Source organism: Leptinotarsa decemlineata, unplaced genomic scaffold (assembly GCF_025532065.1).
Source record: "Leptinotarsa decemlineata unplaced genomic scaffold, Ldec_3_MD MMD2_tig00026307_RagTag_RagTag, whole genome shotgun sequence".
In the NCBI taxonomy this organism is placed as follows: Eukaryota; Metazoa; Arthropoda; class Insecta; order Coleoptera; family Chrysomelidae; genus Leptinotarsa; species Leptinotarsa decemlineata.
Window position 1 is genome coordinate 14925164 of NW_027412681.1, and position 72089 is coordinate 14997252.

A 72089-nucleotide genomic window follows, 5' to 3' on the forward strand; every position below is an offset into this window, starting at 1 on the left:
ATTACGTTAAATTCTAAAATTGAAGTAAAATCTAACCTTAAAAAATAAAAACAAAATATAATTACTGTATTCGATATCAATAAACAAAGATATAATTCATCTCTATGATAGTATTTTATTTCAATCCATCCATTTTCATGTTGAGTTGCCTTTTACCAACAAAAGAGTTGGTTCATTTATTTTCAAAGCTTTCTTGGTTTGGTATTCTTCGAATGATTTACATTTTAAATATTTCCCAAAATTGGATATATCTTGCCAGGGATGTATTTTAGGAATAGGACATTTATTTCGTAGTATCCAAAAATAATATGTGTATGGTTTCCATTTGAAAAAATCGTGTTTCATCAGTTTCCTCAATGTTATGTTTGAGATGGAAATTTCGACCACCCTATAAATTATTTTCGGAAATTCGATAGCATGACTTGATGCTTGATGCTTGAGGTGTGATTCTGTGAAATTTCATATTTTCAACTGTTACTATCTATGAGTTATGAGTTCGGAGTGGTGCTGTAACTGTCAAATTTTTCAGAAAAAAATTAATATATCGAAAACTAACAAATTTGGGTATAGGCATTGTTATACAAAGTGGGTCTAAATTGTGCTGATTAATTCAAAAATGTTGTAGAATACAGGGTGTTCTATTTGAAATAAGGAAGTTTCCTCAACTTTCGGTATACTGGAAAGAGACCAGAAGTTGAAAATATTTTAGTTGAGAAGGCCATTTTGTAAAACCCACTACCACAAAATTTCATTTTTTTATTTTGAATCGTTCTCCATATATTCTTAACGAACGCTCTTTGTGAAAGACTCTGTATGATATTGACATTATACTTGTCTTTTAGAAGGCCTAGAATAGTTTGTATGTAATATCCTACGCTACAAATAATAATATTTATTAGAATACTATTAATAAAGAAATGCACTAGCTCATTGACCTTCCTACTACTACTAAACCTTTTCTTAACGTTAATGTATCCGTTTCTCTTAATTCGGCGCTATTAGAGGAGATTGGTTGACGTGATGCTCTAAAGACTAGATCATATACTTGAGAGAGAACTCCGACTACATCAGAAATATATTTTTTACCTGTTGCATTCAACAATAAGCTATTTAACGTTTTACCGAAACTGCAATGTTGTCAAACATCGGGACGCTCTAAGCGCGAATAACTATCAAGATAAAATGTATACTCTATATACAACCTAATACTTGGGCGGAGAATTGGGCGAACTAAAAATATACGAGAACCGTATATTTTCGTTAACTTTATCACCAAAAGAGCGTCACACAAAAATTTTGTTAGTATGTTCGTGATGTCATTTTGAGTTCCTGGACAAATTATTAAATTATTACAAGGGATGTGCATATATATATATATATATATATATATATATATATATATATATATATATATATATATATATATATATATATATATATATATATATATTTCCGAGGAGGAAATTCAGGTGACCCATTGTAGCAAAGCTACTGATCTTCGAACATCCCATTCAATAACTCAGCAACGGTATCAGTACTATGTGCGGGGTCTCCACCCATCTGATACCATAGTTTGAAACGGTATCGTTTAGAAACATGCCTTATGGAGTCACCAACCACATTCCTAATCATATGCGAATATTTATCACTATTCAAATTTTCTTCATAAAGATGTAAAATGTAATAAAATACAGGGTGTTTCATTTGAAATAAAGAAATTGCCCTCAACTTCCGGTATAACGGAAAAAGACCATAAGTTGAAAATATTCTAATGGAGAAGGCCATTTTGTTAAACTCATTACCACAAAATTTCAAGTTTTTATTTTGAATCGTTCTCCATATAATCCTTACGAACGCATGTTGTGATAGATCCTGTATTATGTTGACTATCCCTAAATTTATTAGGAAGCTAAAACGCGATAAAGAAAACCACTTTAATCAAGTTATAAATCTGGTTTTTATTGTTTTAATACCTAATAAATCATAATTATAAAACAATTTATGGTGTGGGACAAATGAAATGAATTTTTTTACACATAAAAAAATAATTTCTACTATAAAATCCACATAATACACAAAGGAACTACAATACTACAGAGTTATTCAAATTGGAAATAAATATTCCTGGAGGAATACAAAAACTTAATGTACTAAAATTTTCTCTTATTTCTTTGTGCGTTTTAATTGCATGTATTCATTTTGAATGAACACTTTAAGTTTTAGCCAGTCTTTATATTCAAATAGTATAGGATGTCTTTCTTTCAACTCGAAACATGTCAATTTCTTGGGGGTATACTATTTTTTATATTATTTGAAAAAAATGTACGTGCTACACGTTTTTGTTCCTCTGTCCAAGGTACTAATGTTATCTGTGATCCTCTTCTTTCTTTTTGACGAGGTGGACTAGTAACTACTTTCAAACGTGATTCATCGATAATATCGCCACTAGTTCCTGGTAGAGACATGCCAATAGCTGCATCTGAATTCTGGGGCAAAATATCAATTTCTCCATCGTCGCTATCACTTAGATCCAGGCCTATATTGATCTCGTCCAGATTCTTTCCTTTGTATTGGGTCACGTCTCCTTTTTCCATTAGTAACAACAGTTTGGAGATATTCGCTGTTTGGAAAACATCATTAGGCAATCGGTACGAGCCACGGTGAACATTTAATGTATGGCCCATAAAAGTCAATAACTGTTATAAATCGCATTCTGACATGTTAAAGATTTGCGTCAGTGTAGCTAAATGTTTCCGTAATTTTTTAGCCGTAATAGCTTGAGGGTCCTTTGCACCACACTGGACCGCATATTTTTTAATGACTTTGTAGCCACAAATAGGCTGAATTGTACTGGGGTTTGCAAATAGATAAGAATTATTTTTCGCTACTAATCTGTCACGATTTTTTAACAATATACTAATATTTTTTTTTGGGAAAGAAAGTTTTTGGCTTTCTACTACTCCATCTGATACAAAATGTAAAAGTTGGGTATAGGCATTGTTATACAAAGTGGGTCTAAATTGTGCTGATTAATTCAAAAATGTTGTAGAATACAGGGTGTTCTATTTGAAATATCTATTTGTATCAGATGGAGTAGTAGAAAGCCAAAAACTTTCTTTCCCAAAAAATTAATCACTCCTAAAAATATAACATTTTCAAATCAAATAAGATTCCTCATGGCTGGGATTAAATCAAATAGGTGAATGAATGTCATTACGATGTCATCGATGACATAAGCAGATCAAGCTTATTCCGTGACATTCAAAATCGTAATTCATGAATGAAGTGTGTGTATTTTCTATAATGTTATCCAATTTGGTACTGAAGAGCCTTAGGGCAAGTGTCTTAAGGCGAAACACGTGTATACCAGTTAGGGTGACAGTGTTCCATGTGAGTACAATTTATTAACATTCATTCAAAGTAGAACTCATGTGAATGATATCTGATTCCTATTCCTCCACGAATGTTCGATATACAAACTGAATAGAGAAAAGTATCTTCTGTATAATTCAGTGTTCATATAGAAGTATTTGTTTCGAAAGAATTTTTTCTTTCGTGTAATTCAATGTTTATATGAAAGTAGCTGTTTCAGGAGGACTTTCTTTCAGTTTGTGTCTGAAAGTTACTTCTTTGCATGATCTACACATCCATGTATAGAGTTACTTATTTTCAAATTGATTAATCCTTCCTTTCTTTGGAAGATTCTCTCATCCATTTTTTTGTATCAGATGGAGTAGTAGAAAGCCAAAAACTTTCTTTCCCAAAAAATTAATCACTCCTAAAAATATAACATTTTCAAATCAAATAAGATTCCTCATGGCTGGGATTAAATCAAATAGGTGAATGAATGTCATTACGATGTCATCGATGACATAAGCAGATCAAGCTTATTCCGTGACATTCAAAATCGTAATTCATGAATGAAGTGTGTGTATTTTCTATAATGTTATCCAATTTGGTACTGAAGAGCCTTAGGGCAAGTGTCTTAAGGCGAAACACGTGTATACCAGTTAGGGTGACAGTGTTCCATGTGAGTACAATTTATTAACATTCATTCAAAGTAGAACTCATGTGAATGATATCTGATTCCTATTCCTCCACGAATGTTCGATATACAAACTGAATAGAGAAAAGTATCTTCTGTATAATTCAGTGTTCATATAGAAGTATTTGTTTCGAAAGAATTTTTTCTTTCGTGTAATTCAATGTTTATATGAAAGTAGCTGTTTCAGGAGGACTTTCTTTCAGTTTGTGTCTGAAAGTTACTTCTTTGCATGATCTACACATCCATGTATAGAGTTACTTATTTTCAAATTGATTAATCCTTCCTTTCTTTGGAAGATTCTCTCATCCATTTTTTTGTATCAGATGGAGTAGTAGAAAGCCAAAAACTTTCTTTCCCAAAAAATTAATCACTCCTAAAAATATAACATTTTCAAATCAAATAAGATTCCTCATGGCTGGGATTAAATCAAATAGGTGAATGAATGTCATTACGATGTCATCGATGACATAAGCAGATCAAGCTTATTCCGTGACATTCAAAATCGTAATTCATGAATGAAGTGTGTGTATTTTCTATAATGTTATCCAATTTGGTACTGAAGAGCCTTAGGGCAAGTGTCTTAAGGCGAAACACGTGTATACCAGTTAGGGTGACAGTGTTCCATGTGAGTACAATTTATTAACATTCATTCAAAGTAGAACTCATGTGAATGATATCTGATTCCTATTCCTCCACGAATGTTCGATATACAAACTGAATAGAGAAAAGTATCTTCTGTATAATTCAGTGTTCATATAGAAGTATTTGTTTCGAAAGAATTTTTTCTTTCGTGTAATTCAATGTTTATATGAAAGTAGCTGTTTCAGGAGGACTTTCTTTCAGTTTGTGTCTGAAAGTTACTTCTTTGCATGATCTACACATCCAAATTTTCAAATTGATTAATCCTTCCTTTCTTTGGAAGATTCTCTCATCCATTTTTTTGTATCAGATGGAGTAGTAGAAAGCCAAAAACTTTCTTTCCCAAAAAATTAATCACTCCTAAAAATATAACATTTTCAAATCAAATAAGATTCCTCATGGCTGGGATTAAATCAAATAGGTGAATGAATGTCATTACGATGTCATCGATGACATAAGCAGATCAAGCTTATTCCGTGACATTCAAAATCGTAATTCATGAATGAAGTGTGTGTATTTTCTATAATGTTATCCAATTTGGTACTGAAGAGCCTTAGGGCAAGTGTCTTAAGGCGAAACACGTGTATACCAGTTAGGGTGACAGTGTTCCATGTGAGTACAATTTATTAACATTCATTCAAAGTAGAACTCATGTGAATGATATCTGATTCCTATTCCTCCACGAATGTTCGATATACAAACTGAATAGAGAAAAGTATCTTCTGTATAATTCAGTGTTCATATAGAAGTATTTGTTTCGAAAGAATTTTTTCTTTCGTGTAATTCAATGTTTATATGAAAGTAGCTGTTTCAGGAGGACTTTCTTTCAGTTTGTGTCTGAAAGTTACTTCTTTGCATGATCTACACATCCATGTATAGAGTTACTTATTTTCAAATTGATTAATCCTTCCTTTCTTTGGAAGATTCTCTCATCCATTTTTTTGTATCAGATGGAGTAGTAGAAAGCCAAAAACTTTCTTTCCCAAAAAATTAATCACTCCTAAAAATATAACATTTTCAAATCAAATAAGATTCCTCATGGCTGGGATTAAATCAAATAGGTGAATGAATGTCATTACGATGTCATCGATGACATAAGCAGATCAAGCTTATTCCGTGACATTCAAAATCGTAATTCATGAATGAAGTGTGTGTATTTTCTATAATGTTATCCAATTTGGTACTGAAGAGCCTTAGGGCAAGTGTCTTAAGGCGAAACACGTGTATACCAGTTAGGGTGACAGTGTTCCATGTGAGTACAATTTATTAACATTCATTCAAAGTAGAACTCATGTGAATGATATCTGATTCCTATTCCTCCACGAATGTTCGATATACAAACTGAATAGAGAAAAGTATCTTCTGTATAATTCAGTGTTCATATAGAAGTATTTGTTTCGAAAGAATTTTTTCTTTCGTGTAATTCAATGTTTATATGAAAGTAGCTGTTTCAGGAGGACTTTCTTTCAGTTTGTGTCTGAAAGTTACTTCTTTGCATGATCTACACATCCATGTATAGAGTTACTTATTTTCAAATTGATTAATCCTTCCTTTCTTTGGAAGATTCTCTCATCCATTTTTTTTGTATCAGATGGAGTAGTAGAAAGCCAAAAACTTTCTTTCCCAAAAAATTAATCACTCCTAAAAATATAACATTTTCAAATCAAATAAGATTCCTCATGGCTGGGATTAAATCAAATAGGTGAATGAATGTCATTACGATGTCATCGATGACATAAGCAGATCAAGCTTATTCCGTGACATTCAAAATCGTAATTCATGAATGAAGTGTGTGTATTTTCTATAATGTTATCCAATTTGGTACTGAAGAGCCTTAGGGCAAGTGTCTTAAGGCGAAACACGTGTATACCAGTTAGGGTGACAGTGTTCCATGTGAGTACAATTTATTAACATTCATTCAAAGTAGAACTCATGTGAATGATATCTGATTCCTATTCCTCCACGAATGTTCGATATACAAACTGAATAGAGAAAAGTATCTTCTGTATAATTCAGTGTTCATATAGAAGTATTTGTTTCGAAAGAATTTTTTCTTTCGTGTAATTCAATGTTTATATGAAAGTAGCTGTTTCAGGAGGACTTTCTTTCAGTTTGTGTCTGAAAGTTACTTCTTTGCATGATCTACACATCCATGTATAGAGTTACTTATTTTCAAATTGATTAATCCTTCCTTTCTTTGGAAGATTCTCTCATCCATTTTTTTGTATCAGATGGAGTAGTAGAAAGCCAAAAACTTTCTTTCCCAAAAAATTAATCACTCCTAAAAATATAACATTTTCAAATCATACTAATATTGTCTTGTATATCGGGACTAGAAAGAACAGGTACACCGCGCCCTCTTTTGCCATGAATAACTATTCGTTTGAACGTCTGCAGTTATATTTTTTCAGTAGGAGACACAACATCTTCGAACTCTTCGTACTTTTGTGAAGTTCCTTCAGATGACTCGTAGATGTGCAGCGGAAGCCTTTGTAGTTCACCGGGTCGTCGTCTGTTAAGTATAAGAACCTGACAAAATGTAATTTCCAGTAAACTAACATAAGCATCTCTATCATAAGGTTTACTGTTTAATTGGTGTACTGATGACTTGGCCTTGTTACTCAGATAATCCTTTAGAAGCTTCAAATCACTTGCACCACTCACTATCAAACAATTGAATTAAACCTCTTAAGTCAGCTTCCGCCTCGGCAGTCAAAATCGTTGAATGCACTCGTTTTCTTTCAAGTAAAAATAAAATCCTTATTTCACAACATTGCTTTATTGCTGTTCCCAAGTTGAGTACTGAGTGCCGATCCGTAGACTTCGTTTTCCTCGTTATATTGTCCAACATTTTTGGTTGCCGCAACAAGTATATCGAAGTTTTGAGGATGTAGAGAATCGAAAAGAGTTTGTATTGTTGGCTTAATATTTTTGACTTCAATGAGTAACTGGGCAAGTTCTCTCATTTTACGAGAGGTTACATTTATAAAGTGCTTCTCTCTGTGCGTTTTGTAATACCGAGCACCAAATGCACAGATCAACTTATCGCTCTGGCAACTAAGGATATGGCATCTGGTCTCATTCTTGGAAAAACTTGTTCCCGAAGTTGTTTGTTGATTTCTAAATTTTTCAGAAGTAGATTTTGCCCATTTGCTTGATGTGATTTATCACTACGCTCCATGCACTTGTTGCGATGTCGCCAAAGCTGCTTGCTCGAAAATAGTCCCAAGCAATTAGTGCAGGGTAAATGATTTTCACTGACAGGTTTTTTTATATTGCTACAATTAAGAAAGTTCCCCTTTTTTCTAATAGCTTCTAGAAGAATTTTTCTGTTTGTATTCTTAGGTGAGAGATATGATTTTTTGAACATCAATTTTATATGAGTGAGATCTTACGAGGTGTCTAGCGAAATTGAGAACATAACTTTTACAGAACATACAAATGTTTTTATTTTCTTGTTGCCTAATCTCTTTTCTCGGTTTAGTTTGAAAGCGCCTAAAATGGTTCCTTGATTTTCAGACTGTATCAAATCATTGCTTTTGGCAGGAACTTCAGTCTAAAATGGAAAAAAATATAGTAATAGTAGTAGTAGGTACAGGGTAGTCCATCTGTAACACTTTGGTTCATAGTAGCCAATCTATGAAATTTTTTAATAATTTTTTCATAGGTGAATTATGTATATTGTGTATTCACTAGGGATATATGAAATAAAATATTTTGGAATATACAGTAAGTGTCACAAGTTGTATGTATCAGTTATATTTTTTCAAATGGTGCACCCAGTAGACACTTCATCAAAGTTTTGTAATCTCCTCTTGGGGTTTATTTCAACTACTACTTAGTGTCTAAAATAACTTGTTACCGAGCTACTCGGTGTTGAATATAATCTATTTTTTATCTTCATGTTAGTTTTACGTCAAAACAAATGAATATTTCGCTTAACGATTTACATCGCCTAATTGGTTAGCTTTTCATTGGTGAACCTGAAAAACTCATACAAAGTGGTCAAAAATTACGAAAAATATGAATTATTCGACTAACTTGTACAATCTTTTCGATAGCATCAATGATGGGCTGTTGAGTCAGGATACGTAGATGTAAACTTTTTTGTTGGAGTTGTTAAAGTTGAAGTTGAAAAATAGTCAAATTTCAACACTCAACTCTTAAAGGAGATTCTATTGAATATTTTTCCAAAAATTCCATTCTCTAACTACTATAGACCGATGCATTACAGGTATGCAGTATTGCACGTATTGATAGAAAATGAATTAATAACGAAACAGATGGATCATCATCATTTTTATAATAGCGAATATCAAATAAAGTATGATTTTGAGAAACATAATTTATTTGGGGTGATTTAGTTATGAAATAATTAGAAATATTTCTATAATGAGTCAAGTGAGTGTCTTATCAGATAATTCTTGAACGTATACCCTTATACGTGCGCCTCGAAAGCTGTGTCTAAATGTATACTACAATCACATAATTATCAAATCTGAAGAAATGAACTTTAAACGTTCAAGTCAGTCTCGGATATACCTTCACAGTAGGTTGAGTGAACTGACGCCTATCAGAAAACAACTACTCCTCTGGCTAATACCACGAATGACGTTGGATTATTTGCGACATTAGTCAGTGCAGAAATCTTTACAAATAATTTCCTGCATATGCAATCGGCAACACAACTGAAAGAGTCTACCTTCAGCCACTAAAGAGTGGCTAATGAGCCCGAAACCGGTATGCAAGTGTGCCCGTTCCAAAATTGTATTGCCAATTGAATATGCAGGAAATTTTCTGTGAAGATTCCTCCACTGACGTCTATCGGATCTAATCCAACGCCCTTCGTGTTATTAGCCAGGGGAGTAGTTGTTTTCTGATAGGCGTTAATCCATTCAACCTACTGTGTAGGTATATTCGGAACTGGTTGAACGTTTAAATTTCATTTCTTTAGATTTGTTTACTGCCAGTCTTCAAGCATAGCCCACTGACTAATAAGAAAAAAAACATAATTATCAGTTATCTAAATTTTTTGGAGAGTCAATGAAATTCAATTATTTCTAATATAGTGTAAAATGACTATTTACACAGCAAAACCGTGTGATAAGTATAAAAAAAAAGAAAATGATACTGACTGAAGGAAGTTGTCGTGATACAAAATGTTGTCAAAAAATATAAGAGCTTGTAGCTAAGTGATCCATAATTTTTGACTAAAACTGTACCCGTGGAGACGTTACTCATTCAAAATTGATATACAGTGTCATCCCCAAAGTATGCACCATATGAGAAACTTATTTATTAAGGGTTTTTCGACAAAAAGTTAATCTTGATAAAAGTTTGTGCATTCCTTAAAACTGAACATGCATTAATGAAATACAGGACAACACACGTAATATACGAGAAGCCTTCAAATATTTGATTTTGTGAGAAGGATAAAGTACTCTTATTTTGAAAAATCTCGGGAAATGTTATTTGAAAAAGTTGTTCAGTATTGAAAAATACATCTAGATTTGAAGTCATGTCATGTTTTTACCCATTTTTTTTAATGGCGACTACGAAAAAAAAAATTGATAAAACGATAAATAGACAGCATCCTGTATACGACGATTCATTTTAGAAACCTGTGATATTACAAATTACACAACTATGATATTAACCATGGTAAATTTTTTTGGAAAGTAAATACATTTTCAAAGTTTTTGGTGCAAAGTTTTTTTTATTTTTTGTTAACACCGAAAATTACTCAAAATTGTACAATATTGTAACAAGAACTTAATATTCAATGATATCAAATCACAAAACATCAAAATGAAATAGATATTTCGGAACAAACTCATTGATTTTCTGAAGATTCAACGTAAAACGCTTATTTTGGACAAGAAAAATAGAATAGAGAAGAAGAAACAGACACGAAAACTACAATCCATGTTGAATACCCAATTTTTAATCAAATTTATCTCGGATTCTAGGTGGCCAATCGACAAATTTCAAGGGTAATTGTATCATAATATCTTTACCCTACCCTAAATTTCAAGAGTTCAACATTTAATCGAACAATTCAATTTATTGATATCAAAAAAAATCAAATGTAGGAATAACGATACTTTGTTTTTATTTCAATGGCCTTTTTTTCTTCTATTTTTGATAGTTAAGGTTGTATCATTTTTATTCTTTCCTCGAGGGTATCCACTGCAGGTATATTACAAGTGGGAACGTGATCAAGTTCATCTTCGTGATAATATTCTATTGCATTGCCTGACGCATCTGAATTGTTCAAAGCAGCTATATTGCTAGTGAAAAGATAATCAAGATCATCCTCGTCATTATTTTCTGACGAATGTAAGGGCACCTAAAAGTGTTTGACTGTTTTTTAAACGCTTTTTTAAATTTTGTCCATGGAGCACACATTTATTTTTGACTTATAATTTTAAAATTTTAAAGGTACTCATACACGTGTGTATGGACAAAACCTTTTCACAAAGAAATATTGTTGATAAAAAGTTGTTTATCGCCACAAAATACAGTGCTTTTCAGATAAAAGTATCCACCTTTAATAACTTTTGTAATACTGGTATTTAGGAAAAATCCAAAACAATGTCAATTTATGTTGGAAGGGGCAAGCATTATGGCTTATTTAAACTTACTGGAAAAGCCACCCCCTCACCCCTAGCATCATCCCTTTTTTTTAAATTACTTCTCATATTTTTTATGTGAAATTTGGATACTACTCTTTGAGCTGATTTCAAAAATGTATAATACTTGTAGGTTAAAGTGGTTAGTTTATGAGATAAACAATTTTTCTTTTAATAGCACAAATTTTACCTATTTTTTACTTTCACCTTATTTGCCTGTACTAAAATGGGTTGTACAACAGTTCAAACTCTTTAATCTGTTTAACTGTGCTATTTATTCTACTTCAAAAATCCAAACAACAAAAAACTCTACTTTTTATTAAAGTTTGACATTGTCAACTAGAATTTGTAGTCACTATTGATAGTGTACTTTGATACATTATTAATTTTGTTTCGCTGAAATGGTTTACTCTTTGCAAGAAAGAATTGAAATTGTAGGTTTATACTACCAAAATAATAATTGTGCAAGAGCTGCTGCTAGAATATTTAACGAATTACATAACGGAAGACATGCAACTCATAAGTATGTAATTCAACTGATGGAGAAATTTACCACAACAGGGTCTGTTTGCAATAAAGTGCATAAGCGAGAGGGACTCGTAAATAACGAAGCAATCCAAGTGGCAATTTTAGGGCAAGTCAGCTTAGAGGCTCAACAACCCCAATAGTTGTCAACAATGAGTAGAGCGATCGGTGTTTCATCTTCTACAGTTTTCCGAGTTCTACATAAATTCAAGTACCACCCATACAAAGTTAAGTTGGTGCACGAGTTGAATGAAGATGATTTTGATCGTCGTCTAGAGTTTTGCGAATCAATGACGCAATTTATCAATAACAATCCACAATTGTTAAATAATATTTGCTTTTCTGATGAATGCTCATTTTCATTGAATGGCTTAGTAAATAGGCATAATTGTAGATATTGGGCTGAAAGTGATCCATATATTATGCGTGAATTCCATACACAACATCCCCAAAAGTTATACGTTTGGTGTGGTATCCTAGGTGACCACATTGTCGGACCTTTCTTCATCAACGGAAATTTAAATGGTGAATCATATCTTGAGTTACTCAGGGAAGGGGTTGACCCATGTATTACAACAATAATAGAAAATAATGATAACCATTTCGAAGATTTACTGATATTTCAACAAGACGGAGCTCCCCCACACTATGCTATGCCTTTCCGAAAAGTTTTAAACGAAACATTCCCCACTCGTTGGATAGGTAGAAGAGGGCAGATGATGGAGTGGCCACCTAGGTCACCGGATTTAACACCCCTAGACTTCTTTTTCTGGGGGTATTTAAAAACAAAAGTTTATGCTACCCAACCAGAATCTCTGGATGATTTACGAGAGAGGATAGAAAATGAATGTCGACAATTAAATCCAGCCGTATTAAGCAATGTCAGAGAGGCATTTCACAATAGATTATACCATAGTATGGAAGTGAATGGTACTCATTTTGAACACTTATTGTAACTTCATAATAAATAGCACAGTTAAAAAGATTACAGAGTTTGAACTGTTGTACAACCCATTTTATTACAGGCAAATAAGGTGAAAGTAGAAAATAAGTAAAATTTGGGTTATTAAAAGAAAAATTGTTTATCTCATAAACTAACCACTTCATCCTACAAGTATTATACATTTTTGAAATCAGCTCAAAGAGGAGTATCCAAATTTTACATACAAAATATGAGAAGTAATTTAAAAAAAAAGGGATGATGCTAGGGGTGAGGGGGTGACTTTTCCAGTAAGTTTAAATGAGCCATAATGCTTGCCCCTTCCAACATAAATTGACGTGTTTTTGGATTTTTCCTAAATACCAGTATTACAAAAGTTATTAAAGATGGATACTTTTATCTGAAAAGCAGTGTATATGTTGTATCGTAGCTGAATATATAACATATATGTAAATTACTTTTCGAAACATTGCCTCCGACCTTGAATTTTCCTGAATAGATATTGAAGCATATCACAAATTGTATTGCTGAATATTATGGACTTTTATTAAATAACGTTTTTTGATAAACATATTTTTTCCATTGGTAGACGCACACTATGAATGTAGAAGAAAAACAATTATTGGTAATAAATATTTTACAACTTTTGCATTGTACATATAAAAACCGTCGAAAATATGCCATGATGTTACAAAAAAATAGAAAATTAACTTGTTGCCAAAAGCAAAAAAACAATAAGTTAAGTAATAATTCATCCGCAAAAAAACTTACCTGACTATTCAATAAATTTTCGTTGGAATCAAAACCTGGAACAGAGTCCGGATCTTTGTCTGTATCGTCTACAGAAGAATCAGATTGAATCTAAAAGTAAACAATCCTTTCGAATATAGTAGTATTTCCCTGGCTTTAACAACAGAGGTAAACATTTCTGTAATTCCGAAACGATTTGTCATCTCTATTCTAAATAATTAAGTTCATTCTTGAGTTCATGTGGACTTTGTTTTGATATAATTTATATTTGTGTTAATCAGAGTCCACTGACTTAGAAGGAGTGAGTTTCGCATCGAAAATTACCAAAAAATAGTTAGTTATGATTTTACCATTCAACGGACATGCGTGAAGTGCCCCTTTTTTCACATGCATTTAAATGCAGAAAGCGATACTCGAAAAGTCCCTACTTGGAGACTGGAAATCCACATCAACTGCAGGGCAACTATATTAATTTTTTTAGTTTTTTTGTGGTCATAAGGAGTTGAAATACCCCTGTTTCACATTATTTAACAATATTTTCATGGACTTGAAAAATTTCGATTGAGAATGGCCTGGTGAAACACCCTGTATGTTATAGATAGGTATGTCAGCAATTGCATCTACTGAGCATTTTTTTGTATCTACGAAAAAGACCATAAGAAAGTGAATTTTCAAATTTACTCATCTCATCAAAGAGACTTTCGTGAAAGTTATCTTGGTCAGATATATTTTGCAAAGATGAGTTACCTAGAGGAAACTCTTCTGGATCTGAAGACGAAATACTTGCATTCTGAATCGGTTGTTCTGATTGTTACAAAACTGGCGAAAAAAGCTACGTCTACTAATGCGTTGAGTGGGACTAAAATGCTGAAAAAGACAAGTTGTAACTTAATATATACCACATATAAAATTATGATCACTTACATGAACGGGACCATCAGATGTATCAATTTTTTGTTACTAACAGAATCACTTTTTTAATACAAACACCCTTAAACGCAGTATGTATAATACTACTTAGTATGTAGGTCCTATTCTTCGATCATAAAAATATTTCATTTTCTTAAAAAAAATAACGAGTTTTAACGTTCGTTGTATGCCTATGGTCAGTGGACGCCGTAAACGCGAAACAATATAAGTACGCAAATTATACATGAAACAATAGGAATGAATCTGTTTTTCACTTAAAATTGGAGTTCCAAATTACTGCCCAGTTTTTAATTTCTTAGATACGTTTCTATATACACAGTACGTCCAAGTAACGCATAATTTCATTATAAACTAAATAAAAAAGTACTATTATAATTTCCTGAAATCGGTAAATTTTTGATTTTAGTTTACCAAAACCATCAATAGAAAATTCACAACAAAATTTCAACTTGTACATCTTCGACACCGCATTTATTGCCTTATAGCTCACGAATAGTTCGAAAAGATGAAAAAAAATAATACTTTCAAGCAATTTGTTTAATTTGTTAATGAACGTTTATTCTTTATTTATTATTTTGTAATCCACTCGTAATGTGTGCCAACTTTGGTATAGTCGAAGTGAACGATATTGTGCACAGTTAAAGTTGAGGGCACTCTCAAAGGCCAAAAAAACCAGTACATGGAAATGAACCGGCTGCGAACTAGTTCACGTGGACTGTAGAATTAGCGGTTCGTATTGGATAATTTTTACTAACCGAGTTTTATGATGGGCTGAAGAGTCACGAAATTTAATTTGAAGTCACGTTATGGTGACGAATAGAATTCGGGGAATGCGGGGATGGTTATTGCCATCGTGTTCAGTTAAGGAACTGATTGCGATTTGAGTGTTGAAATTCGATATTGATGCAGTTATAATTACTTAAAATTTTTGTTATCTGTTTGAAATGTGGCATCCTTGGATATGTACTAATAGTAATAACGAGTGTGATAACAACGTAGACTTTTTCCTGTGAAGTGATTCCAATAGCGATGGTGAACAAAGCGAAAAAGAGATACAAGTGAAAGAGATTCGGAGGCATTTGAATATTGAAACACAGAGAGTATGTTTCAATGTATATGAAAATCCACATTTCAAGTTTGGTTTCGATTTGGTTTGGTTGCTATTACAAGCAACATCAGATTTGACCTTTCTCAACTGTACGTAAAATAGTCAAAAAAAAACCTTATGAACGCAAGACGCGATATGATACTGGTAATCCTATATCACATCTGAAGAAATCATTGAAAAACAATATACAACTGTTATGAAAGCAATGAGATTTCTACAACTGAAATCATAAGAAAGAAATTGAATACTTCCGGCCATAACGTGAGCTGCTGTGACAAAACTCTTCAGAATTAGATGAAGAAACTTTGGATAAATACATTTAAAATAATAAACAAACGTCAAGCAGTTCTGGAGAGCAGAAAAATAGTGGAATTGCGTAACAAATACTTAGAATATGTAACTAAATATAGACAAGAACAAATTTTCTATTTAGACGAATCTGGGTATGACACGACACTGTTACAAAGGGTTGACTGATGGTTCGAAAATATGTACGCCTAACATGCCTGCAAACAAAGGATCGCGATTAATCATTGTGCATTGCTGAGAAAGAAAAGGTTGGTTTCCGAATTCTTTGAAATTATGTGAAAAAATACTTGAGGACTGCATTGTTGACTATCATAAGAACATGGAAGCTAATATTTTCGAGGAATGGTTCCAATACACATCGTTCCCAAATTTGGATGCGAATAGTGTAATAGTTCTTGACAACGCTTCCTATCATTCGCGACAGCTCATCAAAGTACCGTATAAAAATTCGAGGAAAGATGAAATACAAAGTTTTTTAATGGATAACAATTTGTATTTTAAAGATTACTATATCAAAAACCAACTACTTGAAATTGTACAGACTAAAACATTTGAAAAAGTGTATGCCCTTGAGAGTATTGCTGAAAAGTATGGACACACCATACTAAGACTTCCTTCCTATTTTTGTGTTTTCAATCCCATCGAGTTGATTTGGAGAAAATTGAAACAAAGTATCAGGTGTAACAATAATTTTCCAAAATTTGATTAGAAGCTGATAGAGCTAATTGAAGAAGAAGTATTTAATATTGCCAAAGAAGATGACAGGAAAGGATTAAAAAAATTATTTTAGTTGAGATATGGAGATTGGACATTTCTATATTGATGGTAGAAATAAATTCATTATTGGTTTAAATGATGACAGTGAAACTGAAACAGAGAATATGGAAGAGGAATTATCAGAAGCTTTCGAAGAAAGTTAGTGAAGTATTATTGAAGCGATTGATTGTACATATATGTGAGTGAGAAGTATTCAGAAGTATTTTCAATTATCACCCTGTTATTTGAATCCCCACTTTTCCATTCACATATATAAACGAAATATTTATTATATATATTATATAGTCATTGTGATTTTTATATAATCAGAAATGATTATTGAATAACTCCCTAACCCTATTATTAAAGGGGAGTTTAAAACAATGTATAATACATTTCTGAAATGAGCTCAGCTAGGGTAATGCGGAAATTGAGAAAAACATAGGCTGTTTCATTTAAAAAACTTGTGAAGACAGCATTACATGAAGGTCGACCGTGTCGGTGCTAAATATCTCGTTTACCGTTGGGGTTGGAAGAAAATATTATTTTTAAAACTAGCGGTTATCGCCAAGAGACAGATTTTATGACAAATATAAATATATAAGATGTTCCAAAATTGAGTGAAAAACCCAACTGAACTCAAGTGAATATAGGGGCATTCAAGCCCTCAAAATAATCAATAGTTTCAGCTGAAAAATCTTTGAAGTTGAAAAAGTTATTTTCAATACCCTGGATTTTAGATACTGAAACATAGTTGACCCCAAGTACTATAGTTTTTCGAAATCAGCACTTAGAATAGAATCGAGAGATGTAACATATAAACTATATGTTTGGTTTGTCTCTGAATTTTGGAGCAGACTATATATTTATGAATATTTTTAAAATCTGGTCCTCGTCGATATCTACTTACTACTTTCATTTATAATGTTTTTTCTTGGCGCTAAGGATAAACGAGATATCTAGCTCTGACTGATGCATTAGAATATTATTTTAACCAGTTACTGTACTCAGCACATGACTTTACCTTATGCACAAGGCTATTAGTTTGCATCCAACATTTTTATTAATACGAGGATTTTTTTTGATACGAGGATTCCAAAAAATTTGTCAATCGTTCGTAAAAAAACAATTATATCGAGTGGAAAATCGAGATAAATATATGAAAATGGAATTTTTCGAAAAATTGTAACATCAGATTTGGCTCATTTACAAACTTAGCCTCAGTTTTCACGTTCTGAACCTACATTTGAAATTTCATTAAAAATTTTGGTAGCGTTTCTGAGTTATCGTGTTGACAGACCGACTCACCGACATTTTTCAAAAATAGATTTTTTGGACTGGAAAATCGACCCGTTTCGGAAATTTCCAATTTCAGCTAATAATAAAGGTATGCTTTAGTTTACGGAATATAAGAAAGTAATGCAATACCCGTCTCAGAATCTGTTCAATATTTCGAATATATCGAGCGATCCATTCACGACATACAAGTAACAACTTTTCAAATTAGAGTTTAAGAGTCAATCACTGTTACACGATACTACCTTCATGTTGAATATCTCTCATCCTTCGCTTCACAGTTATTAAACATTTTCTTAATATTGTGACGTCGAGAATAGCCTTTTAATAAAGGAATATCACCCCATACTCCGTGCTGTAAAATTGGATAACATTTTATTTTATATGTATTCTTGAAGTTTTGCCAGGTGCAAGGTATCTTGCACAACTAGGGTAAAAACTTTTCACAGACAATACTCGTGTCCTGAATGATCACAAATATCACAAGAAATCATACTTTTTGCAACTTTTATAACACCATATAAAATGATAACCATCATGTAATTCTGAAGGTAATGCAATTTTGTAAAAAAATTGTCCATTTGAACATTGTCCATTGTCTTTGATGTTTTATGTGTTTGTAATTTGTTGAATGGATTCATCTGGAATTTCATTGTGATAGCATGATATGGATCCATCCTACTTACAATAACAACATTATATCTTATTGGATCTCCTATTTTCTGTAAATAGCAGAAATATACTCACAGCGGCAACAACGCAGTAATAAAATTGACGCTCTAAAGCAGTGGTCGCCAACCTGTCGATCGCGAGCTATCGGTAGCTCGTGGAGGCAATTGTGGTAGCTCTCACAACGATTTTAATTTAAAAAATACAAACTGCAGAAATCAGAGAAGCTTCCGAAAATTCCACAAAAAATCTAATTGTCATGATATTAAACATAAACAGCGGCAACGTTGCGGTGAGCGATCCGCCGCTGACACCATCAAGCTAGAATCGGCTAGAACCGACCAGCCGGACCAGCGCGTTAGTGTTCGAGAACGATCTGAATTGCTTTGAACGGGATAAATACGCACGGCGCGGCGACATTGCACTTAGTTTAAAACTGAACGCGTAACCAACGTCCAGCGGTTGGGTTAGTAGAGAACAACAAAAATAATATTATGGCAAGCAGTTGTGAGAAGGTAAAGACATACCACTTTCATTCGGAATGGGAAGAACAATACTTTTTTACAGAAGTTAAAGATAAAAATGTGTGTTCTTTATGTAATACTTCGGTCTCCGTTGCTAAAAAAGGAAATATTGAGAGACATCATAAAACTGTACATTCTAATTTTGAAAAATCATTCCAACTACATTTTGCCGCCAGAAAAGAGAAACTGAAACAATTTAAAAAGCAGTTAATTGGACAACAATCAATATTTTTAAGAACAGTCGACAAAAATAAGGCTGCAACTGAAGCATCGTACCGTGTGTCCCAGATGATTGCACAAAAAAAGAAATCGGGGAAATGATGAAACAGGCGTTTTTAGAAGCTGCTGATTCGTTATTTGCCAACTTTAGAAATGAAGACGAGATAGTTTCAGCTATAAAATATATGCAACTTTCTGCTAATACAGTGATGAGACGTGTAGAAGTAATGAGCAATGATATTTTTTTACAGTTAAGAACTGACTTAGATAACTGTATTAATTTTTCACTTCAAGTGGATGAATCAACAGATGTCGTTGACACTGCCCAGATGGCCGTGTTCGTCAGGATGGTTTTTAGTGATTTTACGATTAAAGAAGATCTTCTGAAGTTCATTTTACTGAAAGGACACACTACTGGACATGAGTTGTTTTCTCATTTAAAAAATATTATTTCTTTGGAGAAAATTCCAATATCGAAAATGGGAGGCTTGACAACCGATGGCGCTCCAGCTATGGTGGGTTGTGATAAGGGTCTGTTGGCGTTATGTCGTAAAGATGAAACTTTTACGCAATTTCTCTGTTACCACTGCATTATCCATCAGCAAGCATTATGTGGAAATTTCCTGAAACTAAACAACGTTATGAAACTGGTGGTAAAAATTGTGAACAGGATTAGAGCTCAAGCGTTACAAAGAAGATTATTCAGAACCTTGGCCGATGAAGTTGACTGTCAATACGGGGACCTACTCCTTCACTCTGAAGTCCGATGGTTGAGTAGAGGACGGGTGCTGAAACGTGCCAATGATGTCCTATCTGGTATAGTTCAATTTTTCAAACAACGCGATGAACCGACTCCGGAACTAGAAAATTCTATCTGGCTTAGAGATTTTGGTTTTCTCGTGGACATTACAGAGAAATTAAACGAAATTAATTTGCAGCTTCAGGGGAGAGACAAAGAACTAGCGGAAATGATTTCTGATATAAAAGCATTTATCAAAAAGCTGGAGTTTTGGGAACAAAACCTAATTAACAGCGATGCCAAGTATTTTCCTATTCATTCAGAAAAATATCTCAAAATCCATTAGAACCCTATGACAACAAATATCATGTAGAAATAATTTCTACCCTGAAGAATAACTTCAAACATTGTTTTAAGGATTTCAATGAAATGGCTTTAGTAGCGCAGTTTGTTGTTTCACCCTTTATGGAAATTGATATCCAACAGTTTGCAACTTGTGTTATGCAGAACTTTGGCGAAGACATCGCTGCAACAGAAATGGAAGTCATTGAGTTTCAAAATGATTTAGCCTTAAAATTGTTAGTCTCAAGTACTGAATGTATCTGGCCTATTGTAAGTAAAGACAAATATTCAGTTCTATGCCGTGTTGCCTTGAAAGTGAAAGCAATATTCAGTTCAACCTATTTGTGTGAATCTTCTTTTTCCAATATGAAGTTTATTAAGAACAAATATCGCAATCGACTTACAGATGAACATTTGTATAATTGTATTCGAATGGCTGCATCAAATTATACTGCAAACATTAAAAAAATTATCGATGAGTCTGAGTGTCAGCCTTCTCATTGAACGTGCTTTTTCATTTTTCAATGTTTATGTTCATGATAGTGCGTTACTTTTTTGTTGTTATTATTAACTATTTTCAAATCATACGTGACATGCCGTTGTGGCTGGATAAAAGTTTGTGTTTATTTTTCAAACACCTTCGTGTGATAGGTAGGAATGTAGCTATGAACAAGTACGTACTAGTAATATTAGTTATTTTGTTATTAGTTTATTATTAGTACCTACCTATGTATTATGTATTACCAGTTAAATAGTAAAATAAATACATATAATGATAAATTAGCTGTGGATTATTTCATTGACGTTGCGTAACGTGGCTTCCGAGTGGGTAGCTCGCTGTTTATTCCAAAATTAACAAAGTAGCTCAACACATTGAAGAGGTTGGCGACCACTGCTCTAAAGGCTATCATATATACGTAATGCTGAATATAAGAGACGCCCAATTGTCCATCGACTGAAAGGGCGCTATAATGTTTAGAAAATATACAGCAATGTTTTGTTTTCCGTGCCATATTGATAAGTTCAAGTATGGTATCGGCCAGTTCTATTCAATTTTTTATTTCCTTTCTACAATATTTGACGATTCTTGTGGTATGATTGAAAACTGTAGAGAATAGTGAAATATATAAAGTGTCAGTATGTGTACAGATGACTGAAGACGTTATTTTCCAAAAAATATGCACTAAATGTAGTTCAGTTGTCACAAAATTCGAAAGAGGGGTACGGCTGAACTCCTAGAGAGATTCAATTATAAGGTTCGTGGAAAACAAGGAGCTTCATTAATTTATGATTGGAAAATTATTATGTGAAGAAAATGGTTACACAATTTCAAGTCAGAAAACGGCTTGAATGAAAATGATGTATATTGAATTCTATTAAATTTTTGACGTTGATGAATATGGAATTGTAACTTACCATCAGTATTCATTTTGTTATCAGTTATGATAAGACAGCAATTTCAATTATTTTGTCGGGAGTAATAATAGCTGAAGATTGTAGGATATTATCATTATGAAAAAGGAATAACGTGGGTACTCGGTAAGTTCAGACAGTTATTGTGTTTTTGTACCTACATCAATCTTCAGACTGTAAAAAGTAAGTTTTTTGTAATTTCATTTAGTGAAAGCAGTTGCGCTTGATTGTATGGAAATATATGTAAGTTGGAAATCAGAAATTTGATTTCTGTTTGGTTTTCATAGTTCGGTTATTAGGTTATTAGGTAATTTTGTTAAATTATTCATTTTGAATTGATTTCTTCACAACCTCGAATAAAAAAACATTTTTCCCTTATTTTACGATTGGAATGACCTCATTTTAGATATATTCAAGTGTATTGGATGAAGCTTATAGATATATATAGTGCTGCCGCCACTAACCAGAAACCAATCATTAAGTCAATAGTTTTCAGAGTGAGAGTGACAGAGAGAGTGACATATGCCAGTCAACCAACATTTCACACCAAAAAAATACTCTGTGATCTCCAAAGGAATTGAAGAAGAGGAAATACCAAATCCTAATGATGCTGTTGTTATTGTAGAAAATTTAGGTTGGTATTGTATTGCAAAGGGTATATTTTTAGAAAGGTTAATTTTTTGGAAATCAAAGGTTTTGGAATTTCACTTCTCTCGATACAAAATGTGTGGGAATCTTCCAAAGTAAGGAAGGAAGCAACCAGTTTCAAAATATAATCCTATACGGAGATGTGTAGATCATGCGAGGAAGTAACTTTCAGACACAAATTGAAAGAAAAAGTCTTCTCGAAACAGCTATTTTTTTCCGCTAAATATTTTGCCGTACCGTTGCTCTCACGCACAATGCACAGCAAACTGAACGCTAAACAGTGACATCTAGTTAATGAGTCTTCGAAATAATTTGATAGGCCATCTCTCCCATATAGCCATGTACCCCGGACTTACCTTAATATAAACACAGATAATATACAGGGTGTCCCTGGACTTCCTCTTTTCCTCTCGGGAATGTATAGATGGGGTCAAAATATCACCAGTACTTCATATAACTTTTTTTCCTAAAAGTCTTCGTAACCAAGTTACGGGCCCTCAAAGTTACAAAATGAAAAATGTTTTTCTTTGATAACTTTTCAAGTGAATATTCAAAATCATCCAAATTTTGGTAATTGACTAAACAAATGAATTCCGTCGATGAGCTTTCATGCAGGAGTCAGTTGTTTTGCTACAAACTCAGGAACGGACTACCCCCGATGGTCCACACCCCAAAACTTTGAAATGACAGATATTTTTCAATATTTCTCAACAAATTAAGGTTACTTGGACAATTTTATGAATAAAAGTACTCGTGTGGAAAGTCGATCGGAGCAACGAGTCTTGATAAAAATGTAGTTTCACTCGACGACATCAAACCCGCTCGTCCACCATTATTTGAAATGAATAATTATCAAAGCAGAAATAATAATGATAACGTTAATTCAACAACATTTATCCTGAGATGTCTACCATTATTCGAAAATATTAGTTTCTAAGGAAAATGGAAATGATAGGTAAAATGTTCATAACGAATTTTTATAATGCAAACACGTTTAACTAACGAAACTCAAGAGCCTCAAGAGCAAACAGAAATGAAAAATCCGCTACAGAAAATGCTCGATATGACCACCTTCTCTCTCTATACATTTTCTTAGTCTGCGAAGACACCCTCTCTGTACTTGAAATAGCATTCCAGGGTCATTTCGTATGGCTTCACAATGTAATGTTATTCTATTCAACAATGCATCTCTTGTGTGAATGGGTGAAGCGTAAACAAGGCTTTTTAGATGCCCCCACAGAAAGAAATCCGATGGATTTAAATCCGGAGACCGCGATGGCCATGAATATGGCCCACCTCTACCAATCCATCTATTGTGGAAAATATGGTTCAGATGGTCACGCACAATCAAACTAAAATGAGGAGGAGCGCCATCATGCATAAATCACATATCTCTTCGGGTTTGCAATGGAACATGTTCCAAAAGTCCATTCAAATCGTTCTGAATGAACCCCAAATAATGTTCTCCATTCAATCGGTCCTGTAGAACGAATGGTCCTATAAGATGGTTTCCTATGATACCAGCCCAAACATTCACGTTGAATTTCCGTTGGTGTTTGGTTTGCAATATCCCATGGGGATTTTCTTAGGCCCATATATGGAGATTATGAGAGTTGATAACTCCATCTCTACTGAAACCTGCTTCATCAGTGAATAAAACTCGATTAATAAAAGTCATATCCTCTCTTTGCCTATCCATGAACCAATTGGCATATTCCAGTCGTGCTGGAAAATCTTGAGGTGTCATGGCATGTACCTTCTGGATGTGAAATGGGTGGAGAAATTATCAGTGAAACTCCTCAACAGTTTAGCTGTGAAGAAGAATTTGAAACATTCGAATGTTGAGTTTCATGAGATTCAGATAACTGATCAACACGAAACGTGATTATTCCACACGTATTATGTACATACAAAATATGGAATGAATTCGATATTTCATAGTAGAGTAGCTTGTTAGTTTAAAAACACCACGAATCTACAGAACTTGATATTTCTTTTGAAAAAATATCTGCTATCACAATTGTGACTTAAACTTCCATATAGGTACTGTACTTTTTGTTTACGACTTCATTTTAGCATACTTTGTATTATTCCTGTTATAAATGTTGTTGAATTAACGTTATCATTATTATTTCTGCTTTGATAATTATTCATTTCAAATAATGGTGGACGAGCGGGTTTGATGTCGTCGAGTGAAACTACATTTTTATCAAGACTCGTTGCTCCGATCGACTTTACACACGAGTACTTTTATTCATAAAATTGTCCAAGTTACCTTATTTTGTTGAAAAATATTGAAAAATATCTGTCATTTCAAAGTTTTGGGGTGTGGACCATCGGGGGTAGTCCGTTCCTGACTTTGTAGCAAAACAACTGACTCCTGCATGAAAGCTCATCGACGGAATTCATTTGTTTAGTCAATTACCAAAATTTGGATGATTTTGAATATTCACTTGAAAAGTTATCAAAGAAAAACATTTTTCATTTTGTAACTTCGAGGGCCCGTAACTTGGTTACGAAGACTTTTAGGAAAAAAAGTTATATGAAGTACTGGTGATATTTTGACCCCATCTATACATTCCCGAGAGGAAAAGAGGAAGTCCAGGGACACCCTGTATAATATAACCGAAACAGCAAAATGACGAAAAACATATCATACAGGGAAAATATACTGTGATAAAAAATGTGAACGAGGGTTTATAGTAACAAAAAAACATTGTGTTGAAGATACAGGGTTGGAGAATATAATTTACATACAAAGGATATTCCAGAAATATATGACCCGTGATGAAAAATAAGCTTGAAATTCGAAAACCTGGTTGGTTTCAAAACAGCAATCATCAAATTTGAAATTGCTAATAAGTGCATCAGAAGAAAGACATATCTGTTGAATTTTTATTTTCGCTGTTTTCCTCCCGAAGCAACCAATGGTTGGCTGTCACAGACTGATTATCACATTGTCTGTAACCACTCTTGAAAAGAATGCCAATGGTATTTGGTTTGAGGAAATTTCCGAAATTCCCTGTGTTTAGACCATTGTTACGGCTTTCGTGAATGGACATAGAATGGAAAAATAGAATTCATGAGAAAAAATGGGACTCTTGCGATTCTGATTTTCCACTCGATTGAAAGGATTGGAAGGAAGCTCCTTCTCAATTCTGGAAATCCAAAATATTTCGAAAATGTTGCCAAAGTCATTGGGAAATAATTGAAAGAATCCAAAAATTCAACATTTTCGACGGTCAATGATATGATGGCATGATGAGAAAAAGAATTGGGTCCGCAAAGGTTGAAATATGATTCAGAATCAATTGATGGTCAAAGCCTTTTCCATTGTGGGCGATGACTATGGTAGTTTTGAATTTTTTTATTATGGTCAACATATAGTGAACGAATGGAGAGATGGGGTTGTTGAACCTGAGAATTTGAAGAAAAACACCACAGTTTCTACAAATTTTTTGTGATGCAAGCATCACAATATTTGCGAAAAACACATAAATTTGGCTCATGAGGTACAAAGCAAGTACCGTTGCATCAATGCATTTTCTCGTAATCGAAGGAAACATGACACTCTTCACACTAATAATCAGATGGTGAACATGGAGTTGAATGGAATAAGACGAGAATAATTCATCATATCTGGAGAGGAGTGAATTTCGAACAGCTCTTTAGAAATGGATCGTACTTGCATACCCGTCTGGAAGAAGTAGATGAATAGTGGCGAAATAGCAACAAACTGATATCATAGAACAACTTGTACTACATCGAATGTTTCATCAATCAACAACATTGACATCTCACATTTGAAATCTCCTTCGACTTATGTCGGAGAAGTTGAGAAATAAAAACAATCAACAAAGGAAAAACGGCGTATGAACTTGAATTTCGTCCACTTTTGAAGATAGGGGCAGATTTTAGCCTCCAAAATGTTAACATGAATATTGTATAATTTCTCAGTTGTTTTTTTATAGGCAAAATTATTGAATTCGACAAGTTACTGATGAATCGAACATTTTTCTTTGTGAAAAATTATTTGAATTCAGGCATTTACCTATCGGGGCAAAAAATTTGCCCTTTTCACACATGTTTAAAATTCTCCATTACAATTTTTATATTCTTGAAGAAGGTATCTCAGCCGTATCTCTTCGTTTATAATATATTGCTTTGACTAGGATGTTTATTATTTGCACATTATATTTTCATTTATTTTGTTGACTTATTGAAGTACTTAAAAAAAATGATGAAATTGGCTGAAACTTGATGTAGTGATGCTTCATTGGGAGATTTCCACTGAAAAGTTCAATTTCACCAGGTGTGCTCATACTCATTCCAGTATGAACACTTGTTGCGATTTTGTGAACTGTCAGTGAAAATCTCACAATAAAATATTATTTGAACTCAAAAATTTCAAATTTTCCTGTAAACTGCCCCCATCTGCCATCCTGCGTTGAAGTTGGTCTTATAAGTAAACTGGTCCTGGTCCTTTGTTTTTTCTCTGTCGATGCAGCCTGCATTCCTTTCCTTTCATTGAGCGCACCGTGCCTGATGATCTGGCTATTATTAACGAAGATGTGTCTTAGTGCCTTTCTGACTGCAATCTTTGTTTTTCTCTACCGATTAACTTTGCATTTCTTTCCTTTTCATTTGGTTGTCATGACGAACACAATATGTTCAGTAGGAAAATAAAGTGGTAATCTGAATTCGTTGTCTTCTACCACATTTTTTCCGAGCAGATTTAGATTCGTGACTGTCAACCCAATCATTCTAAAAGATATTGACTTTTGTACAAAGAAGTATTCAATAATATATTAATATCCACATACACATCACAATGTGCATTATGAAATCCTAATAAAAATAATCCTCATTATTCTTTGTGTCGCTTTAAATTAGAACCATGAATTTATTTTTTATCTATAATTAGCATCTGGATCTGGTTTCCTCCGGTCTGTGGCTTTCAATTCTTTCTGGTATTCCAATACTCTTGTTCCAATCGGTAGGATTATATTTTTAGAAAAGAATAAATGATTTTTCCCAGTTTGTGTTTGACAGGTACCCCTTTGAATGATCCATACCTCTTTGTAAATAATCTATTTTGGAATTAGCTACTTATCTCTTTCCTTCGGAGGATTTTTAAATTTTTTGAGTCATAACCTTACCCTACTCGTTTCTTTATCTACAGCAAGAAAGCTGTACAAAATGGAAGCTCTCATTTGAATACAATCCAGAAAAGTTTCAAGAAATAATGTTACTGTAGACCAACTTAATTGAATTGAGATAGAAAACACTTAAAAAATACAAATAAAACAAGGAATACTTCAGACGGTTTTCGTATCCCAACCTTAAAATGGATTGATTGACAAAAAATTGTATTCAGTATTGAATATAAATGGTCATTGAATAGAGAAATCAGGGTGTCAATGTTCTGAATTTCTCCACTTTCATCAATGGTGACTTCAATAGCAAATATAACAAAGTACCTACAGGGTCTTACCCTAGGGTTGGATACACTGAACCTCACAACTCCATAAAAAACCCAAAGTTATCGCTTTACATTCCTCCAAATAAACTCCTCTGATTCGTGAGATCCGTGACTCCAGCAGTATCTAGCAATAACCACCTCAGCCAGACACGAAGATGATCTTCTCGTTATTTCCAATTTATTCAATTTATTCATGATTTTATGCTATAGGTGATTCCTATACTTTTATTGGTTTTTATATTTCTTATGATCGTATGAATGCTTTTTATGATTTTGCAATTTTACGAGTCTGTCAGAATTCATAACTTGGAAGTTATTCTGACGGATAATTTTCAAAAATCGTATTTAAATTATCACTACGTGTTCTCTATACGAAGCTGGGTACAGAAAAGACCCTTTCAAAATTCCACCCTTCACACATAGAATCGGTATCGGTTCAGAGTTCTGCAATTCTGCCACCTGTTACATTATTCATATACGCAAAGCCCACCGATCTTAAGTATGGCATCACTAAACGTGAATATCTCCTCACCTCACCTCTCACTCTACAGTATACTATGGAAATGAACTCTATGACTGAACCAAAGAAGAGGAGTCCTTGTTGACCTGTATCTGTATACTCAATCCTAACATGAATGAAAATAATCAAAATAAGTAATATGAACTTAAAATTAATGTAAACATTCTGAATATGATTTATTTGTTGTAGTAGACTGTTCAGTAGACTGCTCAGAGAATCCCAGGTCTGGAAAAGTATTAAATAAAAATTTGAATAATAGGTATGTTACAATATAAAATCGAAAAGTGGCAGATTAGATTAGTGTTCAGATTTTGTCCCAAACAATTTAAAATGAGAAGTAGAAAAATGGAATGTTACAGTATAAAGATGGAGAAGTAGAGACTCAAAATCTTTCTGTAACAACAAAATACTCAAATAACTGTTCCAACAGAACGAACACAAATGAAGGAATACTTTTGATGTATTTGAACAACAATCATCCGATCACTTCATATACTCGATATATGACAGTGCATTATTGCATTATATCGTGATTATTGATGTTTTTGTTGAATATTTCCACTTTATTTTTTGTTGACATCACTTGACATATTCATATCTGTTGTATCTTAGCTGGAATATATAACATATCTGAAATGTGTTTACAATTCTCGTAGAATGAGGTGAAACTGAGTTTCGTTGTGTGCTGTTTATTTATATTCATATAATTCGATGTTCTACAGGTCTACAGTTTTTTAAATGTCTTTTTATGGTAGTCAAGTGCGGTTCATTTCCAATAAGTTATTTGAATTACATTTTCCAGCCAGTTATTTCATTGAAGAGCTACAAAAATAATTATAGCTCTAGTCGGACACAATGATACAATGAAATATGTTGTCTATGGTGCCATATCTGTAAATATTCTGTTAACCAAATAACGGCTACCATTGTGTCTACAAAATTGGTAAGATGACTTTTCAGAAATTGCAATCATGCATTTTAGTATACACTTCAACCTGTTTTAGTAATCTTGACCTCGAATTATATAAAATTTTATGGTCACATCTTCATTCGCGTCTTGTGTAGTTTTTATTCAGATATTCATTCAACTGATCCAATAATATTATTTTCCTGAAAATTATAAGACTCACCTACAAGTTAATTGAATTATACGAAAGTTTTTACCTGGAGGAATAGTAAATTGTCATTCATAATATGTCTATCAATGATCGCTTTTGAGATTTTCGCAAAAACTGAAATTATCGGATTTTAATTGTTCTTTCTACGGACTCTATTTCAAAAGATGTGGTGTTAAAGAACTTTCTGTATTGTTTTTTGTTTTTCATGATTTGGTATCAACCAACTTTCAATGCGATGTTTCATTCATTGTATTTTATTATCAACCTTTCTTCAATACGGACATACAGATTTAACATATTCAGCTTCCTCTACATCAGCAATGTCTCACTGATGCAGATGAAAATTATTTGTATATAGAACTTGGAGACGTACATCAACTTCAAAAACTTGACATAAATTCGTAGGTAGTACTGTTCAAAAATTTATTTTCACCATAAATTTGGCAATATCTCAAAATATATGAACTTTTCCACGTTGCTGTTTCGAAAATGTGATTGAAATTCAATAACTGAAAAATGTATTCCAATAGGAGCCCACACTTGGACTTGAGTGAATTTTCGTTTCAGGTCTGTATTCACATTTACGTTTACATTTAACTTTACCTACACGTTAACGTTTACGTTCACGTTTACGTATGTTCACCTTCACGTTTACCTTTACCTTCACCTTTACTTTTACCTTCACCTTCACCTTTACCTCCACCTTTACGTTTGCGTTTATCTTTGCGTTCACCTCTACGTTCACATTCACATATCATGTATATAAAACTTATTTTTGTTTTTTTATCAAAACATATGTTACTATCTACCTAATCTTGAATTTCAAAATTCTTCGAACAAATCTACAGTGTACTTTCGATGTAAAAATTTTGGGTTGCCATTTCGTGAAATTCACGTAATGACAACAGAATAAAGGAAAACAATTTCAAACCCAGTTACTGAAAAATTTCAAATTGTTTTCATTAAGTAATGTTAACAGGTTATGAGGGATTCATTTCTATTAGGGAGGATAACTTTAATCTCAAGTGTGAGATATTCTTTCATGGCTTCTTCATAAACAGATTCGTCATTGTTTTGTTTTTTTTTTCAGATTCTGATGTGTGTTATGAAATAGTTTTGATAATTACTGAAAACACCAATTGAGTCAACTCCGTCGAAAACTCAGATACATATAGTTAGATGGTTTTTCTTTTGGTTGAAATCCGTGAGTGATATAATCTTATTGAACATGAATGTTGAGGAAGTTGCAGAAAATGACCAAGGTACGTAACTCATTCTTTGAATTTCAAAAAAGTTCCTATTGGCGAGTATATCAGAAAGATGTTGATAACTGCTGGACACTTGTTGGATTTATTCATAGAAATATCTGTTGAACATTGTCTTTAGTGAATATCGATCATTGAATGATATTAAAGTCATGACATCTGTGAATAGATGAAAATAGTGCCAAACATATACTTTCGTGATGACGTCATTATAGCAATAAGATTTCTATGTGAAGTAAAACTCAGAGAATCGTGCAGGAACTTGTTCACTGCAAGTGAAATTTCAACAGTCATCGCATTTTTTATCCTAGAGACGGTTTGCTTCATTTATAAACATAAATTGAAGTTCAACTTTGCCTCTACTCCTTATGCTACTCGTTATACCAATTATACCTTCAGACTTTCCATCCCAACTTCGGATTTAATCAAGGATTCCATATACTATAATGATAGTAGGTTGTTCAATCACTTACCATTAGAAATGAGATCTGCAGATCTGAGCAACATTTATTTTAAAAAGACGGTGAAGAACCTACGTGTTGATAGACCCTATTATAGTTTGGAAGGGTATTTTAGCAAATCCTTTCAACAATAAATTGACAATTTATTCTTTGTACTATCACTTTATATATGGTGATGTTTTGTGTATACATTCTATAAACTTCTTGATATTTTTTACGTTCATACATTTTTGGGTTTTTTTTTATCCAAATTTATACTTTTTTGTAACTTTTTCTATATCTACATTGTATTTCTTGAACTTAGTCAATAAGATGCAATAAAGTATATATTTTGATTTGATTCGATTATACATATATGAGACAATTTGTATATTCAATCTGAAATTGAATATAGAACAATTTTGGTCATTTGAAACGATTTAGAATTTTTAGGAATTCAAGAAATATGTTTTGAAAAATTTTAAGCAGTTGCTGACTATTAGGTTTTTTAAATTGATAGAGAATATTCTCAACACCAATTCATCAACATGTTCTAATCGGAACTTTTCGAGAAAATGAACCGTTTTCATGAAATTCAAAAATCGAAATTATTTTTTTGCTGAACTTTTAAAATATTGATATTTCATTATGAAATGGCATGAATCACCATTTTTGAGAACAAAACTTTGAACAATACGGTTAGTTGATCCCATTAATGATCTGAACTATTTCATGCCTTATGCATGCCTCATGTCTTATGAAATAAACCGCATTTGGAAGTTGTTGATATTAAAAACAAAATTCTATGGAATATCGTTTGTGGAATTGAAATGTGTTCTTTGGTTCCGGAGAGTTTTAGTTTTGGAAGTTTTAGTTGAGATGCATTTCATACAATGCGCCCAGAAAGTAAACCATGAATTGATCATGAATTGAATGTACAATATTACCGAACGTTTTCGAAACATGCCGATTTTTGTTTTCAAATGGTTTTTTTAGTTTGCCCTGTTTGTTTGTTCATTTATTAATTTGTTTGGGTCGAATTTAGTGAAAGTTTAACCTCTTTTCTGTTGATTGATTGATCTGATATTTTGTACTCACATTCAGTTTTGATGGCAATACAATTGAAGTGTTACTATCTTCATTCGAATTTGAAGGCCGTCGTAGTTTGGAACTGCATCCTAACATTTCACCAACACGAGTTGCTGAAGACTTCCAGAAGTCAAAATAGAAAGGAAACTCAAACGGGTGCACGTACATTTCTACCATACATCCCTAGGGTTACAAACATAATCGGAAAAAATGTAGGGAAGCATAAAATAAAAACAGTGTTCAAGCCTACCAAGAAAATACAAGAAAGACTTAGATCTGCGGAAGACAAAAGAGATCCACTATCAGCTGCAGGCATATATCGTATACCATGCACCTGATGAAAAGTTTATATCGGTACCACCAAAAGATCCATGGGTACAAGGCTAAATGAACATCGGAAAAACTGTATATTAGGTCAAATAGACAAATCGGCAGTAGTGGAACACGCGTTTACTGAAGATCACACAATACTGTTCGAAGATGTGAAACTACTTGCCCCTGATCATGGATACTTCAGTCGGCTTGAACGGGAAGCCATAGAAATTCATAAACATACGGAAAACTGCAACAGAAAAGAGGAGGCGTTGACGCTCAACTGTATTTGGAATCTCATACTAAAAAATGCTGAAGTGGCAATAGCGCAATGCAATATTACGTCATTAACAGATATGACACTTCGGCCAATAGCAACGCATCAACAAGAGAGGCGGACTACCTGAGTCAACATAAATACAGCCTATGAACTAGAAATCACCAGTCGTCGGTGAATCATCAAGATGAATAAACCTCTGAAGAAGCGAGGCACTCGTGCTGGCAAAACGTTATGATGCAGTTCCAAACTACGACGGTCTTCAAACCTGAATAAAGATAGTAACACTGAAAATCTCGGTCGCGAGAGCCTCAACCAATTCATCAACACAATTCAATCAATTCTTTATCATTGTAAATCCAAGATGACCGCAGCTACAAAATGGCGAATTACATTTTTTTCACAACTACCTCAATTTGGGTGTCAAATAACAGGGCTTGACTAGTAGAATAGTGGTACACTTTGAAAAAGATGGAAATTCAAGATGGCTGCAGCTGCGAAATGGCGGATTACGTATTATTTCACAACTATCGCGGAATGTTGCGGTCCAATATTGACGTATCGGCAAAATTGGTAAACAGTGCTATCGACTACATTGCAGAAATTGTTTGGCCTCAGTTTTATCGACCTCGAATGTAGATTGCAACAGATTGTCGGAAAATAAACCTTGTACTACTGAGGCACTAAATAAACTAAACAGAATGAGAAAAGTTACAAAATCAAAAACTGAAAACTTGAAAATAATATTATTAAAAAAATGTTTTATGTTGAACGTTTCATTGAAAAAAATAATAATGAAGTAGATGATGTACTGATAGATTGGAAAAATTGAAAAGTCCTAGGTAGCAGTCATCACACCACTCTCGCTAGCAATATACAGTATTGATCAAATAAAAAATAATGAAATCGTTGGGCGCAGCGTAACCTGAGTAAATATGTAGACACTACGCCAACAATTTCATTATTTTTTATTCTATCAATACTGTAGATTGTTCGGGAGGGTGGTGTGATGACTGCTAATAGTGCTAACTATGACAATTCGAATTATTTTCCAGCTTTCAGAACATTATCCACATCATTATTATCTTTCATTTTCTATGAAGCCGTTCATCATAAGAATGTATTTTATTCATTTTATTCAGAGAAACTTGGTTCTTCGTTAATTGCTCTGAGTGAGATACCTGTGATTCGAACAAGTCTTTGAATACTGTAGTCTCAGGAGTTCATTTCGTATTTCAATAACGGACTACTATAACTGTTTGAACCGTTGTTATTAATAAATATTCATGTCCTCAGAACTTTAACAATCTGCTTGTTTACTTCATACATGAATGACTATTTTGTTTTCCCAGTTTCTTCGGCTGAAAAATTCGTTGAACACCTTATAACAGAGGGTCATAGGTGTCATCATGACGAAAGAACTGAATATTTCGGCAACCACAAGGACTTGCCCACTTTCTACAATGAAGAAATGTTCAAAAAGTAAGAATCTTCTCTATTCAGTATTTACTATAGGTCGTTTCACGACAGTGATTCTGAAAATAACAATTTTCATTTTTTCAAGTCTCTCAATATATTTCATAGATTTATAGTGATTACTTGACAAAAGAATTTTTGACTACACTCATTCACAAATCAAATTTCATAATCATAAAATTAAAAAGTATTCAAATCCAATTTTCATACTTCGAAACAGCATGTGATCAAAATGGAAACATTTATGAGATACAGTAATTATCATCTCTTATATATATTTAATACTATTGACTTGCTAATTCCTTATTGTTGTGTTTCATTCTTGTACATACCGATATACTCAAAATTCCGATAGTTCCTACTCACGTTTGATGATTCAACTTTCTTGAAACTGTCGCGGTTGTATAATTGGATTAGGAACAGAGGCCGATGATATCATAGATTCATTTAATATGATCCTTCTTGATAGTCGTTGTACAGAGTGGGCCAAATTAGACACTTTTGAAGGGAAACTCCTGTTTTTAAACGAGATAGATGAAAATTGATAGCTGTGCATGAGGGTCAAATTTTATGACAAACTCAATGGTGAAAACCGCATATCCATATCTATCATCGTTTCTGAGTTGCAGAGTATATTTTGAAAATTTGCATTTTCGAAAAGTGTTCCTGTCAAAAATGTCTTGTTTCTATGGAAACATTCCCAAAGCACTTTTTTACGTAGAATTCAATTGCAAAAAAACTTAATTTTTTCAGGTGAGATATCAGTAGTTATTGATGGAAAACTATTTTTTCGATGAGACATCATATATATTCCTGCATATTTCAATTGAGCTTGAAATTACTTTTCTAAAAATATATCACACTTGATGTTTTGCTAGAGTAATCTATGAAATACAGAACTTTTAGGTTTTTTCATTTCCATTTCATTTGTGTTCTTTCAAAATCCTCCTTACGTTAGTTCTGGTAGGCCTGTAGATATTTTCAAATTTTGCGATGACGTTTTGGGGTTTTTCAACAGCTCCCTAAACGACCATTCCTTCCAACTCCTTATACCTATTTGATTCATATAACTTTGGCATTTTCTTTTCAAATTCATCACCATCAATTAGGTTGTGTCTTAATCTTGCGAAAATGAATTTGAAAGGTTGTTTCCCCTCCGAATACCTCTCGTGATTCAAATATCATATTACATTTTTCATAATGCTTATACTTCATTGAGAATGTGTTTGAAAATTGAACAAAAACAACTTATTGAAGAGCATCTTGACTGCTCAAATCAAAATTTTATAGCTACAGGAAAAGATTTGCATTCTGTTCCATCGTCGCTTCATCCAAAGCCTTCTTGGTCATAGTGTGCGTTTCAAAGTTTCAATGGGAATACTTGAAAGTTCTGTATTTCAAAGACGACTTTAGCAAAACATCAAGTGTGCTATATTTTTGGAGAGGTGATTTTGAGCTCTATCGAAATATGCAGGAATATATAGGGTGTCTCACTGAAAAATAGTTTTCCATCAATAACTATTGATATCTCATTTGGAAAAACGAGTGTGTCAGTTCACTGAATTCTTCGTAAAATTCTTTGGAAATGTTTTCATAGAAACAAGAAAGTTTTGACGGTAAAAAAAGTTAAAGCGAATTTTAGAAAATGTGCATGAGTTTTTCATAAAATTTTACCCTCAGAAACAGTCATCAATTTTCTTAAAATCTAGCTTGAAAACAGGAGTTTTCCTTTACAAGGTTCTAACTGGGCCCACTATGTAAATAAGAAAGACATGTCACTGATTACATCCGTTTTCTCTTTCACTTTTTCATCCGAAATTTGTTTTACAATTATATAAAAGTATTCATTCCATCAGAAAATTACTATTCATGTAATGACGTTTATTTTCAAGATTGTCTTTGATGTTGTAATGTGACTCTATTCATGTCAAGCAGTCTCTCAACGAAACTTTTCAACGAGTATTGATTGAATTCTTGATTTATTACTGTTTTTGTTCTTCTTCTCAACTACTATATGTTTGGCATCAGCAACTTATTTTGTATTTCCATTGTTAGTTTCATCCTAAAATTGAGAGTACAATTAGAGCAGTGGTCGCCAACCTGTCGATCGCGAGCTACCGGTATCTGACGGAGGCAATTCTGGTAGCTCTCACAACGATTTTAATTTAAAAAATACAAACTGCAAAAAGCAGAGAAGCTTCCGAAAATTCCACAGAAAAATCTAATTGTCATAATATTAAACATAAACAGCGGCAACGTTGCGGTGAGCGATCTGCCGCTGACGCCATCAAGCTAGAATCGGCTAGAACCGACCAGCCGGACCAGCGCGTTAGTGTTCGAGAACGATGGGGATTGCTTTGAACATGATAAATACGCACGGCGCGGCGACATTGCGCTTAGTTTAAAACTGAACGCGTTACCGACGTCCAGCGGTTGGGTTAGTAGGGAACAACAAAAATAATATTATGGCAAGCAGTTGTAAGAAGGTAAAGACATACCACTTTCATTGGGAATGGGAAGAACAATACTTTTTTACAGAAGTTGAAGATAAAAATGTGTGTTTGTTATGTGATACTTCGGTCTCCGTTGCTAAAAAAGGAAATATTGAGAGACATCATAAAACTGTACATTCTAATTTTGAAAAATCATTCCCACTACATTCTGCCGCCAGAAAGGAGAAACTGAAACAGTTGAAAAAGCAGATAAATGGACAACAATCAATATTTTTAAGAACAGTCGACAAAAATAAGGCTGCAACTGAAGCATCGTACCGTGTGTCCCAGATAATTGTACAAAAAAATAAACCTTATGAAGACGGGGAAATGATAAAACAGGCGTTTTTAGAAGCTGCTGATTCGTTATTTGCCAACTTTAGAAATAAAGACGAGATAGTTTCAGCTATAAAATCTATCCAACTTTCTGCTAATACAGTGATGAGACGTGTAGAAGTAATGAGCAATGATATTTTTTCACAGTTAAGAACTAACTTAGATAACTGTGTTTATTTTTCATTTCAACTGGATGAATCAACAGATGTCGTTGACACTGCCCAGATGGCGGTGTTCGTCAGGATGGTTTTTAGTGATTTTACGATTAAAGAAGATCTATTGAAGTTCATTCCACTGAAAGGACACACTACTGGACATGAGTTGTTTTTTTATTTGAAAAATATTATTTCTTCCGAGAAAATTCCAATATCGAAAATGGTAGGCTTGACAACCGATGGCGCTCCAGCTATGGTGGGTTGTGATAAGGGTCTGGTGGCATTATGTCGTAAAGATGGAACTTTTCCGCAATTTCTCTGTTACCACTGCATTATCCATCAGCAAGCATCATGTGGAAATTTCCTGAAACTAAACAACGTTATGAAACTGGTGGTAAAAATTGTGAACAAGATTAGAGCTCAAGCGTTACAAAGAAGATTATTCAGAACCTTGGCCGATGAAGTTGACTGTCAATACGGGGACCTACTCCTTCACTCTGAAGTCCGATGGTTAAGTAAAGGACGGGTGCTGAAACGTTTTAATCCTATCTGGCATAGTTCAATTTTTCAAACAACGCGATGAACCGACTCCGGAACTAGAAAATTCAATATGGCTTAGAGATTTTGGTTTTCTCGTGGACATTACAGAGAAATTAAACGAAATTAATTTGCAGCTTCAGGGGAGAAACAAAGAACTAGCGGAAATGATTTCTGGTATAAAAGTATTCATCAAAAAGCTGGAGTTTTGAGAACAAAACCTAATCAACAGCGATGCCAAACATTTTCCTATTCTTTCAGAAAAAATATCTCAAAATCCATTAGAACCCTATGACAACAAATATCATGTAGAAATCATTTCTACCCTGGAGAATAACTTCAAAAATCGTTTTGAGGATTTCAATGAAATGGCTTTAGTAGCGCACAGTAATATATTCAGAAAACTACTATGATATATTCCAAAAGTAAGGCCACTGATGAACACTTCGGGGAATAACTCCATATTGTCAGATAGAAAAAATATCTTCCAGGAGTTTTTCATCAATTTACGGGGTGTGATCGAAAATGCTTACATTTACATCAGTGTTTCTCAAAGTGTGCCTTCACTGGGGCTCCGTGGGCCACAGGTGAGTCTCAAGGTACAACGTTTCACAACATAGATAACTGAGAGTAAAGATAATACGTCGGTACCTATTAATAAATATCCTCTGATAATATGATAATATCGGTAATTGCAAAATGCAATCAGTTCAGACAGCCACCTACCTACTTTCATTAATTGAAAATCTAGTGTAGTCTTTACGTTCAGGGCGCCGCGATAACCTTCAAAAAACATGAAGCCGAGAATCCGAAAAGTTTGAGAAACACTGAGTTATACCGATAAAGTAATACTATTGATTTTGTAATGAGGTTTATAGATAAAATAGGCAGTTTAATGTCACTGCTTTGTCGAATAATTCATTCGATGAATCAATAAAATTGTCAATTTTTGTATTCTATGAACTGAATGGACCTTTATTCATTTACAGAGGCCAGGATTTCTACCATAAGAATACTGTAGGAATTTTTCTTGGCTGTTTTCTGGCATTGTTGTCAGGATTTGCACAGCCGTTTGCCAAAGTATTGGTGATGACCAATAAATCAAGCACACCAGTAACAGCATATAAGAGGTATGCAGCTACTATCATGCACATGTGCAGTTGGTATGAATCGGATTTTCAACCTGGTTCAAAGTAAGATCATGTTTTTTTTAGTTTTAGCAAAAGTCATTTTCCAAATATACAGGGTGTTTGGTAGCTTGGTGCAAACCTTTAAGGGGGTGATACACTAGCCCATGTAGAACATATTCTTACGAACATTTTCATTTTCTAGCGCGTTTTTGATTTTTAAGGGAACTTTTACGATTTTTAGTACAAAAACCCAAAATTGGTCAATTAAATGCTAATAACTTCGAATCTTAACAGAAATGTCTGGTTTTCAAAATTTATTTTAGTAGTCTTATGTGTCCCCAATCGTACAAAAGTAGTTTGAAGCACCATTATGTCCAAAAAAGTTATGTACAGAGCATTCAAACTTTACAAAAAAAGAAAGAAAATAAAAAATCTGACCTTTGATGCCAATTAAAAAAATTAATAAAATACATACAGGTGTTCAGACACCTTTAAAAACATGCTCAGTTATTGCTCTTTCGTTTGAGGTATCATTTACCTAGCTAAGTTTTGAACTTTTTTAATTAGGGTACCTGAACCAGTTAAAGGTCGTAAATATGGATTTTTGTGGAATTGAAGAAAAAAATGTTTTGTACTGTAAAAATTTATTGTTGGTGTTCAAAATGTCCTCCACCATTGCGTATACACTTTCTACAACGATTTCGTACTTCAGTTGTGGTTACTTTCATTTGCATTTCCTGTTTCATAATTTCAAACGCTGCCTCTATTCGCTGAAGTAATTCTTCTCTCGTGGTGATTTCTGTTATGTATACGAGTTCTTTCACCCGACCCCATACAAAAAAATCCAACGGAGTCAGGTCGGGCGATCTAGCAGGCCAGGGGATGGGTCCGTCTCTCCCGATCCAGTTGCCAGGAAAACAGCGGTTCAGGTGTTCGCGGTCGCTTACAGCCCAATGTGCTGGGCATCCTACTTGCTGAAATGTGATCGGCCTGTCCGTGTCCAATATTGGCACTTCGGCATCATAGAGTAACATTGGCAAGTCGTTTATCATGAATTCGAGGTGATTTTGTCCATTCAAATTGTCAGGGAAAATGTGTGGGCCAACCAATATGCGTCCGATGACCCCAGCCCACACATTTATTGAAAATTGTCTTTGGAAAGAAATCTGAAACAAAAATGCAATAAAATTAGTTAATTTAGGTGATTAAACACGTGTTGAATATGGGTAATAGAATAATAATAATAAAAATCATTAATTTACCTGTGTTTTCCATTTTGGATTGCTGTCCTTATCAGCCCATTCATGAAGGTTGTGGAAATTAGTAATTCCTTCCCTGGAGAACTTCGATTCGTCAGTCCAGAGGATGGACTTTAAGAACCACGCGTCGTCAATATCTGCGTTTAGCAAAAAACGGCAGAACCGTATCCGTCTCGCCGGATCCGTTTCCTCCAAGCCTTGCACACCCGTGCCGTGAAACGGATATTTCTTTTCGTTGTACATCGTACACCACACTTTCCATATCGAAAGATTTAAATGTCTCGCTACAACTCTGATGCTGGTGGTAGGATCCGCTTCGAAGGCTGCGAGAATTTGCTCCTCAACATTGACATTATGTCTTCCTGGATTTACTGCAGGTTCAGCATGATGAATACCAGATTCAGACAGCCTACGATATGTGTTGGAAAACACACGGACGTGTGTGTGTGCGCCCTGCAATAAAATAACTCATTTTTAACGTCTTTTGAAGGTGAAAATGGCAAAATTTAACTACCGCTACAATTAGAAATAAATTTACCTGCGGTTCGGGTAACGTTCTTGGTACAAACGTCGTGCCAGAGATGCGTTGCCATCAGCTCTGCCATACATAAAAATGATATCGGCTTGTAAATGATACCTCAAACGAAAGAGCAATAACTAAGCATGTTTTGAAAGGTGTCTGAACACCTGTATGTATTTTATTTATTTTTTTAATTGGCATCAAAGGTCAGATTTTTTATTTTCTTTCTTTTTTTGTAAAGTTTAAATGCTCTGTACATAACAATGGTGCTTCAAACTACTTTATTACGATTGGGGACATATAAGACTACTAAAATAAATTTAAAAAAACGGACATTTCTGTAAAGATTCGAAGTTATTAGCATTCAATTGACCAATTTTGGGTTTTTGTAGTAAAAATCGTAAAAGTTCTCTCAAAAATCAAAAACGCGCTAGAAAATAAAAATGTTTGTATAAATATGTTCTACATGGGCTAGTGTATCACCCTCTTGAAGGTTTGCACCCGGCTACCAAACACCCTGTATAACATCAGATAGAGATGTTTCAGCAATCAATGCCACTGACGAGGTCTTAAATGCAACATTGAAACTCTTCTTACTAGGAACATGTCCTCTTACAAAGACGCAGTGTATAGGAGAGTTCAAATGTTGCATTCATTACCCCTGGTATGAGTTATGAGATGTATGGCAATTCGAAAAAGCGTAAAAGATCATGAATGTAATGCACTCATGCATTTGTCTCTTCTCTTCATCTACGAATAATTACCAGATTGCAATTGAAAATGCAGAGAAAAATAGAAGTCAAACCTCATTTCGCAGGCGATGTTAGAAATTGGTTCGAAGGAATGATATATTTCTGATGATGATGTGTTGAAAATATTCAATTCTATGTGAAAATATTGTTGAAAATTTGAACTTCACGAACATCGTGTACACTCTATAATTGGTTTTGGAGCATAACAGTCCATCTGCGCAGTAAGACTCATTTCAGTCCATTACTCAGTTGTTTTTGAAAATACGGAATTGAAAGTTGTTAGAATAGGTTAGTGATAGCGTTCTCTACTATGAGATTTTATAGGGACGTGTAGCAGACATCCGACGAAAAACTTACATCTTATTCAGCTAATACCGTGTAGAAAGATGTAGTTAAAACATAGGACACGTCTGCAGCGTCTTCAGTTTGGAAGATTTGAGGCAAGTAACTTTCCATATACACAGAACTGTAACTGAATTCAGCTTTCTGCACAGATAAGCTACGTCAGCTTTTGTTTTTCTGCTGGTTCTCTGCAAAACGTAGGTACCTTCAAAATCAAAGGTCTTATTGTACGAATAAGGAAAGTTATGGTATATGAACATTTTGTAAAAGAAGCAAGCAGAATAGAGAAACCTTCGATCACTCATATTTTCCCAATCATTTGGGTAAATATGAGTTCATACAAGGAGCATAGATAACATCGCATTAATTTATTCTGGAAAACACTGAAGAGTCACATGGTTAACTTTCAATTCTTTCATTAAACAACTGTCTATTTTGATAAATCGAGTCGAAATTACTGTAGGCTTTTCGTAAACTTTTGCTTGATATGTTAGGAAAATCTCATATCTTTGTCAATACAGGAATCTAGAATTTTAACTTCATTAGAAAGTGTAACAGGACCAATCTGAATACTATCAAAGTTGTTTTCAATGAATTCTTTTCTTGTTTTTTGCTACAGTTCCATTCGAAATCCGTTTTGGACAATAATTCAAAGAAATATACTCAAGATACTACAGATTAAAAATCAAAGCACTGAAAGTCTGAGAGTACTAAGTCTGAATGACGAATAAAATTGTTTATCATCAACACGATAATGTTGCGTGCATGATAGGAAAGAGAATTGTAGGTATATAGACTGAAGATTAGGGCCCCTAATACTTATTCTTGTGGTAGTACTTCATCAAATTTTGAAATTTTTGGGATTTTTCCACCATATAGTCTAACGCTTCACTTCAGTTGCTGTTTCAACCTCTTGGTCATTGTCAGTACCAGGCAGACAGTCCTTGACTAAAGATAGACTGTGAAAAACCAAGACGAGTACTTCATAAAAATAACAATTTTCTTGGATACTGAACAATTTTTTCAGTAGAAGTGATCAGAGTTTTCATTTAAATTTTTTATTCGGGAAAATTGTGATGTAGAAAGTCAACAGACTTCATTTCGATAAATCATTCTGTGAAATCAATGCAATTTTTTTGAGAATTCATGATTTTTCTTGTCATTTTGGTCGATTTCCTTTATTTTTCTGTAAATCAACTTTTTCATGGAAGTAAATCGAAGCTCGATGGTAACATTGATTATTTTTCAGATTGTGGACATCTATCAAGAAAGTAAGGAGAATGCATGATACAGTAAGTGAACAGAGTAAATCACGTCTCAGTCACCCTATATCTCAATATGAAATGTGTGCAGCCATCATTGGATTTATGGGTTTTCCGGTGATGAGAAACGAAATGGTTGGGATTTTTGCAAGCAGAGATGAATTGAAATGCTTCATTCACTTTTGGAGAGTAATGGGTTATCTTCTTGGAATTCGAGATGAGTACGTTTGTATATTCAATTGAATAACTTTAGAAGACGATAATTTTTGTCAAGCGTTGTGAAATGAGATGTAGTTCGAATTGAAATTATGAGAAAATAACAGCAATTCAAAACATTTGGGAATTCAACCTCCATGTGTATTATGATGGAGTAGTAGAAAGCCAAAAATTTTTTTTCACAAAAAAATTAGTCACTCCTAAAAATAATATAACCTTTTCATATTATTTTCATGTTCATATGATGTTTCATGTTTATATATGTTTCAAGAGGACTTTTTCTTCCAGTTTTTTTCTGAAAGTAACTTCTTTGCATGAATTGCACATCTTTGTATAGAGTTTATTTCGAAATTGTTTCAGAGATTCCTACATTTTTGTGAATGGAGATAGAGGAGTAGAAAGCCAAAACCCTTCTTTCCAAAAAATTAATCTCTCCTGAGAATACACTCCGGTCAATTGAGATATGAAATAGTTTTTGTTCATTACAAAATACTTCAATTCATCCAATTTACAAATCCGTTTAATGTAATTCAGTTGAAAATGGCATCGAAAGCAGTTGCTTTTGAAATTGTTAGTACAATTAGGGTTTTGTTGAAAGATGAAAGATGACTCTCTGACTCTGGCAAATGACCAATACCATGAGGAAATCAATAACTTAGAGACAGAATATGTCATATTAGAACCTGACTAAAAAATAAAGAAGATTGATGTATGCAGCAACAATAATTTAGGTGCTGAAATGAAAAAGTTTCTACAAAAAACCTCAACAAGTTCAAGGAAATGACCTCGGAACTAGAAAAGAACCTCTCTAAATACATAATGAGAGATTCAACAGCAAATCACGATCAAAGTGTGAATAGAGCATTACTGGTCTCTGTTTCTCGTGGTATACAATTATCTATCTACATGATCAACATGACTTCTAATTTCGTAGTGCAATCCTTTTTGAAACATCCTGCCAGACACGATGAATTAATCACTATTATAATATTATTTGAGAAAGGCCTGTAGGGTGAAATGTTTAAGAACTAAAACCTCTTGGGACATATAAGACTGTTCAGTAGCGAAAGGGTTAAAGGAACTAGCTAATAACGTTGCTTCCATTTTTATTTTTTATAGATTCAACATTTGCAGAGAATCGGTCGAAGAAACGAAACAAATATGTATTTTACTCATTCAACGTGAAATGGCACCTAATATCAAGAAGAAGCCAGATTATTTCGGAACGTTGTCTAAAGCCTTCGTCAGTGGGATGAAAGCAATATTACCAATGATATCTTACGATCATTCCATGGAATATCTCAAATTTGTGGTAGATAGCATCACAGAAAGTGTTTCATTGAATCAAGCTGAAACTCCTCAAAGGACAAGTAAATGGAATTATCTGTCTGTCACAGTTGGGATAATGCGATTTGATTTTGCGAGGATCATCTTGAATCAATTTTTTAAAATCTTGCTGTGGTTATTGAAATTTTCTCCAATTTTCGCTTTTTACAAATTTGGATTCCAAAATTCACGAGTCAAAATCTGAAAACAGTTACAACCGCTGAAATGAAATTAACCGAACAGAAATTGACCGAACAGAAAAAACGCTTCAAGGTCTTTGAGTATATATTTTTCATTCTAGTATTGGAAAAAAAATTTGATTTTTCATTTCGAATTATCCAATTTAATCCAATTTAATGTTTAACATCCATGAATGAATACAATACTTCAGAAAAGCATAGAATACCTCAATTTATATGACTCTGTTCACCTTACATTTGATTGGAAATTGAATTGTAATCATCATCTATGACGGTAAACACAATTTTTATTATAAGCTGCCTTCTTTTCATTTCTTTCGTCACCTCTGTTTGAAGTAGCAGTTTGATTTTTCGATTATAGAAGTGTTGCTATCCTGATATTATTGAACTACTTTCAATGATTTTTTCTTCAATTTTCTCATTGAGAGAGAAAATAGAATGTTTTGTGAGCCATTACTCTTTTCCATTACCTAAGCAAGGATTTTGTTGGTTCGACTTCAGTATTGCAATCTTGTTCATAAGTTTAAATTCAATAGATATACATGCAGCTTTCGAACATGTGAAAGACAGCTCTTTGAATTGAGAATAAGGAGTAAAACAATAAAATTCAATGAGTACATAAAAAATTATAATTGTAATTGATAGACATAGATGGAAAAATGCATTTAATTTATCTTGGACAACTCAAAAAGTATGAAATACTCAACAAATGAAAACATTTACATCCATGGAATCGACAGATAACTCAATTTCCGAATATCCTTTTCACTGGCCATTATTAAACTCATGAAAGAGGAAAATTACCAACGCACATGGTGGCAGTGAAGACGACACCATGGCTACAAGGATCACATGCTGAGATTTGTAGCGGAGGCCAATAAACGAATCTTCGAGTTCACCAATGGAAGGTGGCAGGATAAGCTCAAAAGTCTCAGTATGGAAGATCACTCTGTGTGAAGAATGGATGAGAGGCTGAATAACCGCTTCGAAGCCATACCTACCATACAGAAGAATCAGTAACACGTGGTAACGGACCAGCAAAAGGCTCAGTTGTTCGGGGAGTACATTGCCGAGGTTCATCGTTTGAGACCCGAAGATTGTATCGAGCACGAGAATGCTATCAGGGTTGCCGTCATGGTCAGGAAAAGACCTGTTTAGGCCATAGCAGAGCAGACCCTATTAGAGTGGTTCACTAACTACCATCAAACGTCTACGGAAAAACAAAACTCCAGGGCTTGATGGAACCGAGGCGTTTGTACTCCGCAATTTACCTTGCAGAGCTATTGTGAAGGTAGTGTATATTGCCAACGCTATAATCAGACAGCATTATCATTCAATTTGTCTAAAGCGTGCGGAGGTGGTACCTATCTACGAAGCTGGGAAAGCTAGATACTCGATTGATGATTATCGCCCGATCTTGCTGCTAAATACGGTTGCGAAGGTTGTCGATAATGTTTTGCTGAGTAGACTTCTTCGCTTGGAGGAGAGGATGGAACTAATCCCGGAAGAGCGATTCAAGTTCAGCGTAGACGAAACACGACCACGCAATTGATCCGAGTTGTTCACGGGCAATCGTTCCATCAGGGGGAGGATACAGTTTTGGTCCTGCTGGACATTCGAAAAGCCTTCCACAAAGTACGGACGAAAGGGTTTGTTGCCAAAATATGGTCGGCAGGTTACCTTCATTCGTGATTGCACTCATTGCACTCATTGTACACGCGTGACTTTCCCATATTCTCTCATACGAATGTCGGTATCTTCGCGGTCGATACCGCAATTTACGCACACTCGTTCTCGAGCGAGGTGGCTGAGTAGCAACTGCAGATTCACCTCGACAGGATGATTGTGCCGTACAGGAACAAAATTGACATGAATACATCGAAAACTGAGCTCGTCATCTTCACAAAAAATTCACCAACGTAAACATTCTCGGGAAGTTGCGAATCAAACAGCGTCGATGAACAGAAAAGCGTACGATATATGGGAAGTATCCTGTTCAAATACAATTTAACGAGAAATCACGCAATTGGTTACAACTTTTCAAGGACCACTGGCAAAAAGCCATGCGACTTTCAAAATCTGGTCCTGTGTGGCTTAAATTTGTGATTCTTAGAAATCCTCTTAATGTTAATTCTTCATAGGCTTGTTGATATTTTCAAATTTCGCATTGACGTATTAGGATTATTTTCAACAGCTTCTTAAACGATTATTTCTTCCAACTCCTTATCTCTATTTGATAAATATGATTTTGATCTTCTTTTTTCAAATTGATCACCATCAATTTGGTTATGTCGCAATCTTGCGAAAATGTCTTTAGAAGATTCTGGATACCCTTCTGGATACCCCTCGTGAAAAAAATTGCTTGCTTTCCTAATTCTCATACTTCATTGCGAATGTGTTTGAAAATTGAACAGATCACTAATTGAAGAGCGTCTTCACTACTTAAATCAAAACTTAACGGTTACTAGTAGCTGTCAATTTATATTCTGTTTTATCGCCGTATCGTCCAAAGACTACTGGATCAAAGTTTGCTTTCCAAAGTTTACATGAAAAACCCTAAAAGCTCTGTGTTTCAAAGTTTCTGACACCATTCGGTCGGTTCGACGTGGGTGCTTTGTTCACTCACTCGAATTGACTGCCGTGTTAGTCGGTGGCTCCAGCCCCAGTCTGAACGATAGATATTCACTGGTTATCGTCCAACCCGTGTTGAGAATCACACGTTAAAAAGTAAGACCTTGTTAATACTTAGCTCGCAAAAGTTTCGACTTCTGAGGGTTGTCGTTCGTAGCTGGTTACCGGAAAAACAGATTTTTTTCAACAGATTGAATTCTACGTAGAAAAGTACTCTGGAAATGTATTCATAGAAAAACTTGTTTGACAGGAAAACAGTTACAGCAACTTTTTGAAAATGCACATGTTCGAAAAACATGCTGTAACTCGAAAACAATGGTAGATATCGATATTTACCTTTCACCGTTGAGTTTATAATTAAATTTGATTTTCAGACACAGCCATCAGCTTTCATTAATCCACTTTTGAAACGGGAGTTTTCCTTCAAAAATGTTCAATTTGACCCACTCTGTAGAATCTTCAGTGGCGATTTTGATCAAAATATCAAGTAATTGAAATATTCAATTGTTTCAATTGTTTTCTTTTCTGTCAGAATATTTTTAACTAACCCATAGTTTTTGAGTTATTAACTAAAAATCGAATCTCTTTTTTTATCATTTGTAATAGTACAGGTACAGTAATAGTACAGGCCAACGATTGAAACATTTCAGCTGATTTCTGTGTAATTTATCGTGCTGATCCCAAGAAAAAAAGTTGAATCACTCAACAATATCCTCCCCATTCAATATTTGATGAAAGTAAATTTCATCAAACAAAATGTATAATGTTGAAAAATATTTTACTGTTATAAGGTTGGCTATAATATCACATGTGATGAAGTTTTTATTAGCACTTCAAGAACCCCTGAGGGTTTTTGCTTCATATAAAAACATCAAAAAACATCAGAAAAACATCTCTGACTCCATAAAAAAGTAAACCCTGCATATTTTTGTGTAGTTATTATACGGATCACGGTCCTGCCTATTCGGGTGGAGTTTTCATTGATATACTCGGCTGACAGAAACAAGTTTTATCTTCGATAATGCGAATCATTCGAAAAAATATCACTTCAAAAGGAACTCCAATATATTTCTTTTCCGAGAAAAATATTTGACTCGCAGCTACAATCTTGAAATGAAGCAAAATATGATTGAATGTGAGAAATTTTTATTGCAAAACAAAATCGCATACAGTGCGATACACTTATTTGAATAATTCAAATACAATACCATGCAATTTGAATTCAGTTGCAATAAAATCGAGTACTGAGTATGATTTTATGCAAAATTTATTTATCATTCTCAACGATAGAATGACTTATTATAATGTTAACTTTTCGATTAGTTGAAGATCACTAAAACATTTCAATATCAGCTTAACAATATCAACGTTATGTTAATAAGTATCATTGAGATAGTATTCACTATTTTGTGAAACATACTATATCTAGAGCATTCTAAGTTTGAAAACTTGTTTCGGTTATGTCAGTTTCGTCACTGTTCGGAAAACTCTCTTCTGGCAGCATAGCCTTCAATTTATATGAAAAACTCATTACCGAGTTTTCGCCAACTTTTATTTTCTTCATTGAAGTTGAAATAGCAATATGATTGAATTAAGTATAATAATTATACTGTAAAACTTACTGACAAAATAGATCAAAATGTGTAGAAAACTATTGAAATGCTCTTTATAATGTAATGCAAATTCCTTCCTTTTTTTTGCATGATTGTAACCACTATGTTATTTTTGTAAATTGTTATTTCCAAAAAAATTGTGGTGTAAAATCTTGAGAGATTTGAATTGAAGGGTTTTTTTTTAGGAGTCATTATTTTGTAATTGTAGTTTATCAGAAAACATTGATGAGTCACCCTAGATATTACATCACGTACTGATTTATTTGAACTGAGGTGACAAAGGGGATTGGCAGTACGCCCTGGATAGCCAAAGTGTTAACAACTAAATTGGACTGTTTAGTTCTGTGTGTGTGTGTCAGTGGTTTTGTATGGAGTACAAAGTTCAAGGGCAGTAAGTACACTGGCGACGAGGATATATTTATTTGTCATCGGAATAAAAAGGAAAAAGGCTAGTGAAACAGAGAGTACAAAAGGATGTTCATGTGAAAATTAAATATTTTATAACAATCAGATTAGGAACCACCCCCACTTCAAATGAAAACACATTGATTCGATGAGGATATGATATGAATCTTCAAAACAAGTACATCACTACAACTTTGAACAAACAAGAGATGTAAGTCAAAAACAGGGGAAGTTGATCCAGAACAAGGAATATATGTCCATAACCAAGAATGTATACCTGAAATAAGAGGCGTATGTCCAAAATCACGGACGTAGGTTTCAAACAAGGGACGTAGGTCCAAAACAAGTGACACTGGTCCAAAACGAAAGACGTTCATCCAAAATCAGGGACGTAGGTTTGAAACAAGGATCATATGTCCACAACAAGAGACGCAAGCCTTAAGAAAAGGAGATGTAGGACAAAGCCAGTGATATAGACTGAGGATATGGGACGTAGATTCAGGAACGTAGGTTCTTGAGGGATTAAGGGCTTAGGACCAAAACATAAGAGACCCTGACCCGAGAAGATCTTTAGTTCAGGAAAATAAATGACTCACGTTGAAGAAATAACAGTAAAGAAAGTAGGTTCCAAAATAAGGATGTCGATTCAAAATCTGGATCCCTTAATCCCAGTATCCCTTAAAAAAATTACGACGGCTGTTTTAATTCAATTGTGACGTGGTTAAGACCGCGCTCAACTACACGACCGTTTTAGAGGTTGCGTCGCTTCGGAAATAATTCTACCGGCTTCGATAGAATTCTAGCAAATTCTCTATCGTGTTCTAATCACTTCGATTACCATATACAAGAGCTATATACTCGCATATCGACAAATCAAGTTCAGCAAACACTGCGGTACTGAGCGATATAATAAAGAGATAGACATTTGAATATGAGTTGAAATTTTAGTTTGAGTGTTATATCAACAGTAAAATAAAGTTGGGTTTGATCATTGTACAGTGTAGTCAATTATTGGTAAACCCACGGGTGAAACGTAACAATATGCAGAGACTTGAACTGTCGGCCTCCGTTTCTGTAAGGTGACGAAAGAGCAGAAAACATTTCTGCCTCGCTGCAACCGTTTCAGGTTTTCAGAGTTTGGTCAAGTTTCACGTTCGAAATCCGACCTGGAAATTTACTCACATAAATAATCAATGAATCGGAATGACTACATTTGACGAAATTGAAATGAATCTTTGCGGTTCGTAATGGAGAGTAGTATAGATGCACTCGTTTGGACCTACATTTCACTCCAAAGACAGGAACAAATCACAATTTATATTAGGTATCATTTTTTTGGGCCATTTTCAAATAACGGTTACTTGAAAATGGCCTTATAAGCCGAAACCAGTCGTAACGAATAAATAAACACAGTAGAAACTAGACAAAAGTATTTTCTTTATTCTTTATTCAACATGAATTTCTACAAAATCAATAAGTCATCAATCGAACGAGGGGAAAAAAGTAAAGTATTCTACTCAATAATACCCAAATTATTTGGGGCAAATTTCATTCTGACGAGTAATGACCACATTTTCCGCCCGTTGAGTGATATATTACTATGTACTAGTATTCACTAATTTATTATTGTGAAACTTCAATTACTATTGGAACGTTGATATGATAATAGATAATTGAATAAAGAACGTTCTGAGTGGAGTTTGATACTTATACTTATTTGTGACACTATGTATGAATCCTTTACGACCGAAACCAAAATCGATCCGAATAAACAGCTACCCTACAGTTGTTTCGAATATTATATCCGAATTAGCCAATGCCATTGGGAATTAGTACAAAGAGAGGTTTGATGAAGGAGATAATCCCCTTGTACTCTCCATTCAAATTACAAACACAAACATCGCAGAGTAAACTGTAGCGAACATTGTAAGAGGAAAATCCCCAAACTAGTGTAAGTAGCTGCTAAGAGTGTTAGGCTCCACGAGGTAAACCGAGTCTGTTGTCGCAGTGGCGTTGATGCGAGTATTCCTCAAGGAAAGAAGTTAGTTTCTCTAATCTTCCCTTTGATGGAATCTGAATTATGACTCGACCGCAAGCCAGGAATTTCTCTATATGACAAAGAACATCTAAGCCATCTGTACGTTGTGTTCCTATTTCAGTGTGGAAGAAAAATAATACAGCAATCTGGCTTTGATTTCTTTTTTCATAAGTCTCGTAACTATTTTTCATAGTACAGTAAAGAACTCTTTATCAAAATCACCTAGGCAAACGGAACATGCTAAAAAACTCTATATTTTCAAGAGGAGTACAAAACCTCCCATACAACGCCCATGATGCGCAATATAAAATGAAATGTACAGAGATCCAGTAAAATTTTGATCTCTTGTCCAATCGGGACTCGACTGAGATTTTGAGAAAAAACATTCATTGGATGATAACATGGAAGAGCTACATCAAAAGTCAGAGGCCTATTTGCTACGTCTATATCGCCTGAAGTTGTCGAGAATGCATTAAGTTCACCTATATTAGTAAGTCATACTTGCGACATTTTATCAAGAAGATGAGAAACATGAGGTTGAGTCCAGAAAGCAAAACAATGTGCTTTGATGTTAAAAAAAGATGTACAACTGATCAGTGAAGTATTCCTGGCAGACTTAACTCCTTCATGAAAAAACAACACATTAGTGCAAATGACTCTGAGACTATATTGTTGACTGCGTTACGTTGGTATGCTAACACGGTGAAGAGCAGTATAACGAATTTCACTCACATTCGAAATTTCTCAACACAATAATACAATTCACAATGGAACAAAATTTCCAAGAACAATCGTCTTTCTGATTGTGTTGATGAACATACATTGGATAATTAAAAACTCAGGAAACCAATATACAAAGTTTTGGTTGGTTTCTGGGTTTTGCCGTGGTTCTTTGGTTATTATCGCCAAACGTTTCAACTGCAACTGCGGTAGTCATCTTCAGTGGCGTGGACGAAGTATTCTTCTTGACATGTCAACTAAAACTGAAACTGTCATTTCTGCCGTGTCATTTTGAGTGCTGATTTTTCGCGAACTTTCTATAATGGCGGGTTCGCGGATACTTCCCGCGCAATTTGGGTGACTTGGCTTCGTTTTGGCGCTTTTCAATGCTGTAGGCCAAATCTTTGGTAGCTATGTCCTCTCTTCTTTTCTGTTAAAGTTCTCTTGGTGTTTGTGTATTTCTATGGCTCATAAATACATTCTCTTAAATAATGATTCAACGTTGCTAGCCTCTTGGTATTTTCGAACAGGATCTTGTGTTCTCCGTCGAACAGTACATGTTCAGCGACTGCGGCCTGTACTCCGCTTGTGCTCGACTAGGTCGGTAGCAATGTTCCTTTACTTCTGACCGATATAGAATTCACCACAGTTACATGGAATCCTGTAAACTCAAGCTGACTTGAGTGGATCTCTGCTGTCTTTTGCTGATCTTAGATACTCCGATATTTTCTTCGTTGATTTGAAGACGGTGTTAATTTTCTCCTTCTTCAGAATTTTCCCGATTCGGTTGGTGACACCTCTATGTATGGCAGGTAGATAGTGCCTCAGGGTTGTTCTTCACTGGTGTTTCTCTTCTTCTTCCTTGGAAGCGCGGTTTATGTCTTTTCTATCGTAGCCGTTTGCTTGTAACACAGTTGTTAGGTGTTTTATTTTGTTGTCGACGTACCTCTCTTCATATATCCTCAAAACTCTCTTCACTAGGGTGTTGATGACAGTAGTGGCGATTTGTACATGGGGAAATTTGAAGAAGAAGCCATTCAAATTTCAGAAAATCGACTGAAGCACTGGTTGAGGTATGTAGATGACACGTTCGTTGTTTGGAGCCATGGAAAAGAAGAACTTCAGAAATTCATCTGAATTGCTTCCATCTAACAATCAGTTCACCGTTAAATCAGAAGGGAACTTTTAAATCCCATTTCTTGATATTTTAGTTACCAAGGAAGTTAAACAACTAGGCCATAACGTGTAAAAGAAGAAAACACAGTCAGATCGAAACCTACATTAAGATCCAAGTCTATTGTAGATGGCCTACCATACTTCATAGGCATAAATTGTATAGAAAATTCAGTAATCCCGTATCTTCATATCATTCCGAGAACAAAGTAGTATCCAGTTCATTAGAAAACGATAAAAATATATTCTGTCTCAAATCTAAAGACTTGGCTGAAATATTGAACTATATTGCGTACTCGTACTTTGATACTATTTTGTGCAGTTTTATCTATTATTCAGTTAGAAAATACCAGGATGGTATTCAATATTCAGATATAGAAAAAAATTGAGTTCAAAATGAAATCCCGTTTTTCTATATAGAATAAAATTAATGATCACATTGAATGGTTGATGCATGCTGAACTGGTATATTCTCCTTCCGGATCCTTCTTGATGAGAAAAAAATGATATGTCTTGAATGTCACCACTTTGAGATTTGATTTCCCAAATTTGAGGTGAGGAAGACAATTACCAAAAATAGCTCGATGAAAAAACGAAAAAAAAGTCCCATGTTCGAGAGATCGACTTGCTATATTCGTTTTTGAAAACAATTGACGAATGACTAAGATATCGACCCAAAGGGAGTTTTTTCCAACACCAAACCGTTATTTTAACACCTCGACACGTGTATCTATCACCAAGTTATCCTCTTCGTCTTGAAGGGAAAGAATAGATTTTATTTTTCTCCTTCCTTCCTGGAATCTTCCTCACCAAAGGTTCCAAACAGTGCATGAGAAGGGATATGGCAAGTTCAACAATGGTACACATCAATTATAACCTAGTAATCAGGTGATTGTATTTCAAAATTCACATCTTTTTTTTCTGGTGAGTTTTTCATTAAGGATGTTCAATCAGTACCATTGACCATATTACAGTTTTATTGAAATTCTCGCCCCTTCGGAAAATGTGAATTCAGATGACATTTTTCATCCCGATTTCATAATGCCTATAGAATGGTTAGTTGAAGTTTTTGTGGCTACTCTTATGATTATGTTAAATTGTGAACTGAGTTTTGGAATATGAAGGATTATTGGATATGGAGTGAAACTGTTTCAATTTTTTATTTGTTTTCAAAGTAGGAAGAAAAGAATCAATTTCAGATTCTGAATATTTTTTCTGATCAATTTCAACTGATTCCCAAAGAACTGCAAGTGATTTTATTCATTTAGTAGTTTTTCTTTCCATTTTCGTGCTGCTTTATTTACCTATTCGAATATGAAAAAATTGTTGGGTAGATACAATAAAACATCCAGAAAGTTTAAAACCTAAAGACATCGTATATCAAAAATTCAAATCAATAATGAAATAAAAATAGTCTTTTGGCTTCCTACTTTCTACTCTATCTCCATAAAATAAATCTGGAAAACTTTCGTAGGAAGGAAGAAAACAAATACTATCAGACACGGACTAGAAGGAAATCCCTCCCAGAACCACTTAACGGTGGTTCTGGGAGGGATGCAATTGTGATAATGCAATCAAATGGAGTGAAACTCAAATTATTACCAAGAATCCTCGAAAAATAATTAGAAAACTCGAAGAACTCGCAAACCTATACTTTTAAACACCCCCTTACTATTGATGTGGATGTCCATATAAACCAGAGGTTCTCAAACTTATTTTGTCCACCGCCCACTTCGTGAATCAATTATTTTCTAGCGCACCTAATTTGTTTCACTTTACTCCATCTTAAGAATCACAATCGCAGTCATTACTTTAATAATTGAATTATGTGTGTCATGTGAAAATAAGATTATCTGATGAGGGTAATGTAATTTGATGATTTTCAACAAGTTTTTTGATATCAGGTTTGAATTTACTCAAAAAGAGCCGTAAGTCACTGCGTTCAGTAGTCTGCAACCGATTTCTCTTTTCAGTTAGCAACGTTGCCATAGCACCAAATCCATGTTCACACAAATACGATGGGAAAGACCACAATCCAGGGTACAATTGCGGGATTGGCTTTTGTAGCCAAAATTCTTGGTATCCATTTTTGCATTTCATTTTTATTTTCTCGTTCGTTATCAGTTCTATGAGTTCTTCTTCCAGCTGGGGTGATCCTGCTGTGTTGATATTTGAAAAAGGACCCATTACCCAGTCCTGTATTTCCAATTTTAAAATGTCTTGGAATCGTTTTGCGAAATCACTGTGGAGGTTCTCCAAATGTTGGCAGTAAACAAGCAAGTCGTCGTTGTTGAAGAATACTGCTGACAAATTAGGGAAATTGCAAAACTCACGTCTGCCGATATATTATTATTGTATGAGAGCAATTTGGCTACAAAAGCAGCAATGACTTTTTACGTTTTAATCAAGTTCAAGTCGACACCTTGAAGTTGGAGACTGATATCTTTGAATAATTTATACAGGTCTGTCAAGTACGCGATATCATTCTTTGCCATGATGAGGCTGTCGTGCAATTCTTTGTCTATGTTTTCTAAGATCTCTATTACAGAGTCAAATAGATTGTCGATAGACAATCGACGAGTAAGACAGTTACCTCTTGATAACCAACGCACTTTTGTGCGAAATAGCAATCGGTTGAAATCTTCATCATTAACAACACGAAGCTAATCAAATAATCTGTCATTTAAAGAGCTGTTTCTGATTTTATTGAATGCTTTGATGATATATTGCAGTGATTGAGAGAGGCGCTCACTCAAATTTTTCGCAACCAAATGTTGCCTATAAATGACGCAATGTACAGCGAGCACATCTGGAATTTCATTTTTTTTGAGTACGCTATGATCACAAAATTTTTCCAGTGCATTAAATATGATTTTTCCTTTTGTATCCATCTCTAAATTTCTGGCAAATAGTTGTTCTTGATATATATTCTCATTTTTAATAAAACTCACGTATGAAAACAATGCCTCATTGGTTGGTAAAGTGGACTCATCTAACTGAATTGAGAATTCAGTAGTATTCAGGTAATTCCACAATGACTCTTCAATGTTTCCAGCCATTTCATCAATTCGTCTTTGCACGGAACTATTGCTTAAAGGAATTTTTCGGATAATATCTGCCGCTGGTTTATGGATCACACTAGTTATTACGTATTTCATTGCCGGTACAAATAAATCCTCTCCAATAGTGTGAGGTTTACCTGTTCGAGCAATTAGCAAGGAGATATTATAGGAGGCTCGGAGTACGTTGTCGTCTTGCTTAGAAGCCACTGAAAAAAGTTTTGACACAGCTGGCTGAGCTGAGTGTTTCTTTTCCAGTTCTTGAAAATAAGTCACACTTCTGTATTTTTATCTGAATGCATTTCATTCAAATGATCTTGTAGCTTTGAGGGTTTTACCGCTTCATTCGAAAATGTTTTTGGCAAAGAAGGCACGTAGGCGAAGATGGATTTGTGGGATTTTCAATAAATCCATATTTTATATATTCCGCGCTATACTGCCGTTTCTTTTTTTTAGCTTCCAACATAATTTTGTCATCAAGAATGCCGAAGTAAAGAATCGAGTATTGAAAACTCACTAATGACACCACTCACAGTATTCACCACCGCACGTACAGCACTTTACCTAGCTATTCGCTAACTGAATTCACTTGTTTTCGTAATATCATCGAATGAAATTACTGGCTGGATGGCGCGCGCGCTTTTATATGAGGCAGCGGGCGGGCCTAGTACTTTCGAGAATGGAGACTAGAAACTTCTCGCTTCGCCTTGAAGCTTACCGCCATCTATTGTACAGTTTGACAACTATCCGACAGGAAATAGTTACTGTCTAGTCCCCTAGATGGAGTTACACGAGGAAACGCGCGTTAAGCGTAAAGGAGCGGTAGAATTTGTGTTAAAAGCAGAAAAAACATTTTTAAATTAATTATCGCCATCCTAAACCGCTTCAACACTCCCCAGTCTTCTCTGTGCCCTTTACTGTCCCCCAATAGGCCTTCAGCGCCCACAAAGGGGCGTTGTCGCCCACTTTGAGAAAGACTAATATTAACCATCAAGGGAGATATTTAAAACAATAGGCACAGAATTTTTCTGGTATGATCACTTGGACTCCTTTCTCATGTAGAACTTCAGCATTCCATTCACAGAGGTGTTGAGTACATCTCAAGTGATACAACTTAACAAATTCAAATTAACAGTTGAATTTTCAATGTTGGGTACATTAAGGAATGATCTGATATTGATTTTTTCATCATGATTTTTTTAAATAATGATTTTTTTATTGAAAATCTGAACGAAATAAGTGCGACAAGTTCTCAGTTTTTGCTCCATCTATGAACATATTTACATAGCTGGGGCAAATTCATTTCTCGTATTGAGAGTTTTTGATCAAATGATTCATTTTATATTATTGGAGTTTTCAACGAAAATATACTTGTTTCCAATTCTTTTCAGAAGTGATTTTATTTGGGTTTCAAGAGTAAAAATTATATTTTTCCGAATCATTATTCACCTGAAGATTTCTAAATATTGAATTTCATTCAGTTTATTGTCCCAAGAAACAATGAATGCTTATAATTAGGGACTATAACTAACTACAAAATATTTTTGGGAAAGAAAGTTTTTGCTTTCTAACTACTCCATCTTGATATGAAAAAAGAATGAGGAAATCTTCCAAAGAGAGGAAGGAAGTAATCAATTTGGAAATAAATAACTCTATACATGGATGTGTAGATTATGCAAAGAAGTAACTTTCAGACTTCTTCACATGATCTACACATCCATGTATGGAGTTAATTATTATTCGAGACTAATTAGTCTCGAAAAAATATTCATGAATGAGCATTCATTGAAATCAAGCTTCAATGTATGTTCATTAAGCCAAATGAGAATTTCATCCATTACTTCTAATTCTGATATTGAATAATTTTTTCAACAATATCAACTGGATCAAAAGCTTCGCATAAGAGACAAAATTTGTTATTTTTATTAATTTCCATTCGAATTTGCAACGCTAGAGGTAGTATTTGATAGTTTATTATCTATTGAAATGAAACGATTGTATGGAAACATATTTCAAACGGATTCTCAATATTTATATCGTTCAGATTTGAACTTTCAACTTTGATTTTTCTTTCTCATTAGTTTAGTATTTAGTATTCAGTAGATAACTTAAACCTTTCCTCAATAATTCTGAGGTTGAGTTGCTGAATTGCTTTTGGTAATAATATTTGGTAGTAATATTTCGGTCAGCCGGTAGCCAAGCGGTTCGGCGTGGGTGCTTTGTTCACTCACTCGAATTGACTGCCGTGTTGGTCGGTGGTTCAAGCCCTAATCTGAACGATCGATCTTCACTTGCTGCCGTCCAACCCGTGTTAGGAATCACACGTTAAAAGGTAAGACCTCGTTAATCCTTAGCTCGCACAAGTTTCGACTTCTGAGGGTTGTCGTTCGTAGGGGTGCGACAGCTGGTTAACGGAAAAACAGATTTTTTTTTTTTTTAATATTCATATTTTTCACTTCGAATAGTTTGTTCAACGAATTTATTCAAAAAGTTTTCAAAAAATATTTTGAATCAGAGATTTTTTTTAAATCAAAGAATTCATTACGTTCTTTAATCAACTCTGTCAAGTGATTTCATTTTTTTCATTGAGTGACCAGTTCTTAGGTACAATTTTTGAATAGTCCTGACTAATTGGATTCTTCAGTAGTTCAGAGAACAATCGTAGTCACTGACAATTGTTCAACTTCCTGATTGAACTACCTAATTATGTTAGTATTTTTATTATGGATGCACCAAATAGTGGTTTCACCGGATAACCAAATACCGGATACTATTCGGTTTAACAAATAAATTGATTGATGTAGCCGTTACTACGTGGAAGAAGATCATCATGAAAAATGAAAAATGAAACTTTCCATAATTTTACCACTTTTATTTGTAACTATCGTTACTGTAGTTTCATCCTATATGGACATTTTTTATTTTATTAGTTTGAAAATGTCCATATAGTACGAAACTGCAGTAACAATAGTTACAAATGGATAAATTGATGGATGTAGCAGTTACTACGTGATAGGAAATCATAATGAAGGAAAGAGAAATGAAACTTTCTATGTTTTTTACCACTTTTATTTGTAACTAACGTTACTGCAGTTTCGTTCTATATGGACGGAAAATGTCCGTATAGGACGAAACTGCAGTAACGATTGTTACAAATGAAAGTAGTAAAAAACATAGAAAGTTTCATTTCTCATTTTCCATTCGGTTTAACCTTCACTGAACCGGATATTCGGCCGAATTATTCGGTTTGAATATTGGTTTGAAGTTTAAAAATGAATTTCGATACAAGTTTTCGAAATAAATGTCGATTCGATTGGGAAAAAATGTTGATTTGAAGTTGAAGTGCTTGATTTTATGAGATTTATTCAATACATTCTTCATAGGATTTCTTTGATATATAATATAACATGAATCTTACAGTTTTATATCGTGTCGTGTAGCCAAGAAATATGCCGAATATATTTGGGACCAAAACCGAATAATTCAGCCAAATACAAATAGTGAGAAATGCCGAATATGCCGAATACAGAATACAGAATAATCCGGTCAATCTAGACAATGGAAAATACATAAATTTACAACAAGCTGACAACGCGTGTAATTGTTCTGAACATAGTTAAAAATAATATTTTGAAATTCCGAATGATTGCGATGCCTGGAAAAAAATTTATTCGAAGTCAAAGGTCAAAAATCTCGGAAAAAATTGTTTTTTCGCGATTTTCAGGAAAACGGTGAGTTTTATCATGGAATAACTTCAGATAAAAATTGTAGATCATAAAATTCTCAACAAAAAATGTATCGATATTTTTTTTTTCTTAGAGCCACTGTTTCTGAGATACGACGAGTGAAAAAGTAGTAAAAGTCGTAATCGTCATTATATGCACACGTTTCCACGCCACTTATGAGGTAGTGTACTTAGTACATTTTTTTAACGTGGTTTCCCCAGTAGGCCTATTCCACATGTCTGTTGTGATTCTTTCAAATAGAAAACTTGCATAATAAAATATATTAGGAAGGGTTGGAAATTATAAAAGCGATTGAAATTTAAAAAATGTAAAAATGTATTCATCTGAGTCATAAACTTCATATACTTCTTCTTGTCGCTCTTCTACTTGGTATTCTTCTTCTTGATGTTCATCCTAGGTGCAGGTAAACTGCGCCGAGAGTGATGTATCGCATGTTTCCTCGTTGGTATCAAATAAATCCTCCACTATTGGTGATTCAGCATTAGAACATGACTGGCCTTGACAATGTGTACATGCCAGAGAACACAACAGTTCAACTTTTTTACAACCACATTTTGCGCTGCATCCCTTTTTACAGTTGCAAAAAATTGTGTTCAGCAGTTTTTACGGCGCAAGTGGGAGTAAAGTCTGAATAGGTTCTAATGCATTGTCGACCAACTTCCAAACCCAGTCTTTTGGGTCAAGCTGATAACCAAGCCACACTTGAACTTGGTAATATACCCGGAAAAGATGTTGATGAGCAGCAACTGAGGTTGGAGGAAGACAAGCTAATTGCACCTGTTTCTTATTTTTAGTGTTTTTTGCAAAACATGCATATCGATACTCATCTAAGCAGGTGGTTTTTCTTGGAGCTTTGTACATAGAAAGAAGAAACTGTATCCCGTTGGTGATAATTTTTTGTTGAGTGGAATTACTTTTTTCGAAAGCTTCAGCACATTGAAGTAAATCTTGTTTTTCAAACATTTTAAAGACTGTTGCTTTAACCCTCCTGTAAAATGCAGACGTTGTATCACAGCCTGTTATTGCGTGTAAAAATAGTACATGATTTCGACTCTTTGCAAAAGTAGATAAACTTTTTGACGAATATATTTCAGTTCGACTTTGAGCTTTTTCTGGCTTTAGAAAAAAAATAGTTTTCTCAGGTGGAGTTCGAGCAGTAAGAAGTACGAGTAAGTCTACATCTTCGCCAACAACAATAGTTGTATTCGTCAAATTGAATTGCTCTATAGCTGTTTCAACAATCAATACGTCGGCATCGTTATTAGCCTGTTTAATCAATATATTTTCGCCAATAAACATATCCTCTAACATTGAAATGAACCGAGATTTGTTGTGAGTATTTGCAAGAAATTTCTGTTGATTGGTAGGAACTGTCATAAGTTCATCAAATAGAATATCGGAAGATGAAGATGTTGCTAATGTTCAACGACGTTGTTCTGCAGCGTTAATATTTCTCGTGCAATCATCATAGCTATCAAATACGACTGTAATTCTGGCACCAAAATGTCTACGTACATGCTGAACGTAATTATCTGAAATAATGCTAAATGTTCATCTACTATCCCACACAACACGATGTAGTAAGTATTTACCGTCAATAATGCATATAATGACGTTTACAACTTTTTGACTCGTCGTATCTCAGAAACGGTGGCTCTAAGAAAAAAAAAAGGATTGATACGTTTTTTGTAGAGGATTTTATGATCTAAAATTTTTATCTGGAGTTATTTTATGAGAAACTCACCGTTTTCCTGAAAATCGCGAAAAAGCAATTTTTTTCGAGATTTTTGACCTTTGACCTCGAATGAATTTTTTTCCAGGCATCGCAATCATTCGGAATTTTAAAATCTCATTTCAATTTATGTTTTGAACAATTACACGCATTTGCAGCTTGTTGTAAATTTATGTACCTTCACTCTTATTTTTTAGTCTAATTTGACCGGACTAGAATACCAAACGAATATTCGGCGCATCACTTATTTTTATTATTGTATCGATTTTTTCTTTCCTTCTTCAAAGTAGCCACTATGTATATATTGACGAACAAAGTGTCACAATAAAGTTTTGTTAGAAATACTTCCCAGACTTCAGTGAGAAACGCGAATAAGTGGAGCATAATAATATTCAGTGTCCAAGTTTGAATCACTTTTTTTCAGCCCCGCAAAATCCTGTCATCTATCATGAATTATTCCTGTCGAATCGAAAGGATTCGCGTCAGGCTGATTGCTCAAAGATAGCTCATAAATCTGTGAAGGCGAAGGATTAAAACGTCGATATCCGAACAAACTTTGAATATCGATGAATTTGCACTTAATCTTGTGGGAGGACAGTATAATGTTGATAAATCACGACTGGCAAAACGTTTCGACGTTTTGAGACAACTACGTGAAATGGGCGGGATTCGGACAAAGGCTCATTCATTACTGCGTGTCTATCTATTGTTTGGCTGGAACAAATTCGACTTTTTGTGAAAGTAATTCATCTTTGGAAGTGGGAAAGTTTTAGAAATTTGTTTCTGCCAGCGTCAGCGTCAAACATTATTTGATGTTTCCAAATCTTTGAGAAGCTGCTACCTTTTACAATTCCAATACTTGAAAGTCTGAAAGTTTTATATCATATCGACACCCCCAACGAACAAGGTTGTAACTCAACTTAACGTACTTTTGAGTTTTAACGATAGGCATACTCAGCACAAAAAGACGCATCTGGCAATATTAAAGACGTATGTCTGCATACAATAGTTTCGCTAATACGTAGTTGAACATGGTTGTATGAGATATTACATTTTGTGATTCAACGTTAAAAAGAATGTAATAAATAATACGTCTTTCTTCAAATCTGATATTATTATCGAATATTTGGAAACAAAGATGTTAAAATAGATACAACTTTGTTCTTCGCATAATTTTTGGGACTATTTTTGAAAAACAAAATACAAATCGGGTCACAACCTTATTGCATGAATTTCTCCTTCAAATTCTTGGATGCTTGCGGAGTTACTGCTTTGTTCTCACCAGACCAACATTCGTTTACCTGTTGACAGCGTGTGTGATATTAGTTTTTTCTGTTCGTTTTTGGAATTGTGATTAAATAATATTTACAAAATGCATTGCGGTGAGCAGCGCAGTAATAAACTATTAGAAAAGGCTCTAAAGGACAGTGAAAAAACAAGTTATTCGACAAGTAAGTAGTTTTTCTCATTCTTAACCTCACTTTTTTCATTTTATGTTCACACTTTTTATTTTAATATCGTATCGTGAATGCATACATTGTCATATTTATTTTTGCTTTTCAGAAGTGAGTTTCGGTGCCGATGACCAATCGTATTCAGATAGAAGTTCAGTTATAGACCCCGAAACAATCATTCAAAATGGCGAGGAACTATTTCAATTTAAGGAAAATCTACGACCACGCCGCAGTAACTTTCTATCTGCATATTGCGAATCGGCATCTAGCCGGGAGAAAGAACCTTTTTCCCCAGATGTGTCAGAGTATGTTCCGTCCCATGATGGTAAGACAATAATTATTTTATTCTTCCACTTCAGCTGATTGATCTATTGGTTTTCAGAAAATGGTGGTTCCGAAAAAGATTACTGGCAAGAAGAAGAGGAATTAAATGAAATTCCCGCAGAAAGTGTTCGTGATATTATTCAGCCAAGTACAAGTTCGCCTTTGAATGCAGTGGCGTTCACTACTACACAAGATGACGATGCGAAGAAGAATACTAAGAGGAATATGTCAAAAAAATCTAATCTTGGGCGTAAGAGAAAGAGAAATCCTGAAAATTGGAAAACTAATATACAAAAGAGAAAGAAAAATGCAGGAGAGGAATTCATAAATAAGGGTGGTAAATTAAAAAATATACGGCAAATGAAGCAAGGCTGTAATGAGAAATGTAAAAAAAATGCTCTGAAAATGTGTCTGTTGCAATGAGAACTAAAATATTCACTGATTTTTGGGCCCTTGGTGATCATAACAAACAAGGGGAATTTGTAAGCAGAAATGTAGAAAGAATGTCCAAAAAGTATGTTCTGCTGCAGAAAATTGAAACATCCAGGCGTCACTGGTACTCATTTTGTATCGATGGCAAAAAAATTCAGATATGTAAAAAGATGTATGTCGATACTTTAGATATAACTGATAAATGGATCACTACTATTCACAAGAAAATTGACATGCAGGAATCTAGTTGCGCTGTGCTTGACGACAGACGTGGGCATCATACTAATCGGCCACATCAGATTTCTGAAGATGTCAAAGCTACTGTCAGGGCTCATATTTTGCAAATACCATCAGTGGATTCCCATTATGTTCGGGCCAGAGCTTCGACCGAAGAAAAAGAAGCCTTACAAAAAGAATATACAACTCACATAACGTCTAAATTTGTGGTCAGGGAATTAAAGTAAGAGAATAAATCAGTCGCTACAGGCAGTAGCTCAGTTGTTTTAGCAATCTATGACCTTCAAAAAATTTTGCCAACTCCAATGTCTGAAGTTTCGTTATTCTATTATAAACGAAAATTAGCCGTCTATAATTTTACTATTTTTGACGTGGGAAACAGAGAGGGCTTTTGTTACGTATGGGATGAGACAATAGGCAAAAAAGGTGCCAATGAAATTAGTAGTGCCGTTTACTGGTTTATTGAAATGAAGGTTATAGAGGGGTTTAAAGATTTTGTTTTCTACTCTGACAATTGTGGAGGGCAAAACCGAAATAGAATTGTGTTTTGTATGTATGCCTTTGCTGCAAAAAAATTTATTATCAATATAACACATGTGTTTTTTGAAGTAGGGCACACTCAAAATGAAGGAGACTCGATGCACGCCCTCATAGAGAGACGCAAAAAAAATCAAATTGTTTATGTTCCTGAGCAGTGGATATCAATAATACGATGTGCCAAATCTTCTGGCAAGCCATATACTGTGACTGAAATGAATCAAGGTAAAATTCTCAATTTTAAGGACTTGATGAATAAACAAAACAATTTTGATGTTGGTGTAGATAGTAATAAAATCAAAGGGAATAAAATCAGATGTTTAAAAATAGAAAAGGAAACCCCCAACCTGATACAGGTGCACTATGATTTGTTATCTGAAATTTCTTACCAAATTGATTTAGAAAAAAAACAAGGCAAAAAATCCTCCAGGAACTTGGCAAAAACACAGAACTTACCTGATGCTACCACTATTATACCCTCAGCCTACAAAGGTCCCCTACCTATTTCCAAAGCTAAGTACAAAGATTTAAACAGCCTTTGCAATTCAAAAGCCATTCCAGAATTGTACCACAATTATTACAAGAATTTAAAATATATTGATGGAGTTGCCCAGGACCCTTCTTCAGATTCAGAATAATGTTGTTGTACTTTAAGTAAATGTTAGAGTTTAAGATTTTGTTTTTCCCAGAAGAATGTTTTGTTTTTGTCTGAATTTGTTGGTTTTTAATAAAACATCATAAAAACAGTTTTACCTTCTATCTAAACCAAAATTTGTGAAAATTATATCGCACGAACCAGAGTTATTTCAAAGAATACAATGTTTAAATAAAACATACAACCTTTTAAATAGTCAAATTTGAAAACACAGACAAAAATGCTTTCAGAAAGGTTGTATCAATGAGTTACAACCTTATTCCTAAAAAAATCATGAAAATAGTGAGGGTTGTATGTCTGTGAATTTCGCTTTTCTAATGACTTGAGAAATATTGAAAAATATACAAACACTTGGAAATAATCCATCTAAATACTATACGGTTGTTCCAAAGCGTTAAAATTAAACATTTTTTTGTTATAATTTTTACAAAAAAATTTTTACGGTTTTTTGCCTTTCCTCGAAAGTTGTTGAATATGAGTTACAACCTTGTTCGTTGGGGGTGTCGATATATACTTTATTGGGATCCCTGCACTTGAATCAATTGGATAGTTATTCAAATTCAAAAGAATTACATTAAAAACAATTGCAGAAATGAAAACAATCACACTTATCAGAGTACTCATATTCACAAAAAATTGCAAACTACTCAAAATGAATATAAAAAATCGTATAGATCACAAATTAGTGAAGAGAAAACGTCCACAATCTCATAAAAAGAAACTATCTAGAACGTACCCATATATCTGAATATTATGAAACGCCATTTTGACATTTATCACCAATTTATTTTTGTATTAATTTCAATTCATACGAACTGAATTGAAACAAAACTATCCGCTCTGTTCCCAAACACAAATTTGACTGCCACTCGACATTTTTTGCGATGCAGAATATTCCTTTCATTCAAATTGAGACCATTTTGTGTAGTTCAATATCGAATTTCGGAAAATATAGAAGAATATGGTTTACGAATGTAGTCATACAATTTTAAAGAATCTGTATGACTACATTCGTAAACCAAATTCTTGATACAGTTTTTTCAAAACTGTATCAATAATATAATATCAATTTCTTTGGCTGTATTATTTGAATTGTTCCCTCATTTATATACAATATGTGGACATATAAGGATATACAGGAATACCGTTAAAAATAGAAAACCACAAAAATATGGAAATCATTCGAATAGGATAATGACGTTCCATTAGTTCCTACGTTTCAAAATATATCACCCAGTTTCTACGAAATACGAATTTTTAGGATATAGGAATTAAATTGGTGTGCACATAATTATATTGCATTTTTATTTTCGGAGCTAACGCCATCTTTACGTCAACTACCCAAACTGTTGAGGATTATTCGACCGTCGTCATCAGTAGTGCCGCTGGTTTCGATAATGGAAATGAATTGAAATTATCAGTAAATCAAAATAACTCGCGATTCGAAGTGAAGCATTAGAAGACAATTTAATTTGATTCAATACAAAATATTCTCATTTCTACAATTTCTTTCGAAGCAATAATCATTACAGTATCAATGGGAGAAATCACGATAATTCTTGCCGTGAGGGCGCAGAGGGGCTTGGGGTTACTTTATTTAAGAAACACTTTATTGTGAGATTTTCACTATATAAAACACATTTTTATAGTAACGTAACATGTGTTTCGCTCTACAACAGCTTTTTCAGGCGTGTCTATAACTAAAATCTACATATTCAATGATTTATAATGTTTTACTATTTGAAGCATCTGAATTTGAAGTACTCGAGTTTCACCTACCCAATTATTGTTGAAAATGGGAAATTGTATTTGAGAATGAATCAAATAACATCAACATGAGAAAAGTATAGAAAGTGTACAAACTCATTTCAATAAACATGTGATGAATGAAATTACTTGAGCTTATGTAGGTGTCAGTTAATCACCAGTTTCCACATCTGAAAAAATATTCAGTACTAGGGAGTTATTTATTTCTATTTGGTCATTCAGTAAACGACATGAATTCCAAAACCAATTTATTTCTTCAAAATATTGACTTTCAAAATTTTTTCTTCTGCTTATTACACGCCATAGTCGAGATTGAACTCATGTGCTGTTGCAAGATGGTTTGCAGATGTGGAATTGGTCTCTCCATTCAAAGAACAACTTTTATTCTCTTCAGTACTTCGGGAGAAAGTTCTTCCCATTGGGCCAATATGAGATTGGTCCTCGTGATTATTTCGTTATATGGTCAGTATACTAACCTTTATATGATTATGGTAATATACTAACCGCCCGGTTAGTATACTACCATATCTGTCGAAAAAATCATGAACTTTCAAATAAGACATCATCTTGAAAAAATTCATTGAAACATCGATAAAAATAAAAACAATAATGAAAATTAATTGGCGCTCCGGGGCGACTTCATTGATTCCAGTGGCGCATTTGCTTTTTCAGCTGCAGGAAAACCCGGAAAAACCTTGAAAAATATACTATATTGCCTTCTGAACAATCAGGGTTAAGACCGGGTCACAGTTGTGCTACAGCCTTACTTAACATTGTTAAAGATATTATTAGAGATACAGGTGGAGGAAAAACAACTGTTCTTATTCTCTTCGATCATTCAAAAGCATTTGATACGACAAACCACAAAATTTAACTCTCTTTTTTACATTTTATAGGTTTCTCGCACAGTGCTATTAGTCTTATGTGTAATTATCTACAGGACAGAAGTCAATACATGGAGACAGCTGTGGGTCAGTCAGCAAGAGAAAAGGTCACTTGTGGAGTTTCACAAGGGTTCATACTTGGCCCCTCCGTACGATTTAGTATATACACAAGTAATTTTATTTCGAGCATTACAACTTGTGAAGTCCACCTTTGCTCCAGAATATTGGTTTGGAGCTCAAAAAGTTATATCTGAAGATATAAACCGATTAGTAGAGGTATCACATGCGCATAAGTTGAAAATCAACGTATTCAAGGCTAAAGTAATGATATTTGGAAAAAACTGTTACTGTTTACAAGTGATGCAAGGAATTTAGGTTTACACTTGGATACAGAACTTTGATTTAGAAAATATATTAACTCTTGTCTTCAAGAGGCTTATTGTTCATTGAAAATGCTTTACCCTCATAGACATGTTTTTTCACAATCACTTAAAAAATCGTTAAGTGATACACTTGTCCTGAATCACTTTAACTTTTGTGACGTTCTGTATGGACCATGCTTAGATCATAACGATATCAATCGTATAGAAAGAAAACAGAAATCATGTCTCAGATTGATCTACGGCATCCGCAAATATGATCCAATATCTCACAAGCTAAGATTCGCAAAGTGTTTGAAAATGCAAGATCGTCGAAAACTTCATTTTCTCATTTCAACCCACTTAGTAATCAATAAACAGTGGCCCCCATATCTTTACAATAAAATAAAATATAGGATAGATATTCATATCTCGCTTCCACCTTACAAAACTTCTCTGTTTCGAAGAAGCTTTACCTACATTGTCTTCAAGCTTTATAATGAGATCGACCTATCACTTCGTACAATGAAACTATATTTATTTCAAAATAAAATGAGAGACAGTCTGTTGGCCAACAATGAATAACTCAATGTTCCACAGATAATATTTATTTATCATTCAACATTTTTGAAATGAAAATAAAAATTATTGGTATGCGAACAATTATAATTATACTCATGAATTGGGGCTGAACTAGAACTTTTTAAATTGTTTTCAACTCCATTTTGCATTCTTGTTCTTATTATTTTTTATATGTATATATACTCTTTTGTTTTGTCATCCTTTCTGAAATAATTTTATGTTTATATTGAACCATGTTATTGAATGCAATTGAAAATTATAATTATTATTATTATTATTTACATATGAATGGAATTAATTCATTCGATAGTAATGCGGAAGATATCGAGCAGTAAAACATATACTGCAGCCCAGTCAAAGCTGATTTCTTTTGTTTTCTTACAGAAATCTACGAGAACTAAGTGTACATGATAGATCAGAAAAACCAGAACCGTAATATTCCTGTGAGCACGTTTAGAAAAGAAATATTATATTATTAAACGGTCTTATTTAGCTCACCCTGTTTGTTTGTTTGGGTGAAATTTATTGATTTGACCACCTTTCTGTTGACAGATTGATTTAAAATTTGCTACACACATTTAGTTTTGATTAGAATACAATATGAACTGTATGTATCATTGTAAATCTAGGATGGCCGCAGCTACAAAATGGCGGATTACATATTGTTCCACTACTATCTCAATAAGAGTATAAAATGACAGAGTATAAAATTACTGTGAAAAAGATGCAAATTCAAGATGGCCACAGCTACAAAATGGCGGATTATATTTTTTTCACAACTACCTCAGTATGGGCATCAAAGGACAGGGATCGACTAGTAGAATTTCAGTACACTTTAAAAAAGATGCAAATGCAAACAACAAAGATGCCAACACTGAATTCTGTGTAGCAGTAAAAATTGAAATCAATAATCTCAAGCCCTCAGTTGTTTTCAGTGTATAGAGCTCATTTCTAAAAAAACCTTTCATGATGTCAATCACACTTTTACGCTGATGATACTCAAGCCAGAAAACAGTTGGTTAGCAATAGACTATCCGTATACTGATATACAGAATTTAATAACTGTATCAAATGACCACTGTCTCCAAAATGGATCCTTTCAAATCTGAAGTGTTATTGTTTTGATATGAGACTGAGCAGTTGAAATTTCTGAAAGATTTTGTTATTAAAATTGAAGATGGAATCCTTCCAATAGTTGACAATGCCATCGATCTTCAATTCTGTTCGTTATATTCGATCTTTCTCTCTGTATATTTTCACAATATGATTCAACTATTGACTGCCATTCATTCAAACCTGCAATAAATTAAAGCAGATATAGTGAGATTAGACACCTAATGAAATTGACAGAGAACGCACTTAATAGTCCAGATAAGAAGATATCTTATCAACTTATGACAGCTTCATGGGTAATATATTTTTTTTTACAAAATAATTATATTGAATAAAACGAAACTCTGGCATAAAGTAGTCGTCAAAATGGGCGATGCAGCAATAGTGGTGATTTTGATAATCTATGTAGTATTCCACCTTCTCCATTCTATTTTCAACGCTGTGAGTAACTATTTTTTATTGAAAGAAATTCAAGAGGTCAGTGGTTCCAATGATAAGATCTACTTATTGAATGCCGTAAGTAGTTCCAGAACCACGCAGTGTTTGTATGAACACTTGAAGACAATTACCAAACCACATATAGGTGGTGTTCCTGAGAGGAATTTTAAACCAATTGTATTCGGAAATCACGTAAAAGCAGACGAAAATGAATATGAAGAACTTGGTGGATACATGAGGCCAGCAAGAGAACCTTCCATTTACGAGAACGGAAGATACTGACGATGGCCATTAGTTGCAGATGTATTTTTTTCTGTTCTGTGTATCGAGTTGATATTTCATTCGAATTTTTATTCAGTGCTGATTGAGAAATTGTCGATCATCAAACGTATGTATCACAGTGTTTATGAGTAACATAATACATATAGTGCTTTTTTTAATAAAATGATGTCTCCACTCTTTTATTTTTCGAACGAGTCAATTCAGAAGACTTGATTCTATATATTTCATTTTTCCTCATCTGTTCAGTATAATTTCCGTACGCCACCGCAAAAAACAAATTGAGGCAAATCGTCAGTCATTTCTGAGAATTTAGTGCCTACTATCTTGGAGTTATTGTATAGTTTACGCAATTGAAAAGCAGAAAAAATATCTTCGACGTCAAAAGCATCATCATGAGGTGCAAAGTAATGGCTGATATTCATCGTTTGTTTGAAGGTGGTTGACAATGTTTTGTGGTGTATTTCATTAGTTCGGACTTCCATTGTCTACTATAATATAAATTGATGTGAAATCCCTGAAAAAAACAAAAAGATCAACCGAAAATAACAATTTTATCAAACAAAAAACTTAAATTACAAAAAATAACATACAAGCAACAAACAAAAAAATGAAAATTGAAATATTATTAAAAGCTGAAAATTAAAAAATCAAAAAATATTTTCATCAGTTCGGATTTCCATATAGATTGATGTGAAATCCTTGAAAAAAATTAAAAAGATTAACCGAAAATAACCATTTTATTGAACAAAAATCCTTAATTACAAAGAAGTAACATACAAGCAACAACCAAAAAAATAAAAATTGAAATATTAATGAAAGCTGAAAATTGAAAAATTGAAAAATATTTTCAATTCCAATTGAAAAATCGAAAAATATTTTCAGCTTTCATTAATATTTAAATTTTTATTTTTTGGTTGT

The 72089-nt window shown here is 33.9% G+C and overlaps 2 protein-coding genes across 4 annotated transcripts; both read left to right on the forward strand.

Moving 5' to 3' along the window:
• The first annotated feature begins 22331 nt into the window (after window positions 1–22331).
• Window positions 22332–45286, forward strand: LOC111510283 (uncharacterized). 3 transcript variants are annotated; one of them, XM_074181152.1, is made up of 6 exons: window positions 22332–22470; window positions 30695–30866; window positions 34340–34469; window positions 38973–39176; window positions 43236–43469; window positions 44584–45286. In XM_074181152.1, the coding sequence occupies exons 2-6, from the start codon at window positions 30833–30835 to the stop codon at window positions 44993–44995; spliced, it is 1014 nt and encodes a 337-aa protein (XP_074037253.1). In that variant the 5' UTR covers window positions 22332–22470; window positions 30695–30832; the 3' UTR covers window positions 44996–45286. The 3 variants fall into 3 exon arrangements, with proteins under 3 accessions (XP_074037253.1, XP_074037254.1, XP_074037252.1); XM_074181153.1 differs by lacking the exon at window positions 22332–22470 and adding an exon at window positions 29125–29429 and having other exon boundaries at window positions 38973–39113; XM_074181151.1 differs by lacking the exon at window positions 22332–22470 and adding an exon at window positions 29128–29429.
• Window positions 45287–62995: 17709 nt separating this feature from the next.
• Window positions 62996–65837, forward strand: LOC141485114 (uncharacterized). The gene is made up of 3 exons (XM_074181154.1): window positions 62996–63558; window positions 63671–63886; window positions 63944–65837. The coding sequence occupies exons 1-3, from the start codon at window positions 63480–63482 to the stop codon at window positions 64306–64308; spliced, it is 660 nt and encodes a 219-aa protein (XP_074037255.1). The 5' UTR covers window positions 62996–63479; the 3' UTR covers window positions 64309–65837.
• The last annotated feature ends 6252 nt before the right edge of the window (window positions 65838–72089 follow it).

Excerpts from the sequence above, each read along its gene's own strand:
- LOC111510283 (XM_074181152.1), top strand. The coding sequence starts at position 30,833 with ATGAATGTTGAGGAAGTTGCAGAAAATGACCAAG. Across the intron at positions 39,177-43,235 it reads GATTTTCAACCTGGTTCAAA|ATTGTGGACATCTATCAAGA; the intron begins GTAAGATCATGT and ends ATTATTTTTCAG. Across the intron at positions 43,470-44,583 it reads CTTCTTGGAATTCGAGATGA|ATTCAACATTTGCAGAGAAT; the intron begins GTACGTTTGTAT and ends TATTTTTTATAG.
- LOC141485114 (XM_074181154.1), top strand. The coding sequence starts at position 63,480 with ATGCATTGCGGTGAGCAGCGCAGTAATAAACTATTAGAAAAGGCTCTA. Across the intron at positions 63,559-63,670 it reads AAAAACAAGTTATTCGACAA|AAGTGAGTTTCGGTGCCGAT; the intron begins GTAAGTAGTTTT and ends TTTGCTTTTCAG. Across the intron at positions 63,887-63,943 it reads GTATGTTCCGTCCCATGATG|AAAATGGTGGTTCCGAAAAA; the intron begins GTAAGACAATAA and ends ATTGGTTTTCAG.